Raw genomic sequence first — 72,089 nt, 5'->3', positions numbered from 1 at the left:
CCATTTTTGATAAAATATTTACAATGCTTTCTATAGAAAATGTCTGAACATGTACAAAATATAACGTCATATAACCAGTAAACTATTTTGGTATTGAGACAGCTACATTTTTTCGATTAAAGAATACAAACTACTACTACAATTTATGCTGCAAATCTTTATTTTCTCTTCATCTTCATCCTTTTTTTTTTGTCTACCAATGGAAGGATCAGAAACTTCACTTTCAATCCAATTTTAATTTCCACTAAATGATTATGAAAGTGAGCACAGAAACACTTCAATGATTCTTTTAAATGTACTGTAATGGGAGACTGAAAAGTTTCTTTCTAGTTAATCTTACTACATTCTAATGAAGCTACTTACCCCTTTAAACCAAGCACGAGAAAAGAGTTCACTTTTTCTGGAGAGTGGAATTCGTTTATTTCGCAAAATCTTTCAAAAAGGCTTTTGATTGACAATAAAATATTGAAAGACATCGAGTGCTGATGGTGACAAACATGGCACAGAGATTAAAATATAAATACAGTGGGGAGAACAAGTATTTGATACACTGCCGATTTTGCAGGTTTTCCTACTTACAAAGCATGTAGAGGTCTGTAATTTTTATCATAGAGACACTTCAACTGTGAGTGACGGAATCTAAAACAAAAATCCAGAAAATCACATTGTATGATTTTTAAAAAATTAATTTGCATTTTATTGCATGACATAAGTATTTGATCACCTACCAACCAATAAGAATTCCGGCTCTCACAGACCTGTTAGTTTTTCTTTAAGAAGCCCTCCTGTTCTCCACTCATTACCTGTATTAACTGCACCTGTTTGAACTCGTTACCTGTGACACCTGTCCACACACTCAATCAAACAGACTCCAACCTCTCCACAATGGCCAAGACCAGAGAGCTGTGTAAGGACATCAGTGATAAAATTGTAGACCTGCACAAGGCTGGGATGGGCTACAGGACAACAGGCAAGCAGCTTGGTGAGAAGGCAACAACTGTTGGCGCAATTATTAGAAAATGGAAGAAGTTCAAGATGACGGTCAGTCTCCCTCGGTCTGGGGCACCATGCAAGATCTCACCTCGTGGGGTATCAATGATCATGGGGAAGGTGAGGGATCAGCCCAGAACTATACGGCAGGACCTGGTCAATGACCTGAAGAGAGCTGGAACCACAGTCTCAGAGAAAACCTTTAGTAACACACTACTACTCGCCGTGTTTGGAGGAAGAAGAAGGATGGTACTCAAGAACCCCAAGAACACCATCCCAACCGTGAAACATGGAGGTGGAAACTTCATTCTTTGGGGATGCTTTTCTGCAAAGGGGACAGGACGACTGTACCGTATTGAGGGGAGGATGGATGGGGCCATGTATCGCGAGATCTTGGCCAACAACCTCCTTCCCTCAGTAAGAGCATTGAAGATGGGTCGTGGCTGGGTCTTCCAGCATGACAACAACCCGAAACACACAGCCAGGGCAACTAAGGAGTGGCTCCGCAAGAAGCATCTCAAGGTCCTGGAGTGGCCTAGCCAGTCTCCAGACCTGAAACCAATAGAAAATATTTGGAGGGAGCTGAAAGTCCGTATTGCCCAGTGACAGCCCCGAAACCTGAAGGATCTGGAGAAGGTCTGTATGGAGGAGTGGGCCAAAAGTGGGCCTTTAACTGAACTACTTCAGGTACATTCTGAGTGTAGAATATTATACAGCATTGCCATGCAAATTCTTTTAAAGATTGAGGACCTATTTAAAAAGAAAAGGAAAATTCTGTAATCATCTACTCACTCTCATGTTGTTCTGAAATGGACTTAAGGACAAAATTATGGATAAAGCTTGTATGGACTACAAAATGGCTTTTGATGCCATTTATCAGATGCTACTGGTTCATAAGCAAAGGTCAAGTCGATGGTCCTTTTTTGATTTGGGAGGCAGTCTAAAGGAAGGTTTTCAATAAGTAAATGATGGCAGAATTAAAATTTTTGGTTGACTTGAACTATAACTTTTAGGATATAAAGCTGATTAATTCAGCTTTACCTTTTTTTATAAAAGGTACCTTTTTGTGGGGTAATACCTGTGACTTTATATGAATAACTGAAAACCAAGTCCATGCTATCATGGAGCCATGAGCCAAAGTAAAAAGTTTATCAGCCAGTGATCCAACCTCTCTGTTTTACTTTGAATAATCTGTCCTATCATGTTTCCACTACATAAGAAAAAAGGAAATATTAGCAGGAAAAAGGAGAGCTCTCTTTCTAAGGTTTGACAGGCACCATAGGCCCATAGATCCGCTCCAATCAATTCCCAATGGACAAAATCAAGTCCCGCCCTTCATTTTTTCTTGTTCGAGAAGCCGCGTCACTTGGAAATATGTCACAATAGGGAATATCATACCGACTTTAAACACAACAGCTAACATGAACAAACAATAAGAAATGTATCATTTTTTTGTCAATGTTAAAAAAATACAATTGTTCATGTTAGTTCACAGCACATTAATTAATGTTTTTATTAATTATTCATTTCAAATTTTAATAAAAGTAAATGTTGAAATTAACATGAACTAAGATTAGTAAATGCTGATAAATAAGTACTGTTCATTGCTTGTTCATGTTCAGTAATGCAGTTAACTAACATTAAATTAATCATTATTGTAGAATATTTTTTTAAAATACAAAGACAGCAATACAAAGAGCTGGATCAGACATATCTTCTCTCAGGTCAGCAGGAGCACATTCTCACTATGAGGACATTACTGTAATAAGACTAATTAAGTATAGAATGTGGCAGACAGCAAGTGTGCTGTCTAGAGAGACTATACCAGCAGCAAAACATGGTAAATAAACTTGAATAAACTTACTAAATTATAAAATGATGATAATTAAAATGGTAAAAAAAAATATGGTATGGTAGATAGGTTATGGCAGCAACAACTCTGGCTATGATGCCGGGTTTTAGTATTTAAAAAATACAGTTTTGATTAAAAAATACATTAAACTCACAAATGAATATGGTGTTAGAAAGAAAAAAAGCATTAGCATTTTCTCATACAGGGTATGACTTTCAAACATGGGAGCCTCTGTGGAAAGGTAGCCTAAATGACAGTGGGGTGTTTGTGGCAATGTTAAGACAGGAAAGCTAAACAGCCTCTTTTACCTATAGTGTTCTCTTAACATATGGCACAGCAGGAGAAAAATAGACGTGTTTAGAATATGACAGGTAACATCAATCAGGTAGAAGCCCGTAAGGCAACACACTTTGGGGGGAACATGCAGCTCCACACCGGGAAATTTCCACCTCTCCGCCCAGTCAAAGCATTTTTGTGTGAATACTGACAGACTCCAAGTCAAATAGGAGCAAAACCAAGGTGCACAATCACTGCATGCTATGCTTCCTAAGACAATATTTCATGCTTATCCATTTTAAAGGCTTGGGAATAAATACAATTACCTTTTACAGCTCACTGAACTATATTTTTGAGGCACCGATTTGTTAGAACCATAATCATGAAGCTTTAGAAGACCAAATATTAAATTGGTCAACAATAAAAAAAAACAATAACAGTAGAAAAACTTTCAGTATCTTCATCCCGCACAGCATGACAGCAGCAGTCTGCACTTACAAAAGGCTGAGATGCAGTGCAGGATTAAAGCCTTATATACACAGCTAGTTAGTCCCAGGGACCAGCTGTTTGAAGCCCCCTGCTACGCATGTTCTAAAGCTCTGACTGTGTTCCTGGAGGGCCAATCACCATGTGACAAGAAAGTCAACACACAGCGCTGCTCCGCAGGGAGGACGTCACTTACTTTCAGAAACAGTCCCAGTATGCTCAGCCTCAGTTCACTGGCGTAAATGAGTAATTGCACCGAAATCATTCAGCTCTCAGTGCATATGTTTCCCCATGTAATATGATGAGAGAATATAAGGATTTTATCTGCAATTTAAATCCTTAACCACTGGGATGTAGCCATTTAATGTATGATATAATATAATGCAAACTTCCACAAAGAAAAAACATTCCTAGCAAACGAATAGTGCTGACTTCAGTTTCCTGGATGAACCTGTGTTATCAGTTTTTACCGGTTGTTATTGGGGAATAACATTCCGCTGCATGGCGCCATTGACCAATCAGCATCAAGTATTCCACAGAGCCGTGTAATAACAATTAATTAACATCAACCTACAGTAGGTGCTAAAACATAATCATTTTAGCAGTCTTAATGCACTGTCTATTTTTTTTAACTGCTTTATCTGTTAATGGATTCAACCTTATTGAAATGCAATACCATTTTTTTTTATCTAGCTGTTTATATATACCATCGTAGTTGCTCCACATTCATTTAACAATGATTTTAAAATATTCAACACAAGAACAAAAGGTTGAACATCACTTATTTTGTAGTCGCAGTTGGGTTATTTTTCATTGCCGTTGACATTTCACAAGCTACCTCAACCAAACTCCCAGGATCAGTCATCTCACATTGGTCTTACTAGTACAGATTAGGTGACAATTAGTTGAAAATGTCACCTTGTCTTCTGGTGTTAGCTTGGTGCATTTATCTTAAGATGTTCCACCAGGGCTTAGTTTCAGTGGATTTTAGAAAATGGCACTACCTTATGTCTCTATCAATGCTTGCTCATCCTCAGCCTGATCCATAAAATCAGTCATGAGAGAGATTACTATCATATGGCAGAGCACTTACATCCATGAAATCTCTCTTCTCTCAAAGATATATATTACTTCTTGCCTTTATCTTTATAGAGGATTGGGAGTGCCATGTTAATAAACACATCTGTCATTAAAACAACTTGGCAATCATTAAATAAATAAATAAATAATTTCATTAAAAAAAAAATCCCAATAAATAAACAAACCATAACATATGGCAATTAATAAATGAACAAATACATAAATTAAACATTTTTAAAAAACTATTAAATTTGTCATATATATATATATATATATATATATATATATAGGCTATATTAAAAAAATGTATATATTACAAGTTATTTATTGAAACATTTCTTGATTTATTTATGTTTTTAATTAAATAAATATTTAAAGGGGCTAAATGTAAGAATTTTCATGTATTAAACGCTTGCAATGAAACTTAAAAAACAAGACCATCTCTGACTTCCTGGGTTGTCTATGAAAGCATGTAGTTTACTGATTTTTACGTGACGAACGTTTTAGCTGGGAAAATTAAAAGGATGTGATATTTAGCCTATGCATGCTCCCAAGAGCCTCTCTTCCGTTCTTTGATGCTTAGGCCTATACATTGTCCAGAATAATGCTGAGAGCTATTCTGAACTGTAATGTTAATGTGTCATCCAAAGAAAAGGGATTAATTCAAACTATAGTCTCACATAGCCAAAATCTATATAGTCTATAGTCTCAGTCAGATATACTTTATAATCAAACTAACAGTGTCATTTTAATTATCTCATCTGTCGACATAATGCTGGTGAAATGCTGAGCTGGTGCAAACATATCCACATCCCTATCTGACGCTTTTTTTAACTGCTGCTTTCTCACTGCTGTCATTTTTGTTGTGTTTATTTTGTTATTGAGAGGAAAGCGCAAAGCACATATTGACATATTAATCTAAATGTGGACGGCGTTGGGATGTTCGTTAACAATCCATTATATCACTGCAAAGGTATTTCCAACTTCTTTTTACCCCTAAACGAAGAACGAAAAATAACTTCGCAGTGAGTATAGTATATCGTGGCACTGAATCACGTTCAGTCTCTTGTATCTTATGTGTGCACAAATGCGAGCTGGCTGCAGTTCACTTAACGGCCACCGGGGTGTCGCTAATAACAAGGGTTTTTGAATTCTACATTGCCTCTTTAATGATATTGCACTTCAAATCCTCTACATATTTTCACCTGACATATGTACAAACAATGACATTTGTTTCAGTTCAACTTTTCGATTCCAAAAAACCATCACAGCAACTAGCAGATATCATATCTGGGCCCTCCTGCCACATCCTTTCCAGGTCACAGAAAGATTTATTCAGTCTTCAACAAATCAACACTGACACATACTGTGTTACAAAACCCTGCAATGCCATATGGGAAATCATTTGTAGCCACAAGGGTAGCCCACACAAAAGAAAAGGGTTTGTGCCTTACAACTAAAGGCAAACAAGAATGCAAGAGCCAATGCAGGTTATGTTTCTACAGGGATACATGAAAGAGGTCCTTGTGCACCCAATTTTACATGGTAGAATTCTAAAAACATTTGTATATCAATAGAATTGAATGTGTGGAGGAAGGATGAAAAAGAGAGACATGAAACAATAACCTTCACAGTCGACCCAGGAATTTGAATACCCACGACTCACAATCCAGGAGGTACAATCGTAACGAAAGCAATAAAGCAGCAAAGGTGGAATATGTAATGCCAACAGGAGAGTGCTCACTGTTTTCCCAAACGGACAAAAGTGATGTGCGAGTAAAACCTGCATTGCATTTCCATAGCATTTAGACAATGTCTCCCTGCTCCCACGATGACCTTCAAGCATTTACTGAATCCAATGGTGGGGCGGAGTAATATATTCTCATATGCGTGGTGATGGCGAACACACATCACATACGAGTGGCTGTGTTGCAAAAACATATGCATGCATAACGCTTTTGTCAAATGTGATTTTGTTTTTTACATTGAAGCGACTGCTTCAGCCTGTTTGCTTTACAGATTAGATGGTAAAACAGCCCTGCTTTATGACAGAGAGTCTATATGCAGGTGCTGAGTGAGGAGAAGTGAAAGACTCTCCATCATCACATTCCTGCCTGAAGGCCTCTGGAGTCTCAACATTGAAACCAGCTGGTTTAAATGTAAATACAAGCACAACCATGTGCTACATGTAAATGCGAAATTCCCATCAGCACACGCAGTCTCTGTTTAGCTTGTTCGCAAAAAATCCCACTTGAATCCTTAACGACTAATTGCTTCTTTTTCCAACAAATTAAATGAGCTGAGTTTGTGAGCTACTGTGACCCCACTTCACTTATCCTTGGAAGATGGGTAAAAGTAGGGGTGGGCGAAACGTCAAAAATATTTTTCAAAGTGGCAATTTTTTTTCAGGAAAATCATGATTCCTGATTTTATCACAATTCTTTGTTGTGTTGGTTTTACTATTTTGCAAGTGACTGAGCGTTACAGCCAAACTAATGTCCCTATATTAAAAATAAAGCCTTACAAGGTAACAAAATATAAAATAAAAGAGAATGGCAGACATTTAGGCCAAAGTGGCAAAGATAAAAATCTTTGTCATTATTTGCTTTGTTATTAAAAGATAAGAACAAAGCTACACATTACATATACACAACATATAATATACAAATTAAATAAACAGTGCTTTATTTTTTCAGCTACAGTAGGTGACAGAAGTATTCAAGAAAGAAATTAAATGAACAAATATAAAAATAAAACACTACATAGACTTCACTGTATAGAAGAAGCAGTCGAGCAACAGGAGAGGACATCAGTCTGTGAATTTTTATTCTTCTCATTAGATTTTAGCGCAGTTCTTCGTTGCTAGGAAACTTTGTTTTGTTTACTGTGTTTACCGTGCAAGCGTGTGCTGAAGTCGCGTTTGTTTGTTTGTTTGTTTGTTTGTTTGTTTGTTTGTCGTGCATCTCGCGTGGCTTTTGTGTTTCGCTTTGCTAAGTATAGGGCGTAGCCTGCTGAATTTAATAACGAGGTATTAGGTGTGTATAGCAGCCCTTGTGTGAAGCCCTCATCCCGTGAAGACAGGAGAGTGTAAAGACCAGCGACTCTACCTGCGCGACTCCACCGAGCAAAGATACCGACAAGGCACTTGAGTACTATTTTCTTGTTGTTTCTTTCTCTTCTACACAACTTTTCTTCTCATCTTTATGTTTGTGACCTCTCTTTCACTATGTGTTTTCAAATCCCTACTATTACTAACATACGTAAATCAAATGTCACACGTAGGAGGCAGTACAATCCTAACAACCTGCTTACCTTTCTGGTGTCTTCTAGTACTTTATTCTCTTTTCCTATTGGTCTCTGGAATTGCCAGTCCGCTGTAAACAAAGCTGACTTCATTACATCTATTACTAGTCATTCGGGTTTCAGCCTATTGGCCCTGACTGAGACCTGGATCAGACCAGAGGACACTGCCACACCTGCTGCCCTCTTCACTCCCTGCTGTAGTTGTTTATCGTCCCCCAGGTCAGCTTTGCAGCTTCTTGGAGGAGCTTGATGTGCTCTCATCCTTCCCGGAGGATGGTACTCCTCTCATAGTTCTTGGAGACTTCAACATCCACCTAGAAAAACCTCAGGCTGCTGATTTCCACACTCTGCTTGCCTCATTCAACCTCAAACGAGTATCTACTGTGGCTACTTACAAATCAGGTAACCAATTGGACCTTATTTACACGCACTACTACTCCACTGCACACCTCAGATCACTTCCTCCTCATTCTCAACCTCAACCTGCCTCAGAACACAACACACATTCCTCCACAGGTCACCTTTCTGCGAAACCTATGCTCACTCTCACCCTCTCGCCTATCCTCTTTGGTCTCATCCACACTTCCTCCACCTGATCAGCTCTCAACACTAGATACTAACAGTGCAACTGATACTCTTTTCTCCACTTTTACATCCTGCTTGGACAACTTCTGCCCCCTTTCCCCCGGGCCAGCCCGCGCCACCCCCTCTGCCCCCTGGTTATCTGATGTTCTCCGCGAACATCGCTCTAAACTCAGAGGTGCAGAGAGGAAGTGGCACAAATCAAAAGATTCTACTGACCTTGGTCTTTATCAATCCCTCTTCTCTTCCTTCTCTGCTAATATCTCTACTGCTAAAATGACTTACTATCACAACAAAATTAACAATTCTTCTGACTCTCGCATGCTATTCAAAACCTACTCCTCTCTTCTCGACCCTCCTCTTCCTCCTCCTTCATCAACCCTAATAGCTGATGATTTTGCCACATTCTACATAAAACAACCACCATCAGCGGCCAATTTACCAATCCACAAACTGGCACACACATCTAACCAGCTAACACACACATTCTACCATCCTTCTCTCTGCAAAAAACACTTGAACGAGTTGTTTTCAACCAGATCTCTTCCTTTCTTACACAGAACGACCTCCTGGACAACAACCAGTCTGGTTTCAAAAGTGGACACTCAACTGAGACTGTCCTGCTCTCAGTAATTGAAGCTCTGAGACTGGCAAAAGAAGCTTCCAAATCCTCAGTTCTCATCCTGCTGGATCTGTCTGCTGCCTTTGACACAGTTAACCACCAGATCCTCCTGTCAATCCTAAAGATGAAGGGCATCTCGGGAACCGCACTCCGATGGTTCAAGTCTTACCTCTCAGGTAGGTCCTTTAGGGTGTAGTGGAGGGGTGAGGTGCAGTGGTGGAATGTAACGAAGTACAAATACATCGTTACTTTACTTTTTTTTAATCTTCTTATATGTTTCCTCCCATCTCAAATCAAGCTGTTCGATTTTGTGACGTCACAAAATCGACGCCCCTCCCACGATGGTTGATTGACAGGAGCGCCAACCGGCGCGTCCAGTGTTGATAGCTGGAGCACTGAGTAGAATGGCGTCGGTCTAAGTGATTGTGGTGTTCTGTTCTTGGGTGTAATAACGAACACAGCAGTCATGTTGATGTTCCTAAATCCGAACCGCTGAAGACGCAGTGGCTGAGTTTGTTTTCGAAGGGAATATTCCCCACGATCAACGTCAATGCTTTCATGTTTGCGCGAATCATTTCACCAGACTGCTTTACAAACGAGGATCAGTAAAAAGCTGGTTATTTGCTAAGAAGCTGCTCCTGAAAAAAGGATCAGTACCAACTATTCGTGTTCCTGCTGAACCTCCAGAAGAACAAGTGAGTGTAACGTTTTATTAACCTTTATATTAAAGGGACACTTCACCCATTTGCATTAAGCTTTGCATTGTTAAAAACCCAGTCATACTATTGAATGGTCATGCAACATTTTTTCATTTTCCCCCGAGACGAGAGAAATCTGTATTTACCTCTTTACACTTCCTCCTACAATGACGCAAAAATCGTCATTTTGCGTCATTGTAGGAGGAAGTGTAAGAGGGGGGTATTTCTGTTAAGACTACAAGTACTAGATCCACCCTTTCAAACCCGCCCATAGGGGGTTGGACCTAATGCGCTAACAGACCTATCACAGATCAGTGCGAGTGCGTTTGATTTCAACGGCAGAAACCTGCAGAAAACAGGGACGTAGAAAGCTGAGTAGTAGGGGTTACCATACTCTATTTCCCGGACATGTCCGGCCGTCGAGATCGACAAAAATGTCCGGGATTCAGCTTTTGATTTCTGCGGTCGCCATCCATTGTTTACATGCTCACCTTTTGTTTCAATCTAACTGAATTCACCCCGATTGGTGAATCTGAATGTAATGTTTCAGGGCTTGAATTTCGGTGCGGGATTGCGGGTATTGCGCATATTTTTTATCATTCCCGCAGGTCTCCCATTTATAATGCGGGAAATTCCCGCAAACATTGATTCACTTTAGCATGTAGGTTCAGGTTGTATTAGTAAATTAATCCACGCAGATGGAAAATCAAATCAGTCATTTTAAAACTGTCTGCGAGACGCAATTTCACAAACAGCGTGAGTGATTCAGCGGCGCTGCGTCTTCTATCTCGCGTCTCTCAATTTCAAAATGGGTTGCACAATGCAATCGTTAAGCGCGCAGCAGGCAGCGGAAATACACTCTCGCGTTTCGGGAGTCGATCGGGCCAGCATTGCATCACGAGTAACTAAAGTTTACCATTTGCACGTCTTTTCAAGTCTCACCAGTTTAAACAGTCACGCGATTTTAAACTCTTCGGTACTTGCGCGCTGTCTGAGAAATGCTTTTTTCTCTGCACACATACATAGAGTAAAGCAGCCTCACAAACAGCTCGCGGGTAACAAAAGTTATTTTTCGTGGATTATAAATCGCTTTAACAGTCAAAAACATAAGAAAATGATGTCAATTTCGGTCTTGGAGAGTATCCTCTAATCTAAACACAGTCGGTTATGTCTTAAATAAGCATAAATCGCACGTGACCGTATAATGAAAACAGGATCCGTGCACTAGCTCTTAAAGGGACAGCAGCCATATGTGTCTGTCATTAATTTGTTTGTCAAAACAACAAAACATAGCTTTCATTTTAAGGAATCAGGATTAATAGCCTATGAATTTAATTTAGTCAGGACTAAAATACTACCCAGTGTTATTTTACATTTGATTAGGCTACTTTATTCAGTCTCTGTAGTATTTCTGAATAGCCTACTAGTTTTAGACCTAAGCAAAAACTTTTCTCTTTATTTCTCTTTATTGATATCTTTATTCTATTGTATTTATTTGTGCTACTTTTTTCAATTTAATTCAAAGATTAAAATCAAGCTTCCTTGAGTTGTGTAAATTCTTAAGAACAAAATGACCCCATTGTAAAAATGCAATGAGTAGGCTAAGCATACATTTAGGCGAGATAAATGTAATTAAAAAAAAAGTCTAAACTCCCCCCTCAAATTAAAAATTCCCCCCCATAAGAATCACCTAAGGGGGGATTTCCCCCCCATTTTCCAAAATGAAATTCAGGCCCTGTGTTTACATGAATGCTAAACAAGTGATCGGTTGATTTGCGTTTTAACATTGCTAAGAAAATACCCGCACCTCCGTGAGAGACCGGTGCATCTCACAGGCGCGCTCATCAGTAATCACAGTAATACAGGGAGCAGGACGAGGCTAGCGCCGCGGGAGAAAGACGCGAGGGCGGTGGCGTGATCGGTTGAAAGACGCGAGGCCGGTGGCGTGATCGTTTGAAAGACGCGAGGCCGGTGGCGTGATCGGTTGATGTGTGTTTTTACCATTGCTAAGAAAATACCTGCTCCTCCGTACGAGATACGAGAACAGTGCCTCACAGGTGTCAGTCGTCAGTAATCACGCCACCGGCCTCGCGCCGTTCTCCCGCGCCCCTCAGCCTCGTCCTGCTCGCCACAGTAAACATGATGAATGGCGACTGTAGAACGCAAAAGCCGAATCCCGGACATTTTGGCCAAACTCGTCACGGAGACTCACTCGTAGCCTAGCCTTGCCTTGATGTTTTTGTTTTCAACTGCGCTGTCTTACCGGTAGGCGTGGCTTGGGAGGGGCCTTGTAGGGCAGCGAAGCAAGTGCATTCTGGGAGTTGTTGTCTTTCATCCACATAAGCCAAAAATACATTTTCTGGCTTTTCTCAGTCTAGAAAGCTCCAAATTCCAAAATAATTTCACATTTCTTCTACATAAATGACCCACTTTCAATACACATTCATGTCTCCACGGGTGAAATGACCCTTTAATCTTTATATTAATCTTTGCAAATCGCTTGCACGCTTCACGATGAATGCGGCTATTTTTACACTCAGGGTACATTACGGCATGTTTTCTATGTATGACGTTCTCAATATAATTCATAATCCCATGTTTATAATGAACAACGCGTTATGGTTATTGTGTTACGGTGTACGCACAGAACAGAGGGGCGGGGTGAGCAAAGCTCATTATCATTTAAAGACACATGCACTTGAACGTAGTGCTGAAAACAGAGCTGTTTTTGACCAGGTAAAATGAGTGTTTTCTTACAATACTAATGAGAATTTTTTATTAAAGTATATTACAAACTTTTAATTTAGACCCTAAAGAATCATATTAGCTTGTACAAAAATGACATTATATGACCCCTGTAAATTTTTCACGTATCTGTACTTTACTTAAAGGGGTGGTTGATTATGATTTAACTTTTCTAACTTTAGTTAGTGTGTAATGTTGCTGTTTGAGCATAAACAACATCTGCAAAGTTACGACGCTCAAGGTTCATAGCAAAGGAAGATATTTTCTTTTAAAGAAATCGTTTTTTAAGGACTACAACAAATGGCTGGTAGGGACTACATCACATTCCTCCCAGGTTAGTGACATCACCAACCCAAGAATTTACATAAACCCCGCCCCCGGAGCACGATTTATAGATTATCATGACAGAATATGCTAATCAATGACTAGAAGATAACTACACAGTGTTTTCAACCACATAATGTTTATTTTAGGTTTTAGACATATAAATTCACAAGTACTAAAAAAAATACATTTAGAGTTTATAAAATACACACTGATGTCTATGGAAGAGGCAATAATAATCCTTTCCATTATAATTAGACACGGGTTTTTTTTCATATCAGATACACATTGACTAAGTAACTTTAAAGTTTACTTTGTTCTTCTCCCAGTTAACCAGCCACTTACTTTTATGTATTTCGGGAGAAGTGGATGAATTCACGTGTTGTAAATCCAACAGATCCGATTCTCTGAACTGCGTCTGCGGCACAAACTAACATGGCGGCGCCCATCGCGCATACAGCTCAACTAACGCGATCGTTATAAAGGTGTTTAAACAACAAAACACTTCCACTTGCATATATTTGACAATCGGAATATCAGATATTTCATGCCATAACTAACAAATTTGTGAATATTTTGAATAAAAAAGGAAAATGACATAAAAGCAGATCATCATTCATTCAGCTCTGTTGCTGCTGCGGTGTGTCACGTGACAAGCAATGACGCGTCACCATGGAAACCATAAAGTGACACGTTCTAAATAACGGTCGCCTTGAAAAACTCACGCTGGGGGGTCAGCCAGAATATTTAAAATTTACGTGTGAAAGGGTTAAGGATTTGTTTTTTAATTTGTGCTGTTTAACTAGGTCTTACAATAGAATAAAATAATTGTTATCATTCATGATTTCCAACCGAAAGCAAAATGTATCAATATATAAAAATCAGTAAATGCATTTAAAAAAATACTGTTTAAAAATAATTTTCTCTAAAAATTTCCACAGACTCCCTGCCACCCCTTACAGCCATTTGAAAACTTCTGCATTAGGTGACAGAGAAATATATACATTTTTTCAGCCATCTTAACATTTACCTTAACTAACTCTAGAATAGAAAAATGTCAGAATTGACATGGAAGGTGATCGATGGGAAAGTAGTCAGATTTCATACAGCAAAACAATCAATGCATGACTTCAGAAAAAACGATCAATGAGGGGTCATTATGCATACATGACACTCTTTTTTAGACCCTTAGGAGTGGCTTGTTAACATTGTGGGAGGATTTGTCCAGACAGCATTAATACTGATCAGAAAAAATCACTTTGCAGCATTTTTCTTCATTCCCCAGCTATCATTTTCACATCTGTGCATCTGCCATGTACAAACACCCAAACAAACCTGACCGAGTAAACACTGTGGAATGAAAGTGACAAAATGATGTTTAGCAGAGTAAAATTCCCTTGCCTCTTTTCGGTTTTTCATTTCCAAAAGCATCTGCTAGGTTGCAACAAACAAGGGAAGATAAATTGTCCATCAACAGCTTTTGTGGGGAAGATCTGCAGATTTCTTTCCTTTCACAGCAATTTATCTGAGTTCAGTCAAGCTTAAGTCAGATGGAGGTTTTATTTCTTCAGTCATGAAAAGAGGGAAGAAAAACACGAGCTAGTCAGTTCCTGAACGATGATGGCCAATAAATGAGTTTCAGTTGCAGTTCATCTGAAATCCGCAAGCTTTGTAGGCCAACTGTCCCTTAAAAAGTCATTGGCTGCAATCAGTCTAAAAGACCCATTTAAATATTCTTGGGAAATGGGTCACCTGCCATCCTACAACATGGAGACATTTAATCACATTTGTGCTGGTGTCTCTCTCCGTGTCTGCAATTAGTCACCATCAACCTTAAAATAACCCCAATGTTAAAGATACAAAAAGATAAAGCTGTCCTGTAGCTGTGTATAAATCATGGCTAGGAGATCTTACTCAAAACAGTAACTGACTTTTTCACTATGCCAATAAGGATATCATTCAGGGTTAATGTCATGGAACATTTCCACCACAAAATAAATCAAGCAGACTTTGTTTCTGGTGTATTATTCACTTTTAATACACTTTTTTTTTTTTTATAAGGTACCTGCTGATAGAAAATAATCTATGATAAAAGATGTTCTAAAGAAGATATTTTTTTCTGAGCAGTGAGAGGGAGGACAGGTGCTGAAAAACACCACAAAACCAACTGGGTCAAAGCTCATTAACCCTGCATAAGTTCCCACTTCCATTTAAAAGTTTGGGGTCAGTAAAAAAAAATTTTTTTTAAAGAAATTAATAATTTTATTCAGCAAGGATGAATTCAATTGATCAAAAGTGACAAAAAAGACACTTATAATGTAACAAATTATTGATATTTCAAATAAAGTTCTTTTGAACTCTCTATTGATTTCCACAAAAATATTAAGAAGCACAACTGGTTTAACATTGGTAATAATAAATGTTTCTTAAAACTGGCAAAATGGCTGCTGAAAATTAAGCTTTGAATCACCGGAATAAAGTACATTTTAAAATATGTTCATATAGATTTTAAATTCTATATTACTGTATTTTTTGATCAAGTAAATGCAACCTTTGTGAGCACAAGAGACTTCTTTCAAAAACACATAAAAAAAACTTACCAACTCTAAACTTAAATGGTATGCTGTAGGAAAACTCTGTTTTGTTTTAAAACTTGAAGTCCTTCATCTTAAAGGGATAGTTTACCCAAAAATGAAAATTAGCCCATGATTTACTCACCCTCAAGTCATCCCAGGTGTATATGACATTCTTCTTTCAGACGAATACAATCGAAGTTATATAAAAAATTCCAAGCTTTATAATGGCATTGAATGGCTGTATATTTTTTCAAGTCCATCAAAGTGCATCCATCCATGATAAAAGTGCTCCACACGGCTCTGGGGGGTTAATAAAGGCCTTCTGAAGTGAAGCGATGCATTCGTGTAAGAAAAATATCCATATTTAAAACTTTATCAACTAAAATAACTAGCTTCCGGCAGACGGCCTACGCAAGTCGACTTGCGCCAAAAGAGTAACACTTGACGATGTATGACGTAGGATGTTGGAGTGGTGTAAGCTTTGACACCTCTCGCGGTTCAAACAAACAAACAGGGCTGGGCAACAAACTCAAGCTCCTCCGACATTTCTCTTTAAAAATTGTCATTTTAGACTTCTAATTCGTGACTAGTGTTTTATTTTGCTCTATCCTCTGCGCTTCTGCGTTCGTCATTACGTTGTGCGTCAAGGGTTACTCTTTCGCCATAAATCGATGCGTACGGCCGTCTGCCGGAAGATAGTTATTTTAGTCGATAAAGTTTTAAATATGGATATTTTTTTACACAAACGCATCGCTTCACTTCATAAGGCCTTTATTAACCCCCCAGAGGCGTGTGGAGCACTTTTATCATGGATGGATGCACTTTGATAGACAAAACTTAAAAGGCCATTCACTGCCATTATAAAGCTTGGACTATCCCTTTAATAAGCTTGTCTTTAGGTTTTTTTGTTGTTTGGAATGTCCTAATTTTGAGGGGAATGAATGATCTTGACAGAAATTTTCCACTTTCATATAGTCCTGGTGATGATGGACAGCTGCAGGATATGTAGGAATGAAGATATACCAAGTCGTTTTCCAATCTACCTAAGGGAAGCAAAGCAACAGATCAGAGTTCAGTTTCCTGAGGTTAGGCAATCAATACGCTGACAAACAACTGGTGAAAGCAGAGTTGAATACACCATTCAAATCCTGAAAGGTGAATTAATTGTGTTGAGTTTGCTGACCCTAGTGTTTATTGCCTCTGCAGAGGGCAGGGAGTTCAGTCAAAAACAACAGCATGTGAGCAAGTCCTGCTGTAGAAAATATGGCCACAATTCAACAGTGAATAGATGTACATATGGGTTACAAACCATGTGTCTTGGTCTGCACCATCTGTTGTTCACAAAAATGGCAAGTCCACCTCCTGTCTTCTAGCAGATCTTGCTCACACATCTGTGTGAATGTACCGTCAGTGAGCAGAGGTTAAGCATGTAAAAGCAGCTTTATTATGTGATCAAAATATGCACACACAGACAAAATTCACTAAAGAACGAGACACTTGATCACAATCATCATGTGGATTAAGAAGAAGGCTGACTGTGGGCAGTCCTGAAAACTAACTCACAGTGAAAATTCCAGGTAAAACATTCAATCATGTTAGCTAATTAATAATCAGGAGCCAAGCATACATTGGCCTAATGCAATATTAAGCCACCTTTATGTTTCCTCAGGTATTTGTACATTTTCTTTTATTAATAATTAATACATAATCTGGAGACTGAGACTGTAAATCTTAAATTAAGATTTTTTTTATGCTTTTAAATTAAAAAATAAAATGTACATTACCATTCAAATGTTTTGGTCGGTAAGATTTTTTTAAGTCTTTTATGCTCACCAAGAAATATTATTACGATGTGCCAGCAATAGGGGTGGAATGGTACACAGAAGTCACGGTTCGGTTCATACCTCGGTTTAGACATCACGGTTCTGTACAAGTTCGGGACAATGGAGGGAAAAGCATAACAAAACTGCAGAAGGCTCATTTTTTTTTATTGTGAATGTTTCAGGTTGTACCACCTAGTGTCATACAGCCTCTCCCCTGACCTAGCTGCAACAGCCTGAAGTGTGTAAAGTAAGATGTAAACAGTAAACATTAAGTAGGCTACCCCACATCATCTCCAGACTCCATCTGTAACTTGTAAACAAAATAAGACAATCAGCTATAAAACTGAAAATACAGCATCTCTTATTTATGAAAGTGCAAATTACATAGAATAATAATAACAACAAAAAAATTCTCGTTCCAGTGATTGGCACATCTGGGTGATGGCGTTGGATATGGCGTTAGCATGTTAGATGTATTTCCACTCACATACCCAACAACTGCGGAACAACGCCGTGACACACAGTCCTCATCTTATCCACCACTCTCTTGCCTGTACTACTGTAACTGACTGGGAAACTGAAGTTTTCCCAAACTTGCGATCTCAAAGCGGCCGGCGGGTCCTTTAATGGCTCGTTTCCACTGAGCGGTACGGTACAGTATGGTACGGTACGCAATTATTTCCGTTTCCACTGTCAAAAGTTGTGAATGGTACCAAAATGCCGAACCGTACAGTACCACTTTTTCGGTACCCTTCTGTTGGGGTACCTAGCACAATGGTACGGTACTAAAGGGTGGAGCTAGACTCACTGCAGAACGTTGATTGGTTGACAGAGTATCGTCATTTGCACGTACTACAAGGGGAATGATAATATAAGAAGCGCCATTTTTTTAATATACAGTTGAAATATAATACTACTGTTATTGTGTCATGAAATGTAGTTTTAAGAGTTTTTCAGGTGAGAATGTAGTTGTTTAAAGCTCAAATCTGTGGTTTATTTATAAAGATTTAGGAAAATTTGATCCAGGCAATCACCGGGCGCTCGGCGCTCATGTACCCCGCCTGGAACAGCCTTTCCTCGGCTAGTCGTTCTGACGTTTGCCGCTGACTCTGATGTCTCTGTAGTGGTTAAACATGAGATATAATTCGTCTTGTGTATATCTAACGGTCGATATTTGGTCTCGTGAATCTATAATTTGTTCCCTTGCCAATCGTTTTGGCTGAGGGCTAAGTGAAGTTTCATAACTTTATAGACTAGAGCGCTGACTTTGTATGTTTGACTGAATTGTTTGTTTTATTTCTTATTGTATAGCTTCTTGTACCTTTTACTTATACTTTTATAATGGCTAATATTGATAAAACTGAAATCTAACAAAAAGACACTGATGGGTTTAGTTTTGTCATTTTTAATTTTATTACAGTGAAGATGATCACTGTAATATTGTTTACTGCAACATCTGTTGTTTAGTTCAAATGCACATATTGCCTTGACCATATTCAAATGTTTCATATTTTTATATTATATTTAAACGAAAAGAGGCAGGGTTGTGTTTTATATTTTATTTTTTTATAAATAGGCTAATGTTGCTAGCATGACTTAACATGAAGTAACAGGATTTTAACATGTTTAAACATGTTGTTAGCATGAATTAACACTATAGATAGATAGATAGATAGATAGATAGATAGATAGATAGATAGATAGATAGATAGATAGATAGATAGATAGATAGATAGATAGATAGATAGATAGATAGATAGATAGATAGATAGATAGATAGATAGATAGATAGATAGATAGATAGATAGATAGATAGATAGATAATATTTAGGCTACAAGTAAATATGTAGATACATATTCACGAAGATACAACTCCTCGTAATTCACAACTTGATAGCACGCAAACATTTTTGCGTGATTGTCAGCCTCTGGTTTTCCGCTACAGACGTGCGTGACGTGCCGCACCATTACTCTCCATAAAGCTCTTCATCAACCTTTCAATACAAAAACCACCTCAGATTGCTTTTAATCAATGCACAAATCGTAAAACAGATCAACACTATCTGTTCCTAAATTCTGCAGGTGGCAGGTGTTTGGGTGGCCTGTTAACATGCCGTTAACATGAATTAGTATGTTGCTAGCATGATTTAACATGTTGCTAGCAAGTTTTATCCTTTTGGTAACATGAATTAGCATGCAACAAGCATTATTTAAAATGTTGTTAACATTAATTAACATGTTGCTAACACGATTTGACATTTGTTAAGCATGTTTTAGCATGTTGTTAGCCTGGATTAGTGTAACGGAGGCCAGCTAGTAGTTGCTGTGCGTGTAAAACCTCACTCCTCTGATCTCAAAAGGCGCTTTAGTGACAGATGCTAGTGGCTGCAGCCTTTATCCTCCTTGCTAAAGCGCCTGACTCTCATGCCGGAGACCCGGGTTCGAGACCCGCACGCAGCGGGGTGTGAAGGACCCGGTGAGAGGGGTTACATTAGCATGCTGCTAGCATGATTTAACACACTTGTAACATGAATTGAATGAAGCATGTTACTAGCATTAATTTTTGTGTTCCTAGAATAAATTACCTTGTTGCTAACATGATTTAACATGTTGTTAAATTGTTTTAACATGTTGATAACATGAATTAACATTTTGTTAACATGGATTCGCATGATGCTATCATGTTTTAATGCAGCTAACATGAATTAACATATTGTTAACATGTTTTAGCATGTTGCTAGCATGAATTAGCATGTTGCTACCATAATTTAACATGTTACTTTCATTATAGCATGTTGCTAGCATGATTTATCTGTTTATATATATATATATATATATATATATATATATATATATATATTTCATACAATATACATTTAAACATTTATTCCTGTGTCTTTACTGACACTTTTGATCAATTTAATTCATCCTTGCATTAAAAAAGTTATTTCAAAAAGTAGTAATTTCTTTAAAAAATATATATGAAGCTATTGTACAATATAATTTAAACACAAGAATGTCAATGTCAATATAATTGTCAACTTTTTTGTGTAAACGTAAATTGTAATGTGGTATCTTACAAATGTAACATATCAGGAGTGTGCTTTTAATGCGAGCCAACAAGTTACATATTTTAATATCAGCCAAAGGGGATAAAAGGGTTCCAAACAGAAAGGGGTTACTTTAAAATAAACAACACAAGAAATAAATCAACTACACGATGTGAAATCAGTTTGGTGCATACATTTAGTCATGAGTATTAGCTCCAAGCCAAGTTTCAGCAGAGTAAATCAAACTTTCAATATCACCATTCCCAACGGCTTATAGCAACAAGAGCTCATTCATTGCATTTGTTTGTGTGCTTGCATAATGTCTAAAGGCAAATCTGCATCTAGTCCTCTTCCTCTAAAACTACAGTAGTATCAGCTCTCTGTCCGCTATATGTATATGTCGCTATAAACTTCAACCTTATCTGCAAGTGGAGATTTCAGAACTCTTGTTGTCCATTGTCAAAAAAAGGGGGATTTAACTTCATGCAAAAATGTTGATCAAGATTTGATGACTTGAAAACCTTTTTTGTAATATTACTATAAATAAGACCACATAAACCACACTTTAGCAGACCTTATTTAAAATGTAAATTGTCAAACTGGCCTCATCCGAATACATGCTGAGGATATGAAAGTGTCAGTATGATTTCTATGGCTCACTAATGTTAGACTCGTTTTTTTTTTTTTTTTTTTTCAGAAACTAACCTCAATCATCATAAGCCTTTTGAAACGCTTGTGGAATCCAGAATTTGTTTTGTGTTCTAGGGCCAAACATGAGTAGTTTTCTCTAGATCTACATATTGATTTATTTTAGTGGAGAGTGGGTTAATTAAATGTGAATTGTAAGCCTGAAACAAAATATTGAGCATGCTGGACAGAGGAGAGGAATCTGTCCTTTAGATGTTAAAACAGCAATCAATACAGCATAACCTGGGAATATCCGTCAACACACTGCAAACGAACGGTATTGAGAAAGATCTGGAGCAGGATTAAGTAGCTGGCTTCAGACACCGCAGCTCAATCTGAGGCCCTGCAGAGCATTTGTAATGAGGTGTGTGTATCGTCTAAACATTCAGGGTTGCAAATCAGATTCCCAATCAGGTGAATGTACAGAACATTTCAGTAACAGAAATAGAACAAACTGTAAAAAGAAGTAGCCTACATTTTCCTTAGCTGAAATGCATTCTTAAGACACAGAAAGATTTTAGTCATTCAAAATTATGAAAATAGGCTTATAATACAGAATTAGATGAGGCTAATTAAAAAAGTAATTAAAATAGAGACATGAGACTCATAACGAAGGTCACATAAAAATGGTAACATGGTGAGATGAAATTTCTAAGCTTTCCCTGGTAGCATGAACTGGAAACTGAAATGACAAAAATGAATTAGAGTTTTTTGTTTTTTTTTTCAAATGCAAAGTAAACTAAAAATATGCATTATTTATATAATACTTATAACAGAGTTCATCCTTCATTTATGTGTACAAAACAAACACTGACACTTTTTTTCCTTCATCTATCATCCATGAAGGACATAACGGGGGAAAACAACTCTAATTCAAACTGTGTCACTTTGAAACTTGTGCGCAATTGCACATTTATGGAAATTTCCAAACCGAACACTGATCTATATAGTGGCCTCCTGAGGATAGGAAATCAGCAGTGAAGTCGCTGAAAAACTGCCAATGTGACGTGTAATTTACAAAGTTTGCTACATCAACCAGCCCGAGATGGTGCTGGTGGTAATGAAGAGATGCTCCCACGTCACCTCAAGCTGTATATGAAATCGGGACGTTCCCAGAGATTTAGCTATGGATTTCTGTCAGTACAAGATCCTATAAGTCTTCCTCTTTAGATGCAGACACTGTCTTATTGTAGCGAGAAATATATTCAGCGTGATTCACCAGCAAATTCTTTTGATCCTCACGCAGGTCTAATTTGTGCCTGATATCATTTCCTGCATCAAGAGTCTGTGAAAGAACTCAGGGGTCGCCAGACTGCATTAAAGCAGGAACATTTTGATTACAAAAGAATAAACCTTTAAGACGGCAGGAATTACATTTTGATGGAAAGTGTGGTGCCATCAGTTCCAGGGAATTGAATGGTGCACCATTTTTTAGACAAACATGCTATTTATTAAGTCCAAACAAAGCCAGCGCCCTGGGCAGCTGTTGAATATTAAAAGATAGAAAGAAGCTGTGCTGTTTGCTTTGTGGTTGATCAAGGAAGAAAACATGTTGAGTTGCTTAAAAACATTATGGTAATATCAAGTAATACCTAATAGACTCAAACTCGCTACTGGATGGAAAAGGATAGCGTGAAAAAAAAGTGAATGACTATTTTCCAGAGCACAATATAATGATGACAAAAGGATAAAAGGAAGACATGAAGGCACAAATTTTAAATCTTTTTTTTTTTTTTTTTTTTTAAGAAATAAAGAAATAAATACTAAAACTAAACTATATTGTTTAATGACTTTAGACATCTCATGTTTTTATTTTGAGATTTGGTAAAGATTACATTTAACAGTGTTACTCAATTATTAGTAATTTTAAAGATTACATTTAAAAAGAGTTAGATGTAAAAGTGGGTGAAATGAGCATGCCATGCACAATTGAATACTGTATACATAATATATATTTGCATGCCTTGTGTTATGAGCAGAATGTTCATTGAAGAACAAAAAAGGAATACAACAGAGCATCTCTCTAAAGCTCCAAGAAAAATGTGTCACCTTTGCAGAACATATTTGAACATAAGGCCTTATTATTACCACACGCTGTTAAATTCTCCCTTAAGTGCAGTGAGTGGAGAAGAGCAGAAGAAGAACTGAAGGTCAAGGGTAAATGTGGCAGGGTTCTTTAAGTGCCCAGCTGTCTTCTGATGTCCTATTGATTGAGTTCAGTGGGGGGATTCTTGGAAACAGCTGGACGAAATAAAAGAACAGGACTTCAGTCTTTATCGGAGGATGGCATTACAAAAATCGTTATGTGCCTGACATATATTTTTGTAAAAACATATTTGAACATACACAGATGTGAATTATATTTGATTGGTGCATGCTAAAGAAACTCATATTACACGCAACTCGTTACATGAAAATATTTTTTTTAATAACAAATTGTTATAATTGTAACTGAGTTTTTATACTGTTGAGTTAATATCAAATTGATCATCCCTGGAAATAAAGAACAGGTGTGACATATTAGGATACCCACAAGATTGTTGAAATCTGATATTTCACAAAAAGTAAGGAAAGCAATTACCTGGAAAAATAAGTACACTAAAAATAATCTTGTTTGCATTGCATATAATTGTCAGTCAGTCTCCTTAACCGAATTGAAGACATTCTGTCCACTCTGATTCACAGATATCGTCTACATGTGTCATTTTGAAAGCTTGTTTGCCTGTACAGAATGTTTCATTTAAAGCAATTTAGTTTCTTTTTTGTTGTTGTTGCAAGGTCAAGGCTTTTTATTTAGACTGCCTCTAACGCTCTTGTACAGTGTGGAATTTCTGATTGACTCTTTGATTAAAGTTACAATAAAGGGCTTCTTTGGTCAAATAGTTTTTGTTGTTGTTGTTGTTAAACATTATGCCGCTGTGGCCATCGGTTTTATCTTTGAACTGAACAACACTGACAGGAGCAACTTTCCTAAGCACATCCAAGAATAAGTTTTCCAACAGCATCTCAACATCTTGCATTTGGTTAGAAGCTTCAAAAGATGCCATGAGAACCCAAGAACATGTAAATCTCTATGATTTACACAACATATAAAAAACAAAACCTTTTACATTATTTTTTGTTCTTTTCCTTACTACTCTTCACTCTTTTAGATCTGTAATATCAGAATATATCAGATATTCAGCACATCAGAGGTGAATATGCACAAAAGGGCAAAAACATGCAGCTAGTTTAAATGCCTTTTTAAATCCCTGTGGACCAAACTTCAAAATGTTCAAAGCAAAATCACAGTCAGAAAAATTCCTCTTCAAGTTTTTATCCATTCATCTATGCCATACCAGAGAGCGAGATCTTACTTTGGACGTTTGCAACCTTCACTTCATGAAAAATTGAAGCCTAAATACACCAGACAATAACTAGAATTTTGTGCACTATCCTATTTTAGAGCAACATCATAGACACATCTTATAGAAAAACAATCACTCTATGACATGTCAGTCACTAAAGCCATTTACATCAAATTACTGTTTTAAGCACTGTAGAATAAAAATGACATCAATATGCAATTACAGTTAAAGAAGAAAATAACAGCGATAGTCCTTACTAATGGCTCTTACTAATTAAATTGACAGTAAAGACATTTATAATGTTACAGAAAAATTATATTTCAAATAAATGAACTTTCTATACATCAAAGAATCCTGAAAAACAGTATCACGATTTCCACAAAAATATAAAGCAGCACAACCATTTTCAACTTTGATAATAATTGTAATAATAGTAATGTTTATTGAGCATATTAGGATTTCTGAAGGATCATGTGACACTGAAGACTGGCTGCTAAAAATCAGTATTGTCATCAGTTTTTTTTACAGATATTAAAATAAAACGCAGGTATTACTGGTTTTAATTGCATTTTTTTATCAAATAAATGCAGCCGTAAACATTTTTAAAAATCTTACTGACCCCAAACTTTTGACTGTTAATGTATATTAAAATGATTTATGATTGTTTCACTCATTGATCAGCTTTAAACATGTAATAATTCATATTTTCATAAAAGATTTTCATATTTTAAGACAACGTCTGGGTAAAATATCTGTTAATTTTAATCAACCCCTAGGACATAAAAGTGCCAGAAGTTAAAGAAACAGCCATCAATAAGAATCCACATTCTGCCTATAAAAATCACAAATTCCTTGCCTGGATGGTCCGATCCAGTAGGCCTACGTGTTGATATAATGCCCAGAGCCGGATTAACGCAAAGGCAAACTAGGCACGTGCCTAGGGCCCGATTGGCGGGATGGGGCCCAGACAGAGGGACAAAAAAAAAAAAAAAATGTACAAATGTCCTATCTACAATTTATTTCAATATTTATTTATTAACTAAAAATAGTGACGATGTTTATCTTAACCATAGACTGTTACATTACTACAGTTAAACCAATTAATGTGTCCGTTACAAAGCGGGTGCCGGCTTCTGAAAGTATGTGTAAAGAACGCATCCATCAGGTGCTGCGAGGCAAAAGCCTAATAAGCACACAAAGAAGCACATCTCATACAGCATGGATGTGTTAGTTGTCGTCATCTATTTTGGAGTGATTGCAATGTATTCTAAATATAAACTTGTACTGTAGATCAGCGTCATTTCTGGAAAAATCATTCACCGCTTTATTACGAGTTTAAAAGAGCGCGAGCGTAACGTGCCCAAGACGCGACGCTTTGAATTTGCGCGTACAATGAATAACATCGCGTCGGGAGCTGACTAGTAAAAAAGCTACACAATTAAAAGACAAGACGTCTGTATTCTAAGTTAAAAAGCCAACACACTACAACATTTTTAAATGTTTCAAATAAAGGATCTCATATCTATGGGTCTATCTTCTAAATTCTGCTGATGATTAGATTCCTGACATTACGCCAATAATATCACTTTATATATTTTTTTCTGCTCAGTAGCGATCGTGTCTTTCTCTTCCACTTGATTTGTGTATAGCATATTTAAGGTAGCAATGCAATATAAAATCACTTATGCTCATCTACTGAAGTGGGATTCTGGAACTGTGAATAAATTGAATAAAACAGCAAAATAACAACAACAACAATAACATCTTCATTAAACAAAAAAGAGATTACCTTAGATAAAGTTTGATTAATATGTACATACAGTACCGGTAAAAGTCTGGACCCATTACTATTTTTAATGTTTTTGAAAGAAGTTTATTATTATGCTCTACAAGCCTGCATTTATTTGATCAAAAATACAGAGAAAAAAAAAACAGGAATATTCAGCAAGGATGTGTTAAATATATAAAAAGTGACAGTGAAGACTTTTTTAAAACAACTTTTTAATAATCAAAGATCCTGAAAAAAAGTATCACAGGTTATAAAATAAATATTAAGCACCATTTCTAACATAATAAATCAGAATGATCACGTGGCACTAAATTCAGCTTTGCATCACAGAAATATAAAGTATAGTAAAATAGAAAACCATTATTTTAAATTTTAACTATTTTCACTATATTATTTTTCTGTATTTTTGATCAAATAAATCCAGGCTTGATGAGCATAAGAGACTTCTTTCAAAAACATTAAAAATAGTAATGTGTCCAAACTTATGTACTGTGTAAGTAAAAATATACTGCTTTTAAAATTAAATGTTGTATAAATAAAAAGGTTAGGAATCATATTTGTTTCAAGTGTTTTTTTATTGGGGGTGGGGGGCCTCCAACATGAATTTTGCCTAGGGCCTCCTAATGTCTAGAACCGGCCCTGATAATGCCATAAGAAATTCAGAGAAAAAACAAATCAACAAATATTCCAAAGCACAGAGAGAGACATAGGATAACTGTAAGAAGGTTGTATTAAACTAAATGAGTCACCGTGCCAAACCAAACACATTTTTCTTATTAGTCTAATTAACCTATCCTGACTGAGCCACCAACTCCAAATCACTTCCCATCTGTCAGCGCTATATGGAAGTGTCATCTTTGCTCCCCCACCTCTGTTTTCACTGACATGCCAGCAATCAGTCTGATTCATGAATGTGTGCGAGTGACTGTCGCCATTCGCATAATAGCACAGCAGTGCTGAAACCAACTTTGAACCAACGCTGAAACCACAAGTGTGCACATCCATTAGTATGATACACTTCCTCCTGTTATTATAGGTCTATTGTAGACATAGGTCACTATATGTGTTGGAAGCTGAAGAAATTCAACAATGAAAAGAGTCTGAGAATATTGTGGACGAAAGAAGATGACCCACAGCCCACTATGGTCAATGATTTGTTTCAAGTGAAAGTTGGGTGGACATATCTTTATTTAACAGGAGCCAGAGCCCAGCTGTCTACACATACCTGTCATGCTGGCCAATTCTACATCCTTGAACACACTAACATTCACTAACATGTTCACTCTTACAACCAACAACAAAACACTTCAACGCTTACGATTCTTATCGCTACAGCGTTGAGACAATAGCAGACAGTGTACAACTCGCTCAGGGCAGAAACAATGCTAATACTGCAAAGTCCGTCAGCAGTTGTGGGCGGGGCCTGCGCAATGTGGCGTCACATTGCTCAGAAAATGAAAACAGCTTGTTCTATGAGACTGTTGAGGTTGTATGGCTATTTAAAGGCACACTATGTAATTTTTTGCCACTGGAGGACTCTTATTCAAAACAAAGGCGCAGCTTGATGAAGACCAAAAATGTCGGCTCGAGAGCAGTGGAGCTTTTTGCCGCAGACGGCCTCTTACGCTTCTTTACGTCATATATCTGGGGTAACAGTTTAGATACATTTGAGTGTGTTGGAAGTTATGTTATAATGTTACTCTGTGCATTCGCTACCATGAGAAACTTATAACACACTGCAGTATGCCAGATCAATATTAGGTATGGTAAAACATAGTACTCACGGTAAATCAAGCAAACAAGATTTAAACAATAAGGCTAACTGTGTTGAGATATATAACAATGATTAGTTTTCTGGTGATGAATATATCTAAACAGTTGCTCACCTGTAAGTACACAAGTCAACAAAAATATATAACATTGTTCTAGTGGTTTTTGGATATTTTAATCCAAAAATATTACATACTGATCCTTTAAAAAAATGAGTGGGTGGATTTTTATCATTATAGGGTGGTTGTGTACACACACTGCCAGCACACATTTATGTTCAAACACCATATAAAAGTAAATTTGGCATAATAGGTTCCATAATATAACCATTTTTCAATTTTTAAACACATTTGACAGATCCTATCCAGAGGTCTGGGAAAACCCTGTATTGAAGGGTCGGACTGAAAAAAATAGCAGAGTGTGACAACAGATGTATATCTTTCAAATCCATCTCACACACACACACACACACACACACACACACAGGGACATACGCTGGCAAATCTTTAAAAAAGCAACACTCTGTCATGCCAGATTTGTTTTCCCCTTGCAGATGGCTCATATATGTTACAACTTGTACAACCCTTAGTCTTGAGTCCTGCTTACATCTTCATCCATATTCATCATGTACACAAGGAAATAACAAAGCAATTAGACAGAGCTGAACTTCTTTACCAAGAATAAAAAATAACAATAAAGCAGAGTTTTAATTCATTATCTTAAAGGTGAATGTCATCCTTGGTTAAATCACTGAGGCTGAAGGGTGGGTTTGTTTGTTTGTTTTTTTTTTTTTTTTACAAAGACTGGCCTTTGTGGCTAATTCTTAGGTTCCATTGATATTGCACAGGGAAATTGGGACACCCTTGTCCTTTCAAGAGAGTTTTCAGATCACTGTTGCTAACCAGCTAGGAAAAAGTAGAGTAAATTAAGCCATGACAATGAAACATGCAATGAGATCTCACACTGTCAATGATCTCTCCAAACTTACAAAGTCCTATAAACATTCAGATACACTTGAAAAGTGCACGTTACTTCATCCGATCCTTCCAAATTCTATTATGTAATTTTCCAAATTATCTAGGAGGCACCTCAGAAATAAAGCTCTTTTTCTCTAGGACCATCAGAATGTATGACATATAGATTGAATCAGCACTGTTAGTAAGATACATGAGCTTGTTTCTCATCATGTCTCTCTTGGCAGCTGATGTAAAGTGCATGAAAGTGTTCTCCTTGTTTTCCACCACTGTCCACAGCCACCTAATATCATATCTATATCCATCTTTTCTACAGTCTCATGTGACAATCATCACGTGAAAACCTTAGGAGACCAGTATGGCAATAAAGGCATTGGGTCAACTGTATGTTCTCTGAGGACCACTGAATCAAGGTGATAAAGAACAAGGAAAAATCAAAAGCAGAGCACCAGTCCATGCAATATTAACATACTGTAGGTTTATGCAGATATGAAACTCTGTGCAGGGCGTCTCTCTATTACTATTGTGCTCATCTCAAAAGAGAGCATAGATCACCACTGCCCCCTATTGGTGCAATGGCAACACATAGAGACACAAGTGTTGTGTGACACTGTTTAAGGTGTTTATTGCTCTCAGTCTTAAACAGTGCATTAATAAAGCCAAGTATTGAACAGAGATTTTGATGCTTCTCATGCATTTTTTTTTCTTTTTCAGAATTCTATTATAGGATATAGGAAACCACTACAAAATATCAATAATAACAATACAGTGAAAAAAATTATCATGATTACCCCACTGAAATAGCCGTATCTTGATGACTGGCTAGTTTAAGCTCATCTCCCAGCATGATCCCCTCTAAAAATGGACAAATTAAGGCTGATTATTTGACATTATTTTATTGATGTAACTGTGTATTTTTGACAATTTTTGACTATAAATACTTTCAAAAGTTCTTTAGCACACCAACAACACAGACACCCTGCTAACTTACAGTATCCAGTTCACAATGCCATCTAGGCACTTTAATTGTTCCACACTAAAGCCATGAAGAAATCGGAACCAGAAAAATTTCTTTCAGTCAGTTTGTGACTTCTAAAACTGGCCCAATCTGAGTTAGAAAACTGACCCAAGGCTTTCTAACAGGCTTATGAATTATGAGTATTCCATCTAAAATACCGTGGAGTTGTACAAGACAGAATGAAATAGGTTGAAGAACGAGGAAAAAAAGGCAGGCTGCCAGATTTATGATTAAGTAACGTGTCTGAAGTCAATCAATCAATATTTTTGACTTATATGACTCAAAAAAGGTGCCAATTATAATAGTCATTAAAGTGGAAAGGCTAAGGTCATTCTGTCATGTTCAATATCACTAATGCAAGCTGGCATATATATTACAAGTTGAAACACTGTCAAAATCATTGCAAAAAATCAAAGTTTGATTACACAAATGGTTATTTGCTTCAGCTTTTTCTAACCTTTCCTGCAGATAGACTATAAAAAAGGAAAATGTGCCATTTTTACTACCTCTCTAACCTTTCACTGGAATAACTTACATACTTTTCATGACAAAATCAGGTAGTTTAAATGTCACCCCAGGAAGAACATTGTTAGGCTATGTGACATTACATTTTCAGTGCAAGATCATACCTGTAAATCTGAGGTGTTAATGGGGGATAGGGGGAAGGTAAAAAAAATTGCAACTTGCATGACAATGTTTACATGGTTACAAATTTCACGATTTTAATTCAATTCTTGGGATTTTATTCTGATCTTGATTCTATTAAGTTCAGTAGATACATGTTAATTTTTCTCAAGAAAAAAAAAACTCACCTAATGCTGTGAACATACAGAGAGCCCTGTCAGCTGGTAGCCTATTATTATTAAAGGTTAAAAATAACAACTCAGATAATAAATATAATGCGTTTTATTTTAATAACAACGTTATAATATTTCAATGAAGTAAAAACATAATAAAAAATGTTATATTGTTATACATGTAGGCTAGATTATGTTAACATGTTATACATAATCGAAATTATGTATGAGGCATACATTTTGGTGAGTTGTACTGCATCTTTCAACATAGGTCTATTGTTCATTCGTGTTTATTTACTAGTCTAGTAAAGAGTATAGGTTCACTGTTTGAGCTGAGGCGCTATCTGTCACGTCACATTTACAAGCACCAAAACGGTATAATTGTTGAATTTCGTGATAAAATTGACAGAATCTGAGTGCTGAGAATTTGATTCATATCAAAAGTAACCAGCTCTTTCTTGTCTGTCGGTATCATCAGTGTCTTTGCTTCGCGATTTTTCTTTGCGTGACAAAATGGATGTGTGGCGTGATAGCGTGCAGGTAAAAAGTGTCAATTGCGTGAGTCTCACGCTGAATGCGTGAGAGTTGGCAGCCCTGCAGTCAGTGTCAGTATATTCATGTGTGAATTACTTTTGAAGTATAAAGCATCCACATCAAATCTGGAGTCAGCACAACTCACACACCCTGCCGGCAGAGCAAGAGAGAGGCAAAGTGAAATGCTGCTGTAAACACAAGATCAGAGGCAGGATTTTGTTGCTTCGGTAGGACACATCTCTGCACTCATTTACTGTGCAGTTGTTTAGATGTCAGCGGGAGTTAAGTGAACATGCCAAACTTTTCTTCAGGAATACTGCCAGAGGTTGTTCAAGAAGAAAACAACTTTCCAGGTAGCACTGAATGATGCAATAAGCACAGCTATTTTTCGTAATAATTTGCATGCAATGGTATTATACAAAGAGACAAGATGATACTCGCTGTCGTCTGAAAAAAAGGAGACTGCACAATGCAGCAGTCCACAAAAATATTAAGTTGCACAACTGTTTTCAACTTTTATAATAATATAATTAAAGGGTTAGTTCACCCAAAAATTAAAATGTTTACTCACTCCCATAATTTACTCACCCTCAAACCACAGGTGTATATGAGTTTCTTCTTTCTGCTGAACACAACTGGAGTTATATATATAAAAAAAAATATCCTGGCTCTTCTAAGCTTTATAAATAGGAGTGGATAGTAACTGAGATTTTGAAGTCCAAAACAGCACATCCATCCATCCATCATAAAAGTAATCGGCTCCAGGGGATTAATAAAGACCTTCTGAAGCGAAACAATGCGGTTTTGTACAACAACAAAAAATATCCATCCTTATAGCTTTATGGACTGTAATCACTAGCTTCCAGTAAAGGCCGTCCGTTCACGCGTTCACAAGAGAGTCGAGTTCCGGCGTATGACGTAGGATGTAGGTAAGCTTAGATGAGTAGTAGTGAGTTTAAACGCCTCTTGTGGTTAAAATAAATAGGGCTGGGCAACAAACTTAAGCTCCTTCGACATTTAAAAATTCTCGTTTAGTTTGTTCCATCATCTGCGCTTCTGTGTTCATCATATTCCAGTCCTTGATTCTGATTGGTCAATAGCTGTTTTATTCACGATAAAACGGCAATGACCGCTTACACAACACTCTTAGCAATGTAAACATTTTTCAATCTCATTGATATTTTTAATTGAAGCTAAGCTTATAGAGTAGAGTAGCCTATTGTGAGAGATCGAGTAAGCGAGTTACATGCATTTACATATAGCATCTTCCTTCAGGTCAGTCCTGGCTATATTCGCTATAAAAAAAATCAGTTTGAAATTATGTCCGCTGCCATATCTTGTCCTTTTAACAGGGTTTTCCTGTGCCATGACACTATTCATTTGTCAGTTGCACCTTGCTTCTCTGTGTTCATAAGTTTAGTCCTTTCAATATAAAAGACTTCTCTACGGCCTGACCTACTCATAAAGACAGTATTTGCCGCCATCGAATGGCGAAATAATGTAACTTAAGTTGCTGTTCACGGTCAGGGTCTATTTTCTCCAGCGGAAGGAAGGCTTTTAGTGATTTTACTCCATGGAAGTTGCATGGATACATTTTTTGGCTTTAATATTTGTATTGTGTGGTAACCGTTTTATAAAAGAAATATCATACGAGAGGCCGTGACTTATTCACGATACAGCACTGCCTCTCTAGTCTGGCTATCACAAGACCAAGATCAATCTAATTGAACATTAGTCTGGGGAGTCTGCTCTGTATTTTCTACTGCACAAGAGGCGTGATCAACGGGCATAGTTCAAATGACTCTGTACTCAATTGGATAGTCTTTCAACCAATCAGACCAACGATCCAGGTGACATACTTTGCAGTGAAAACTCCAGGCATGATGAAACGTGTCAACAACCCTGTGTAGGTTTGGAGCATTGATCAGCGTTTTTTCGTTTTTATTGGCAGCTTGCTATGAGTGGTATTTACACCCACTCGAGCGATTTGATTGCTAAACTAAAGAAGTCAATAGCCGCGTTTCCATTGTCGGGCCAGGGCCGGTGTGGTGAACAATCGAGTCCGGTTAATGAGATGAGTCCGAGCTTAGGACCCAAGCAATCAGATTGGTTCAAAGCACGCTTTATGGGTAATCACTTTAATGCCTGGTTACAAATAATACAAAATCACTTTATTATAGAAGAAGTTTGTACTATGTTATAACGAGTCATTAATGTATTTTAACTTGTATGTTTAATACTAGTATTTAACCGAAGCTATAGATTGTGAAATTAAACATTTCTCGTTGTTAGTGTGTTTTTTATAATAAATAAACAACATATTTGAGCTTCAAACAACTACATTCTCGACTGAAAAACTCTTAACAACATTTCGTGACACAATAACAGTCGTATTTTTAAATTTCGCGGTCTTTCTCCTCTACTATTGACGCAGCTCGGGCTCATCTCTTCAACCGGACTGGATTGTTCACCACACCTGGCGTGCTAGTGCGTGCCAGTGCCAGTCGCGTTTCCACTGTCACTTCCGGGGCTTACTCGGGGCCTAATCGGGGCCAACGGCCAGGATTGTATGGCCCGTCGAATACCTTGGGCCAAAGCGGACCAACTCGGGCTACGAACAGAGGAGGAGTTTATCTGAGTCTGGAGACGCCAGCACCGGATGATTCTGTCAGCATTAAAGACTTTTAAAATAAATTAACTCACTTTAATGTTTGAATGCCTTTTGTTTGTGATCCGATGTGGATTCTGATCACCTAGAAGGTAGAAATATGTATACGCGATGCAAAAGTCTGTGCACGCTATCATTACCATAGTAAACATAGTAAATACACTTGAAGATATACGCATAGGAAAAAAACAAAGTGAACGCTTGAAGAAATCAGACAAATCATAATGGCTATCACAATCATGTTTTTATTTTATATGTCAGAAGCCTATATTCTCGTCTCTTACCGGACTATAAAATAAAGCAACTTTTTTGGGGGGGAACTTTCCTCTGTTTCTCTGACTGAAAATATCTGTAGCCTACTGGGAGTCGAGAGAGTGCTAAAGCTCCTCAGGTCATATTTTTGGTGGCACATATATGTGTAGAAATTGTCATTCTTTCTAAATGTGATGTAAATATGTCCTGTAACTACCAAATAAACAGAAACAGACGCGACTGAATAAGTGTGTCCTCTTTCTTTTGTGAAATAAACCTAATGGTAGGCTAATAATTTATTTCTGTGTGACTAATGTGGAATTTTGACATAAATTAATTCATTATGATCAATGTATCACTTTTTATTGTAAACCTGTGGTAAAACATTGATGCTTGGATTTTAAATATTCAAGTAAACAACAAAAATGCCAGCAAACGGTCGCATTTATAATGCTTGTTTTGCGATCACGCTGTTTCCAGTGATTTCTGTCTGATTAGTTTTTTGATAAAACTTCCATTTGTTGGTGAAAAGATGGGTTAGTGTGACGTTGTTCCAGAGAGGCGTGTTACGGGCGTGTTTTATTGAAGCGCTGTGGAGCTTCTGGCCCGATAGTGGAAATGCAGCAGATTTTGGGCCCGGTGCTACCATAGACTGTAAAAAAACAGGGGAGCTACTGACCCGAGGCTATTAGCCCGGCACGGCCCGTTTAAAGCCCTGGCTCGCACTGGCTAGACAGTGGAATCGTGGCTTTTGAGCATCATCGAGAGGTTAAAAGGAATTGGATTGGATTAAACCCGCCAATAGCGCGCCAGGTGGATAAACCAGTTTGTGATTGGTCCCCGCAAAAAAATTGTAACGGAAGAATGAATGTACAGGTTTCCAGGGCGAAATCAAATCGCCGGCAGATCGGGCTGGGTATACCAGGGGGCAGTGTTTCGGAAAACATTGAAGCTTCCTCGGGCACCGCCATTGATTAGCAGACCATCACCTACTGTTAGAATTCCGTTGACTCCCATTCATTTTGGTGTCACTTTGACAGCAAATAACTTTACATCTGAGGCGTTTAAAAACTCCATTTGTCCATTATTTATTTCTAAAGAAACACAAAAATGTATAAAATGCTCCATTACCTTGTATCTTGCGTTATGGCCCAGTAGAAACAGTTTTTGTAAAAATAGGCTAACGATTGCGTCATAACCACGCGTCTCTCTGTCGCACAGTAGAGAAATTACCATATGGACAGGAGGAGAAGCTTGCGGGCAATCGGGGGGACGTAGAGGCAAAATGACAAAGTAATTAATCAGAATACTTAGCAAAAGTTTCTATTGCTCATAGCTCATGGACACCTCCTACTCACACTCTCCGTCTCTGCAAGTTTCGGAAGGGAATGATTCAGATTTCTCTTGGTACATCTACTAGAAGACAGACAGAGGTTGCTCATGTCACATTTACGTCGTCAAGCTCAGTTTGAGTCTGCGCAGTACGGTCAGCCATCAGGAAGTGAGTGCGTCTAATTGACTTCACTTTTCTCCGTTGAATCCAATGGGGTCGCTGTGTCCATTTCTTTTACTGTCTATGGGTTTACCCAGTCTACAGCCATAACTTGCTTAAATCATGCGTTGGGTCAGAGTTCACACTTCGGCCGTCATATAAGGCTTGAGAGGGTGAGTAAATTATGGGATAATTTTCATTTTTGGGTGAACCCTTTAAAATAATATATATATATATATATATATATATATATATATATATATATATATATATATATATATATATATATATATATATATATATATATAATAAAAAATGTTACATTTTATTGAATTAAAAAAATCTGATCTGCTATGAGTTGTTGGAATGACAGGCACAGAGAGAGGTAAACTTTTGAACTCCTCCCTTAATTCCTTTCCTGAAGACCCAAAACACAACCTGCATTCCAGCATGTTGTCCCTTCATAAAGAGTTGTACGTACAACGAGCCGCAACTTGAGCGTCATTATATATGACATTAAAGCAATATGCAACGATTCTTGAGTTTAAACTTGAACATTTTCATTGTGGAGTTGAGCAAGAGGCCGGACATCTGTTGATTTTGTCAAAGCGAAGTTTACTTGAAACTGAAATTCCATCTGTACTTACATTGATTCTCAAGATTATTGTTCATCATGTGGAAACTGTTGGCCTGCGTTCTCATGGCCTCTGAGTTACAGGCGCGTGATTTACGGAAAAGACATACACTGTGCCCGGATGTGTGCGACCTGTCCCGCTGCTCATCTGCACCAGAGTTTTGTTACTTCGGCGTGGTGAAGGACAGCTGTGGCTGCTGTACGATGTGTGCTGCGGAAGAGGGGGGGTATTGTGGGGAGCGCGGACATGGATTTTGCGGTCAGGGGATGACCTGTGAATATCGCACCTCTGAGCGCGGCACGTGCGTTTGCGACTCCCATGAGCCAGTGTGCGGCAGCGATGGGAGAACTTATCCCAGTATCTGTCGACTGAAAGCTGAGAACAGACGGGCGAAGATGAGCGGCATACCTGCTGTCATTTTCATCCAGAGAGGCCCCTGTGAGACCGGTGAGGGGAATTTATTTTGTGAATGTTCATAACACCTGACTTGAGATAAGTTAATGACAGTAACTGTGCAGTTGTTTTCCCCCTCACAAAGTTACTTGCGGCAGACGCAACTATGCCAGATGACAGAAGAAAATAAATAGCCTAAATAAATAATAATAATTATAATAATAATAATAAAATATATATATTTTTTCTCTCTTTTTTTTCTTATGTAGCTCGACAAAACGCTTACTTTTACTGTAAAATATTGTTAAAATATGTAGGCCAGGCTTATTTACAAGTAAAACTACAAATCGTCTTAGAATTTATGGGGTAATTCCATGCAGAATTCCCTTCATGAATCAATTTTGTTTAGATTTTATTTCTTCTAAGATAGTTTCTCCTTATTTTATTTTATTTTTTTCTTAATTTTGTTTCATTTTAAGTTTGTTTATTGCATTTCAATGTTAGGTGTGTGCGTGCAGAGCAGTGTTGGGAAGGATACTTTCAAAACGTATTTCGTTAAAGAATAAATGCCCAAAAGTGTAATTTGTAACATATTCTGTTACATTACTCAATCTGGGTAACTTTATAATGCGGTGCACCTGCGTGGTGACACGTTCATGTAACATGTAAGGGTGGCGCTGCCAATAAAGCACCTAAAAGCTGTCACAAAGAACCAGCAAAAGTAATGATTATGAATATGTCAAATATAGCAAGTAGATATTTTAATTGTGTATTAATAACTGTTTTAATAAAGTGTTTTCTGTGTCAGTGTCGGTTGCAAAGATGAAGTTGACGATGCTGTGCACATTTCATACGGATTACATAAGCAGAGAGCAGTCTGTTTTCTTTTGTTTTGAATTGTTTTGCTACCTTATACGCTGAGTTTCGGTTCATTAATGAGACGAGCTCCAGTTCACGCGCCGGCGCCTCCATGTCTGATTATCTATTGTCTGCTTACTTCTTATTTATTTAATCCAGGCAATTGGTTGATGAAACATTGATTACAATTAAGATACAATAAATACAAAACGAAATTCATTTTAAAGAAAGGCTTTGTGCTTTCTGTTTGAGAAAGTTTTAAAGCAGTCTTTTAGTGCCGCTTTCAGGGCGGTCACGTCCATAACATTGTTTTTTCCTCATAAATGCGAACATTTATATTTTTTATATATTTTACATTTATAAAATTTATATTTTATGTTCTGTGGAGAGCCAACCCTTCTTCATCCGGTGGGTAGTATTTGTTATTTCCCTCATATTAAATATAAAACGCATGTGTTGACATATTTGTCTAATGTCTGGACTCCTTTATTAAGGGAGTATTGATATATAAACAGACGTTTCAATATATAAATGCATTTTCTGAGAATTTATATTTCAAGTTTTGACTGCAAATGTCACGTTAACGCTGGAATTGCCCAATTTTAAAGAATTTATCCTCAACTGGTTTTGTGGTGTAAGTCTACGTATTTTAATGTCAACTTTAAATAATACTTATAGTAATTTAAAGATGTGGTAGCATTGGATCTGGACGGGAAGGATAACTCTGAGTGAGTTGGAAGGGGTGACGTGTCGCGATTCTGCCTTCTCACACCGCGAAACAGGTTCGTGGATCTGAGTGTCGCGATTTCGGTTTCATATCGCATCGTTACAGCCCTTGTAGCTACCTGATACAACTATAAAAGAGCAAGGTGACCAGTAAAACTACAGCAGACGACTACCCCTGGCTAATTAAAAAAAAAACTTGCTTTAAGCTTCTTAAGGTTGGAGGTGGAGTCTTTGGACGCTGAAAGGAGGTTGGTTGCTGGCAAGCAGAGGTTGCACTGCAGAGTTACATTTCGTTCTCCCTTCTCTTTCTTTTAATGTGACATGCTGTTTGAATTTCCAAGATAAAAACGCATTCTTGCCCTGGCTCTGTTGTTCCGGTGTGGTGAATAATCCGGTCACTTTGGTGTGATGAGTCCGGGCTTAGGACCCAAGCAATCCAATTGGTTCAAAGCACGTTTTATGGGTAATCGCTTTAGTGCCTGGTTACAAATCATACAAAATCATTTTATTTTAGAAGACGTTTAACTACGTTATAACGAGTCATTAATGTATTTAATGTATTTTAAATTATACGTTTCATATACTAGTATTTAACCGAAGCTATAGATTGTGAAATTAAACATTTCTCGTTGTTAGTGTGTTTTTTAGTTAGCTTAGATAATAGCATAGCATACAGCTAACGTTATCCGATGATCAAGCTATGAGCTTTACCTGAGCTAATACTGCACTAATACTGCCTTACCGTATCCACAGCAATTTGTACTACTGGGGTCCTAAGCCCGGACTCATCACACCAAAGTGACCGGATTATTCACCACACCGGCTCCATCTCCGCTTCTAGCTCCCGCTGCTCCTCTTCCGACTCCATTGTGACTGATCACGCAAACCGCGCATTTTTTCGTTTTCATATTTGGGCTTCCTGGAGATGCATGGAGTTGCCTTAATTTATTTAGAGAGTGAATAAACTCGTGAAACAGAGAAATATAGTCATGTAATCCATTGATTTCAACAATGTAACTGTATTCTAAATACCAACTATTTAAATTGTAACTGTAACGGAATACAGTTAGGCCCTACTCATAATTTGTATTCTGAATAACGCCAGTACATATATTCCGTTACTCCTCTACACTGGTGCAGAGTTACTTTTCAATACTGAGAAGGTGAAAAATCAAAAAGTCATTCAAGGGGCATATATCCGATATGAGTGAGTACAGCTTGACTTTACAGCTTCATGCAAAATTCAACCAAATCCCCTCATAAAAAGTAAGAAGAGGCATTTATGTGATAATAGATTTATGACTTCAGCCACAAACCTCTGCAGTAAAAGAGGGGCAGCATTTCAATTCTATTTCAATGTCAAAGGAACTTTGATCGCATTCATTTCAGCACATGTCAGTGCTGGCATTCAGCTGTTTTACATATTGCAGAAGCAGTGCTTGACTAATGTCAGCTCTTTCTTTCTTTCTTTGACACTTGTTGTTACAAGCCAAATCATGGAACAACTTTTAAACATCAGTATTATCATAGCATGTTGATTTTATAAATAAACTGAAAACTTGGAATGATATTGCTACTACTTCCAAAACATGTACCATACCGTATTAGTAAGCTAAAGCATGCCTCCACAACCCCGACTCCTCATTCTTGGCCTGTTCTTTCACAGCCAGGAATACGGGGGGAGTACTCTGGGTTCGGGCCGAATACCGAGCCCGGAGCCCTCTCCTCAGACAGCACGCCAAATACGCATTTATTCTATCTGACTTATTTGTAAGTGTGAACTCTTGAAATTTGTAACAATAATGCAAGTAATCATATTGTCTTCTTCTCTCATGCTCACAGCTTTGAGATATGATTTGACAGACAAATGTTTGTGTCAGATGTTCCCCTTACATTGTTAGTACACTGGGAAAACATTTTCTATAAATGAAATGTGGTGCAGGCTGTGATGATCATTGTCAATGTGTGAGTTCTCAATCCCACTGACAACAGAATCATTCCAGCTGATGAGAACAGTGTGGGATTTTCTTTTACTTTTAGAGAAGACAAGAAGCTAATTAATGCTTCAGGATGATAAGGAATTGTGTAAATGAAAAGGTTGGTGTATAGTAAATAAGTCTACTTTTTTAAATGGATTGTTCACCCAAAAATACAAATTCTGCTATCATTGACTCGCCCTCATGTCATCCAAGCCCATATGACTTGCATTCTTCTATGGAGAGCCTCTCAGCCGTTCTCTTCTATACAGTAAAAGTGGATTGCGACCAGAGGCTGTCAGGCTTCATAAAAGTGCATATGACTCATGCATTATATTCAAAGTCTTCTGAAGTCATATGATAGCTGTGAAGGAAGAATCTTAAATTTATGTTATTCACAGAAAATCTGAACTTGAATCTCTTGCTTGACAGCCATGGTTTGGTTACTTTTCATTGTATGGAAAAGAGTAATTTTGACTTATTTTATTTTCCAAGGAAGAAATAAAGTAAGATGGGTTTTCAAAAGTAAATTATTTAATTTATGTATTTAAAAATGAAATAATATATTATGCAACTCTGAACTATTTTTTGAAAAATGTTCAAAAGGTTTTGGGGGAAAATAAATCAAAAAATTTTAATGTTCAAATTATATATATATATATATATATATATATATATATATATATATATATATATATATATATATATATACTAAAAACAGATATTCTCTGCAGGTATGGTATGTGTTTCAGGTGAACCCCCTGCTTTTATGCATACAAATGTTCTGTGGCTTCTGGCCAAGAGGTTCACATTTATTTTGTTATGACAGATATGCCTTGGGATATATGATTCATCTATGAAAACCATGTGGCATGTTCTGTCAGCTATGCCTTGCCTAATTCAGGGTTCCCAAAGAGCTGAAAAACAGTGTCACAAGCAATTCAGCTCTGAAAGTCGACTCAGTATGCAGAAATAGTCAAGGGAACGTCAATTTCGTCTAGTAGTAACGTGTTATGTGGATTACATAACCTTCATCTTGTGCTTTGTATCCACTTCCACTACAAATTTGCATTTATGAAGCATCAGCTGATTCTGCTCAGGTTTCTTTGACAGAAACGTAAGAGAGGAGATGATTTAAACAGTTATGTCTGTATTTATTTAAACATGTTTTTAACGTGCTGCACCGTTGGTTTAGATTTCTCATTTCCCACAATAGATTTTTTTTTTTTTTTTTTTTTTATATGTGTTTACCTGTTGTGGTTCACCTCAGGGAAACCTGTTCATGTAATGTCTGGACCGTGACTTTCTCTCAGAGGAGCAAGGCTGCTGTCAGCTGCCACAGACTTGGAGATAAGCATGTAACATCAATTTATGCAGAGACTTTGTGACAAGTTCTCCCACCAGTGCCATCAGGTAGCAGGGTGAAGAAAAGAGCTCCACATGGCTGTTTGCTTTACTTCAGCTTGTGCCCACATGTTACTATTGTTTATGTGTGACAAAACAAGAGCTACATTGTGACATTTGTAATGCATTTTAGATTTTAATCTTGGGTTGTCAAGCTATTTTTTTTATTCAAATGTTTTGGCTTGGTCTCAATTTTTTTAAAGAAAATGTTTTCTTATTAAGCTGGCAAGTTTTCCATCCCAGGTAATATATTTTCTAATGTAATTTGTGTCATTTTTGTCTGTTTTCTTTGCTCTGATAGGCTCTCGAAATCCAAGCAGCATGCGCTACAAATTTAACTTCATAGCAGATGTGGTGGATAAGATTGCCCCTGCAGTGGTCCATCTAGAACTGTTTAATCGGTAAGGACAGATGGTGGTAGTTGTTTAGATGCTGAGCAGAGTGTCACATGCTAGTTATAATGCTTGGTATTCTTAGCTGGTTTAGAATAAACTCTTCATATGTGATTAAATTATAAGAATATAATTGTTTGTTTAGACAGAGGTTCAAAAATGAGAGTAGATTAAGTATGTAAACACTGCTGTTTAGATCAGATTTGGATGTAAAGATATTTCATTTTGCATAAGTAAACATTAGTATATAATTATGTGAGAAAATATGTTTCGCCACCAAACATTTAAACAGTTGCTGTTACATTTCATAACACAATTTATAACACACTACCTTTCTAAGGTTTGGGGTCACTAAGATTGTTTTAATGTTTTTGAAAGAAGTCTCTTATGCTCATCTAGGCTGCATTTATTTGAACAAAAATACAGTACATAATAGTAATATTATGAAATACAGTGTTATTATAATGTAAAATAATCTATATAATTTTAGAAATGTCATTTATTCTTGTAATTTCAAATTAAAAATACTGATTTGTTGCTTAAGAAACATTTAATTATTATCAATGTTGATAACAGTTGTGCTGCTTAATATTTTTGTGGAAACCGTGGTACATTTTTAGAATTCTTTGATGAATAGAAAGTTGAGAAGGACAGCATTTATTTGAAATAGAAATCTTTTGTAACTATATATACTTTACTGTCTTTGCTGTCACTGTTGATCAATTTAATGCATCCTTGTTGAATAAAAGCATTCATTTCTTTAAAAAAAAAAAACTTTTTAAATGCTTTTCAATAATATAGTATTTTTACTATAAATATTTGGTGGTATCTTGCAGACAAGATGAAAATGTTGTGATTCAAAACTTAGAAATCTCTCTGTAAATAATAGGCAACCTAAGTTTTTCATGTACTCATACACCAAGGGATTCATTATTTCCTTCCAGACTACCATTTTCCAACCAAGAGGTTCCTGTATCCACTGGCTCAGGGTTTATAGTGTCAGAGGATGGGTGGATCGTCACCAATGCACATGTACTGTCCAATAAGCAACGTATCAAAGTGGAGATGAAAAATGGCATGCTGTATGATGCCACAATTAAAGATGTGGATCAAAAATTAGACATTGCTCTAATTAAGATCGACTCAGAGGTAAGTAGGCCAATGACAAAAACTAACCTCCAGAGGTCTTAAGTGGTTAAAATCTCTTTGGTTGCTTGGTAAAAATGTTGTCTTTGCATGTTATGGCTCAGGTCCTCTGGTTTATCATCAGCGAGTAGCTTCACAGGTGCTGGAAGTAAATTAATCTTGCGGAGGCAGTCCAGCAGATGTTTCTGGAGTCAGCAAGGGCTTGTGCCACCAAAAATTAGATTCTCCTTCTTGACATGGTTAATTTGTTTTCTGATTTTCTCAGGAGAAAATTAGTCAAATCCCAACTTTCTGCCTATTTTCGGTGTGCGCTTGTGACCATGATAACATGTCTGTTTGGCACTGACAGGCCGCATTTGTAAACAGGACCAGCACACAGCCCTGAAAAAAAACCCAAAGCCCAACCAGTAAAAATGGCATTTCTATGGAAGCTTGTTTCCGCCACAGAATAAAAAAGGTAGCAGTAATTGCTACTTTTTATTAGGGGTGTAACTGTAGTACTCCCTTTATCAATAAATGAGAGTGAGAGAGACGAAAACTGTGTTACTTCAGTGGTCCTCTCTGTGTTGTTTGAGGATGCCACAGTTGTCATGGCAACTCTCAACTCCCAACTGCCACTCCGAATTCAGAAAATGCAGTGTCCAGTGCAAACTCATTATGATTAAAGACAGTAGTTTAAGTAAAACATACATAAAGTGTAAATAAATTTAAATATATAAAAATAGACATATATGCATACAAAATAATATATATAAAAACACTTAAACACTTTTGTGACCCAAATATACAGGGTGGTCACATAACAATACATCGATATGGATCGATCAAACGTCTAACGATACGCTGCATCGATACCACACGTAAAATAACGATATGAGGACAATGAGGTACCTTTATTTGGACACTCTCCACGTCTTCACGTAACGTCCGTCTACAGTAAGGGTAAAATCTTTCCGTGGCAGGGGCAGCTGCCACTGGCGCCTGTCACTCGACCTGCCACCGCTTTACGTGCCTGTCACTCGACCTGCCACCGCTTTACGTGCCTGTCACTCGACCTGCCACCGCCATACGCGCCTGTCACTCGACCTGCCACGGCTATATGTGCCTGTCACTCGACCTGCCACGGCTATATGTGCCTGTCACTCGACCTGCCACCGCTTTACGTGCCTGTCACTCGACCTGCCACCGCCATACGCGCCTGTCACTCGACCTGCCACGGCTATATGTGCCTGTCACTCGACCTGCCACGGCTATATGTGCCTGTCACTCGACCTGCCACGGCTATATGCGCCTGTCACTCGACCTGTCACGGCAATATGTGTCTGTCCCGCGACCTGCCACCGCTATATGCGCCTTTCCCGCGACCTGTCGCGGCTATATGCGCCTGTCCCGCGACCTGTCGCAGCTATACTCGCCTGTCAGTCGACACGTCACAGCTATATGCGCCTGTCCCGCGACCTGTCGCGGCTATACTCGCCTCAGTCGCCTGTCAGTCGACCCGTCACGGCTATATGCGCCTGTCCCGCGACCTGTCACGGCTATACTCGCCTGTCAGTCGACCCGTCACGGCTATACTCGCCTGTCCCGCGACCTGTCACGGCTATACTCGCCTGTCCCGCGACCCGTCACGGCTATACTCGCCTGTCCCGCGACCTGTCAAGGTTATACTCGCCTGTCCCGCGACCCGTCACGGCTAGGCTATATGCGGCTGTCCCGTGACCTGTCGCTGCTATACTCTGTCCCGCGATCGGTCACGGGCAGAGCCGGATTAACGCAAAGGCAAACTAGGCACGTGCCTAGGGCCCGATTGGCGGGATGGGGCCCAGACAGAGGGACAAAAAAAAAAAAAAAAATGTACAAATGTCCTATCTACAATTTATTTCAAAATGTATTAATTAACTAAAAATAGTGACGATGTTTATCTTAACCATAGACTGTTACATTACGTCACATTAACGCCAGCCCATGACTGTATATATAGAGGCGCCAGCCAGTTAAGTCCGAGGGGACGTCAGAGGCGGTCAACGAACGCATCCATCAGGTGCAGCGAGTGCGAAGCAAAAGCCTAAATAGGCACGCAAAGAAGCACAGCTCGAAATGCAGGTCATCGATTTTGGAGTGATTGCAATGTATTTTAAATATAAACGTGTGGGCTACTGTAGATCAGCGTATTTCTGGAAAAATCATTCACCGCTTTGTTTGTCTAGTCTACGAGTTTAAAAGAGCGCGAGCGTCTAACGTGCCCAGACGCGACGCTTTGAATTTGCGCGTACAACGAATAACATCGCGTTGGGAGCTGACTAGTAAAAAGCTACAAAAGTAAAAGACAAGACGTTTGTATTCAAAGTTAAAAAACCAACACACTGCAACATTTTTAAATGTTTCAAATAAAGGATCTCATATCTATGGGTCTATCTTCTATATTCTGATGCTGATGATTAGATAATACCCTGACATCATAGCCTATACGAATATTAGATTAGAATTTTTTTCCTGCTCAGTAGCGATCGTATCTTTCTCTTCCACTTGATTTGTGTATAGCATATTTAAGGTAGCAATGCAATACATAATACCATATTACTGATATTAATAATATGACAATATCTGCAGATATTGATTAAATGGGAGGGAAAAATACTGCCCATAACGCAGCTAAAACAATTATAAAAGCAGGTTCATGTTCATCTACTGAAGTGGGATTCTGGAACTGTGAATAAACTGAATAAAACAGCTAAAAATAACAACAAGAACAATAACATCTTCATTAAACAAAAAAGAGATTACCTTAGATAAATTTTGATGTAGTAGCTACCAGTAAAAAGTCTGGACCCATTACTATCTTTAATGTTTTTGAAAGAAGTTTCTTATTATGCTCTACAAGCCTGCATTTATTTGATCAAAATACAGAAAAAAACAGGAATATTCAGCGAGGATGTGTTAAATATATAAAAGTGATAGTGAAAACTTTTTTAAAACAACTTTTTAATAATCAAAAAATCCTGAAAAAAGTATCACATGTTATAAAATAAAAATTAAGCACCATTTCTAACATTTGATAATAAATCAGAATATTATAAAGTTTTCTAAAGGATCACGTGACACTAAATTCAGCTTTGAATCGCAGAAATATATTTTAAAGTATAGTAAAATAGAAAACCATTATTTTAAATTGTAATAATATTTCACTATATTATTTTTCTGTATTTTTGATCAAATAAATCCAGGCTTGATGAGCATAAGAGACTTCTTTCAAAAACATTAAAAATAGTAATTTGTCCAAACTTATGTACTGTGTAAGTAAAAATATACTAAATTTAAAATTAAATGTTGTATAAATAAAAAGGTTAGGAATCATATTTGTTTCAAGTGTTTTTTATTGGGGGTGGGGGGCCTCCAACATGAATTTTGCCTAGGGCCTCCAAATGTCTAGAACCGGCCCTGGTCACGGGTATATGAGGCTGTCCCGCGACCTGTCACGACTATAGGCTACTCGTCTGTCACTCGCCCCGTCACGCCAGGGGCGACGCCAGAGAATTTTTAACATGTGCTGAGGGGGTGCTAGATCATTGACAGGGGAGCTGCATTTAGGGGGAGCTATACTTTATATAGGCTACATGCATAAATGAGCAAAACTTGCCCACTAAATATTTAGCCTAATATTAAATAATTGTATTGACCACAATTAAAGTTTTAATTTTATTAAATTGAACAAGCCCACCATTCAGCATTCAATCAAATAGTTTTATTAATAATAATGTTATTTCAACATAATATCTCGTTATTCCGACATAATATGTGTGCGTGCAACAAACAGCTGTGCATTTGTAAATCCGATGACGCGTGCATTGATTTTTATTAATAAACTAGTGTTTTCTGACAGCGTCGGCTGCAAATAAGAAGTTGACGATCACCATATTCGTATAGTGAACGCGCCAATACCCAGCAAACATTGGTCCGACGGCAACGTCGTGTCCCTGGCCAAAAATAGTCGCGGTATGACGGCATAAATCGATAAAAATATGTAACACAGAACATTTCCTAAAAATGCATTCAGATACATGTGTGCATGTCTACAGTTATCTGAGGTTGCATGTATAATTGTTATTTTGACTTTTAGCTACGTGTAGTTCAATATATACCATGTTGTGTTTCGGGTGAGAGAGGACGTCACCATGGCGACGTCTTTTACACGTGCATTTATAGTCCATCATGACCCTCTATGAAATCAATTGTGATAAAGCTGTGCTTAATCCTTGCGTGGTTAATACTGCAATAATTAATACAATTTTTTATTAAATTAAAGTTTTAATAAGTTGTGTGAATACGTCCACTGACGTCCTTTACACGTCAGTGGACGTATTCACACAACTTATTAAAACTTTATCGGGTGAGAGGACGTCACCTGGCGACGTCTTTTACACGTGCATTTATAGTCCATCATGACCCTCCATCATGGAATCCTTGTGAAATATGCAAAAGCTGTGCTTAATCCTTGCATGGTTAATACTGCAAAAATTAATTTAATTGCCCAAGTAGTTTTTAAGAGGTTGTGAAGACGTCCACTGACGTCCTTTACACGTCAAGGCTGTGAATACACGTCCACTGACGTACACGTCTAGTCAAGCAAGACAGAGGAAAAAAAAACCCAGGAATTATCTTTATGAAATACACGAATTGTATACAAAGTAAATATATTTACTTTATCTTGTTTAAATAAATTATAATCACACAGTTCCCAGTGTGGTTAAGTGAATGCAAAGCCTCTGCATTTTAGTCATTATTTCAACCTGATACGTTGTGGTTTTTTTTTGTTTTTTTTTATGGAATGTATGCATGTAAAACAGAAATATATCTGGTCACCATTTATGTCTGAGTTGGATGTAATTGCCAAAACTGTGCTGCCAAGATGTAACAAAAGATCTCCCGACATTACCAAATCCCGCGATAGGTTAGATTATCTCACGAGATGTTAACGCGTTTTCCCCATAGACTCACTCCGGAACACTGAAGTTTGAACAACCACGGAGAGAGGAGGAATTGAGGCCCATATTATTAGAAATCTACTGTTGGGTACGTACATTTTGTATTATTAGATTCACGTGCTAGAGTTTTACTTGTTTGACATGAATGAACCGAAAGAAATGATGCCCACATTGTCAACTGAAATTGGCTAACGTTAACTGAGTTTGGCTAAAATTAGCTAGTAGGCTAAAAGTTACTTTGAACTTATACAACGGTATACCATAGTATAAAGTATGTTTAATGATACAGTCAAAGTTATTACTGTAAATTATTAATGTAGCCTTTTGAGAGTTTCTTTCAGAAAGTAAATTATCTGAAGTAGAATGAAATGTTTAGCTGGATTTGAACATGTATGTTTTCAGTAACTGCTTTAAAATTTTTGTAATTTTAGAATTGCTAAACATGTCTATTCAGGGGACATCACAGCCCACCTGTCTTTATCAGAAATGTCCTGTTCACTTTCTCACTGTTACACACCTAGTTAAGGGTCTTTCTCAAGGGCACCACAGTGGTATTGAAGAGGCAGGGGACAAATGCTGTTTTGAATTTAGCTGAAGACCATAAAAATATTTTGAAAATAAGTGCATGTCATTTACCTCAAATTTTTAATTTTCATTTATTTTAAAAAGAAATATATTCTCTTCCCTTAGATGCTGTGAAGAGGTGGAGCCCACATGCTACAGACACTGAAATTGATGCAGCAATGGCAGAACACCTGAAACACACTCCAGGAAGAGCTGGGGGTGGTGGATACAAAAAATGAGCCAAACAATGTGTTTAAGGGATAGTTCACCCAAAAAAGAAAATTGTCATCATTTACTCAACCTCATGTTTCAAACCTGTATACCTTTCTATGCTAAACACAAAGATGTTTAGAAGAATGTTTGTAACCAAGCAGATGTCGCTTCCCATTAATAATATTTTTTTCTCCAACAATGGTAGTCAGTGGATGCTCTATTTGCTTGGTTACAAACATTCTTCAAAATATCTTCTTTTGTGTTCAGCAGAAGAAAGAAACTCATACAGGTTTGGAATTTGGTGAGTAAATTACATAATTTTCATTTTTGGGTGAACTATCTTTATATAATAATTCAGTATTTTGCAATTGGTATTTTAGTTTGGTTAACAAATCGAGAGCTTAGAATTATAAGGTTCTATCTCCGTTTATTGTAGTTTATTGAGCATCAAAGTTTTTAAACTCGGTTTATGTTTTGTGAGATGGAACCTTTTATTTTATTAATAACTACTAACAATTTTTTTTTTTTTTTTTTTTTACAAAAATAACACCACACAGGCATTAATAAACACCTAATGGATCAGATTGTCAAAAACTCAATTTCAACCAAAAGTGGAGATAGAACCTTAAAATTCTAAGCTCACGAAATGTTAAACATTGAAAAAAATAAAGAGAAATTTTGGCTGTTCAATATCAATAAAATGTTGTGCTTAATCAGAACATGCTTCTTTTTTGCTTATGTCCACAAATAATGTGTTATTGTTTTTGATGTACACGTGATTAAAACGTTTTATTGACGTTCAGGTCTGACTGGACCAATTTTGGACCTTTTTAGAACCTTTGTCAAGATGTGTATGCTAAACCTCAAGACTTGATTGTCTTTCACGATGTTACACAATAGGTGTGTGATTATTTTATATGCAGGCTTATATATACACTTAAATTATGCAACACATTTAAACACATATGACGACGCATTTAGACGTCCAGGGACGCGCAGAAGAGACGTGGAATTCACGGCCAGAAAAGACGTCGGTTCAACTTCCATTTTGGAACTATTTTTCAACCATGACGGGACGTCTCGGACGGACGTCTTTTCAACGGTCATTAAACGTCCAAATGTTTGCTGGGTAGAGAGAAATGCACATAATGGATTGATTACATAATCAGAGAGTAGCCTTTTTCTTTTCGTTTTGAATTATTTCGTTTAAAGACATTTCAAGATTTTTGTATTTGATGTATTTCTCATGTCTTTGTGAGGCATACACTGAGTTTCGTTAAATTAGGATGAGATGCGCTCGAGGGCACGTGCAATTCAAGTGACCGCACGGGCGCCGCCATGATTATATTGTCTGATATTTGCTGCTTATTTATCCAGGTAATTGGTTGATGAAAAAATAATTAAAATTAAGATACAATTTATACAAAACGAAATTCACTTTAAAGAAAGGCTTTCTACAAAACAAAAGTTAATGAAGTGGTCAAAATCATGTCTGACCCGCTCCATGTCTCTCCATTTGCGCATCCTCTTACTCTGCTGTTCACTTTTCATAAATCAACGTAAATGGAAAAAAAATAATACTATAATATTTTTACAAATATGAAACTAAATGCGCTTATTTAATGGCTACAACAGTAGGCTATAGTAGGCCTGAATTCTGAATTGTGCACGCACAAGTTGAAAGGCATTTGTTCAAATCAAGTTCATGGATAATTGTGCGTGCATTTATTATTCATTATGATACTAAAATCATAACAAAGTAGGCTATGCTATGTACAAAAAAAAAAAAAAAAAAAAAAAATTAGGTGAGCCCAGAATATGAACGCAAAGTTTAATTAGGCTACACGTTAAGCATTTTCCGCCCATAGAAAACCATTATAAGAACGCCTAATGTGGCTTAATGCAGAGAATGTCCCCTTATTATGTCGAAATAACGAGATATTATGTCGAAATAACATATAGTATGTCGAAATAACGACTTATGTCGAAATAAGACTTCTTTTGTCGAAATAACGACTTAATATCTCGAAATAACAAGATATGTTTTCTTTTTTTCTTAAAAATGCGGCCCAGGGCTTTCATAGAATACAGCCTGAATATAATTGCTTCCAGAAATTATTTTTGGGGGTGCTATCGTGGTGCTTTGGTCTTTCTTGGGGGTGCTGAAGCACCTGCTAGCCCCTCGCTAGCGCCACCCATGGTCACGGGTAGGCTATAGCCTATAGGCTGTCCCGCGACCCGTCACGGCTATCGCCTGTCACTCGACCTGTCACGGGCACGGCTATATACGCGCCTGTCCCGCGACCCGTCATCATGGCTATTATGTGCAGGTCCCGCGCCCGTCAAGGCTATAGGCCTATGCGCCTGTCACTCACGTTTAAAAAAAGATGGCTATAGTTGTAATTCTACATGTAGCCTAGCCTACACAAAATAGTAGTAGGCTAGGCGGGCTTAGCCTAATAATAATAATAATAATAATAATAATAGGTAATAATATTGATAATGATGATAATAATAATAATAATAATAGGCTAAATAGTAATAATAATAATAGGCTATCTCAAGCCAACCTCACTGCATGCTATCTTGTAGATCTGTCATGTAGGCTATATCTTATAAACTTGCACTAGCGCTAATATGAAATAGCTTCTTTCATTGTAGCCTATTTTGTAATTCAAAGGATAGCCTATAGAATATTTCAAGACAGTGCAATAGGCCTACATATTTTCCAAAAATGTTGATAACTTTAGAATAAATCTGCCTATTGTAATGCCACTGGTAAGGTTTGTCATTGTCACCTCACTCTGACCACATCACATCGATTTCGTAACTGCGCCACCTACTGGTCAAAAGTGATATACCATTTAACCATCTTATAAGATAGGCTAGAACTGTTTGATTTTCAGATCAACAGCCGCATAGCCGTGACAGGTCGCGGGACAGGCGAGTATAACCGTGACAGAAAGCGGGACAGCCGCGTATAGCCGTGACGGGTCGCGGGACAGGCGAGTACCGTGACAGATAGCGGGACAGGCGAGTCTAGCCGCGACGGGTCGCGGGACAGCCGCGTATAGCCGTGACGGGTCGCGGGACAGCCGCGTATAGCCGTGACGGGTCGCGGGACAGGCGCGTATAGCCGTGACGAGTCGCGGGACAGCCGCGTATAGCGGTGGCAGGTCGCGGGACAGCCGCGTATAGCCGTGACGGGTCGCGGGACAGCCGCGTATAGCCGTGACGGGTCGCGGGACAGCCCTGTATAGCCGTGACGGGTCGCGGGACAGCCCTGTATAGCCGTGACGGGTCGCGGGACAGCCCTGTATAGCCGTGACGGGTCGCGGGACAGCCGCGTATAGCCGTGACGGGTCGCGGGACAGCCGCGTATAGCCGTGACGGGTCGCGGGACAGCCGCGTATAGCCGTGACGGGTCGCGGGACAGGCGCGTATAGCCGTGACGGGTCGCGGGACAGGCGCGTATAGCGGTGGCAGGTCGAGTGACAGGCGCGTATAGCGGTGGCAGGTCGAGTGACAGGCGCGTATAGCGGTGGCAGGTCGAGTGACAGGCGCGTATAGCGGTGGCAGGTCGAGTGACAGGCGCATATAGTGGTGGCAGGTCGAGTGACAGGCGCCAGTGGCAGCTGCCCCTGCCACGGAAAGATTTTACTCCCTCTCTCCGTCTATGCAATTCCGCCAAAGCGCACCATACTTATATAACGTTAATCTCCTCAGCTGAAATAAACGTCTGACAAGATTGACTGAGCCCTAAATACGCTTTGTCACAAAAGCCGGTATTGTCCACTTTCAAGGCATCGCAAGTTCATGTTTTACAGCAGAAACCAACAAGCACCCTTGTTGTTTGTGAGCACAACCCGATAAGTCCGTTTTAGCAAATCAGCGCGGAGTATTCAGGTCAGGTGACAAGGCTAAGCTGACTAAAAGTGACCGAGGATGGATAGTTTAAACGAACTCAAACCCGAGATATCTTAAAGCAGAATGTTACAGTGGTGAGGGAAAAGCTCCCTGTATTGCATGTAATCACAAGTTTAAGTGTAAGTAAAGAATGGCAACATTTGAAACAAAAAAGTTGATAAAATCACATTTTTGTCAAAGACTACACGCCTTGATCCGATTCAGAACGATGATCAAAACACAGATGGAGTAACTTAGATTGAGTCCAACACCCCCAAAGCTTCACAGTCCTTTTCTCTTCATGGGTTACGCTTCATTTCATTTGGTAATATTACGCAGTTTTGATTTACACACTGTTTAATGTTTGATGCTCACATTATTTTACATTTGAGTGAACAATCTTCTATCACTTGTTTCAGCTTCTTCTTCACCTGTGTTTTGATCCATAGATTCTGTACTAGAAGATGTGTCATGTAGCGCTCCCTACCGTATAACAGTGAAAACATGGATAGCTTTAAAATTCAGTCAATGGTGAGGAAAAGTAGAATTAGAGTAAATTCTTATACACTACCAGTGGACTAGCCTACACAATAATTCAGATACACAGAATTAGAAACATATCTGTTTTATATCAATATTCTAAACAATGTTTTCAAACAATGTAAGTTTCATAAGACTGTATATGAAAAACTGTGTAAAAAAAAAGATTATTTAATAAGCTACTCGATCAAAAGGGTTAACACAACTACAAGCCAAGTATACTTTGAATAGTCTACTTAATTATACTTTTAAGTATATCTCGATCAAAAGATTGAGTACAGGCCAAATATATTTGGACTTTTCTCTCAGTATAAGTGTAATTTTAAGTATATTTCTGAGAAGTACATAAAGTATATTTTTGAGAAGTATATAAAATGTAGACTGAAAGTATTCTTTCTTATTTTTAGTTTAAAAGAAGTATACTAATAGAGCACTTGAATAAACTTATTTTTCGTAAGGGGTATCTTCTGCCAACACCGATAACGTCTCGCCATAACCCAGACCATAGCAACAGCATGTAGCACAATGATTGGTAATCACTTTAATTCAGTCCCAGACTGTGTACGGCTACCTGTGGTTTCAGAAAGGAGTAGAAAAGTAGAAGAAAAGTGCTGGGGAGGCAGATGGCAATCTGTTATTTTGCAGCGCTCAGGCCCCCAGCAGTAGCCTGCGGAGTCAAGGTTGAGACAGAGTGTAAAGCCGTCCTGCTCTAGAAGCACTGGTAATCAAGCCTGGTGCATCAGCCTGAAGTCAAAGAAATGCCCCCTACAGAGCGCAGGCAGGCAGGGACAGGCTCGGGCCAAGACTGGCTGCTGGCTTCAAACATTTCACTAAAACCTATTAGACTTTTCTAAAAGGGTGACAGCGCAGAAGTCTTTTTTTTCTTCCTGAACAAGACATGTGACTTGCTATTTATCTCAAATTTGACGCGCTGTATCATGAGTTGGTCCGGAAGTAGCACTGAGCCGTTTGTAGAGAATCGTGTATTTTTAAAAAAATGTAAAGTTACCGCTTTCAAATTTTGTAAATGTAATGGGTCTTCCAGGGGTCAAGCCTACAGAATGGAGCTACAAAACTTAGTAAACTGGTTCTCAGAGAACAACCTGACCGTCAACAGAAAACAACAAGGAGCTAACTTTGGGAGATCACAGAAGTTTTAATATGCTTCAGTCTTTATCAATGGAGACAGAGTGGAGAGTGTGTCCAGTTTTAAGTTTCTGGGCACATGCATCTCAGAAGACATCACATGGTCCATAAACACTACTGCATTGATTAAGAAAGCACAGCAACAACTGTTTTTCCCAAGGATGTTTAAGCTGGTTTGCACTCCGGAGGGCTGTCCTGCGAGCACAGAAGATAATAGGTGTTGAACTTCTAGCACTAGAGGACATCTATAGATCACACTGTCTGACGAAAGCTATACCACACACACCCCTGTGCCATCACATGTTTGAACTACTCCCGTCTGCCAGGTGCTACAAGGCATATGCCCATACCTTAAAACTGAGGAATATATTTATTCCCATGCAGAGCTAAATATGCTCAGTATGAACCAAGCCAATAAGCATTCTTTGACTTTTCAACTGTCTGTAACCACTTTTTGACCATTTGGTCAAATTAATGGAATGCATAGAGAATGGCGTGTAATTGCTACAATTGTGAGAGGGGTATTTGTCTGAATAATTAATATTGTTGACATTGTTTTATACTTTTTACAGTGGTTTATAGGTGTTAGTTTATAGGTGGCTGCTGTTAGCTATCGTCACTGACTTTTCCACACTGGACTGATTATTTATTTTTAAATTGTTCTTTTTATTTAATCTATTTTTCTGCTATTTGTATTTTATTGAATGTATATGCTTAGTATTATAATTCTTACCATTATTCTTATTATTTTATTACTGCATCTAAGGAGGTTTCGAGTGTAATTCCGTTGGACAGGTGCAATGAGAGTAAATAGCATACAATGACAATAACGAAATTCAATTCAAAAGTAATTATGAAATTGATAAATGATAAATGTCATTTTTATGCTCTTTTAGTATGGTGTGACAGATCGCTGTAATTGACTTTACTTTTGTAACTTTTTTTAAGTTTCAATTTTTAGTAATTTTAGTATTTTAACTTAAACTTTTTTATTTCAGTTAGTTGTCAAGGCAACATTTCTAATTCTATTTTATTGCAGCTTCATTTCAATATGCGAAATTTTAACAAATATTTTTAACAGATTTAATAACACTGGCTGGAATAAATCTAATTTGGTCAAAAAAGTCAGAAAATTGGTTATAATCTTGAGCCGTTTTCTCAAGTTTCATTTTACGACAGCCAAAGATATAATTTGTGCTCAAAACTGTGTTTCGGGGTCAAAACAACTCAACATGACGGAGTAGACAAGCTGCAAAAATGAGCAAGCTGGCAAAATATGTTTTAGAGGAATTAATGAAATACAGTATGTCTGTGTCTCTCTTTTATACAGACTCCCCTGCCTGTGCTTTTACTTGGTCATTCATCAGACTTGAGGCCAGGAGAGTTTGTGGTGGCTGTGGGAAGCCCGTTTTCCCTTCAAAACACAGTGACCACCGGTATCATCAGCACTACCCACAGAGGAGGTCATGAACTTGGCCTGCAGAACTCTGATATGGAGTATATTCAAACAGATGCCATTATAAATGTAACCATTCTACAGATAGACATTATCGTCAGTTTTAACTGTCCATGTAAATGAATGGAATATATATATATATATATTTTTTTTTTTTTTTTTTTACAGTATGGCAACTCAGGAGGCCCCCTTGTAAACTTGGTAAGAAGCATTTATTCTCCTGTATCTTATTTGGCATTAAATATATTTTGAAAATAATTCTCTCTCAGCTGCTAACGCTCTTGTGTATCTTTATTTGTTTCAGTAAAACTTCCCCCAAGGTTATAACTCTTGTTTTTATTTGTTCATCATTCAGTGATGGTATTCATGGTTCATTACTGTGCAGAATCTACTATTTCAATGTCTGCTTCCATCTGGAAATTTAGTATACCCTGGGCAAATTACCTGCGGTGGTTTATATTATTCTATTGATCTTTGTAAAGGAAAACACAACATGTGTCCTTGAAGAAGCCTCAGGCTCAAGCATGCATCTGGCTCTTCAGTAAAAAAAAAAAAAAATCCATTTATAGTGCACAATAGGAGCTTGAAAATGTGTAAAAAACATTGCACAGATGCACCATAAAACTGGAATCAAACAATGTCTTTTTTCATACATGTATATAATATAGGCTTTATAGTTTTTCATATACTTCATAAAAGAATCTTTCATTACAGTTATTTAAACAGTCACCTCAGTATTTCCTATTACTGTTCAATTAAATAATTAAACCCATTGACCACCGTCCCTCGTGTGTCTCAAGGTAGCTGTTCATTCATTACAGTGCATTTCAATATTATGCTCCCTGTTTGCGGTTTCAAGGATGGGGATGTAGTTGGCATAAACACTTTGAAGGTTACGCCTGGAATATCATTTGCCATTCCCTCACACCGCATACGGCAGTTCCTTGCAGACTCCTATGACAGACAAATAAAAGGTTTGCAAACAACTTCTGTTTAGCTGTTTGGTTGTTTTTATCTTGTCTGAATTAAGTAGCTGTTTTCTTACACTTCAGGAAGAATGCTGACTAAAAAGAAATATATGGGAGTGCGAATGCTTCAACTTTCAGCTGGGTAAGTTTGATTTATTTTTATTTTTTTCAAGCATGCTTTGATGACGATATAAAGTTATCTTGATAGTGTTTTTGACATTATTGAATCAGTTTGATTAGGGAGCTCAAGGAGAAGGACAGCAAGTTCCCAGATGTGAGCTCAGGAGTGTATGTGTATGAGGTTATTCCAGGGACAGCTGCCTTCAGGTAAAGGGATTTGCCGACACCACCTCATCTTACTCATTAACTCTTACCGCAGCTCTTTCTTCACTCATCTAGGCCCAGAGGCCCGTTTCATACCATCATAACCTTCAGTCAGATAAAGATTTATATCCTCATCACATATACCACAGGGGCTTTTACATATTTACCCTATGAATGCATCTTTTCCTGAAGCACCTCTGTTCCATGATGAAATTTCCCCCTGTGGTATTTTGATTTCATATGATAAGTGTCCGGCATTAGAAACTTAAAAGGATAATCCATCCAAAAATGAAAATTCTGTCATCATTTATGTCATTCCAAACCTGTATGACTTACTTTCTTCTGTGAAACCTAATAAAAGATATTTGGAAGAATGTTGGTAAAACAAATGTTTCGGTTCCCATTGACTTTTTTTCCATTGTGTGGACAAAAATACTGTGGAAGTCAATGGGAACCAAAACATTTTGAGTACCATAATTCTTCAAAATATCTTCTATTATGTTCCACAGAAGAAAGGAAGTCGTACAGGGTTTGGAATTAAATGGGGGTGAGTAAAAAAACAGAATTTCATTTCATTTATGAAGATATTTTAAATAATGTTGTTAATCAAGCAATTGACGGAAGCCATTGACTTCCATAGTAGGAAAAAATACTTTCTGGTAACCAACATTCTTCAAAATATCTTTTTTTGTGTTGAACAGAAGAAAGAAATTACAGGTTTGGAACAACTTGAGTGCGAGTAAGTGAAGACATTATTTTCATTTTTGTGTGAACTATCCCTTTAGTGGATACAGCTATTGGATCGAGCTATGAACTTTTCAGCTGCATTGTCCACTTGAACAAACAACAAATCATAAAAAAAAAAAAAATCATGGGACGGTTTAAATCCAAAGCCTGATCAGTTCGCTGTTGCAGTTAACATTTATATATGTGCTGTTCTGTGGTACAATGATGAAGAGTATCACAAATATTTCACATACACATTGTGATTTGTTTGTAGTGGTGGCTTGCTCAACCAAGATGTGATCATCAGCATTAACGGACATCCAATGCGTTCTACAGAGGACGTGAGTCAGGCCGTGCAGTCGGACGAAGTCCTCTCTTTGGTGGTGCGCCGTGCTAATGAAGAAGTCACACTAACAGTGGTTCCTGACGAAGTGGACTGAGAAAGATTCCTGTTGCTAGTTTTCATCTAAACAATGCATTATCCACAAACATGCTTTATTTGAAAAGGGCATTCTAATGATAACATAGAGTATCATGATGAAGTGGCAAAGCCCAGTGATGCATTTTGATACAAATAGAATGATTTTGTTCTTCTGTATATATTCTCCTGACTGGGTTTAATGTCACGTTTTTATTATGTGTCATTTTTCGGATTCTTTGATTAGAAAGTTCAAAAGAACAGCATTTATTTGAAATATTATCTTTTGTAACATTTTCTTTACTAAATCTTACTGACCTCAAATGTTGTAGTAGTGTATGATGGTATTGTTGAAAGCACTTAATAAATAACAGCTTGTACTCTTGCAGTGTTTTAAATTAGAGACTTCTAGTGCATGAAATATTGAGGTTGATGATCTGTCAGGCTGAATTCAATCATGGTCAACAAACACACCACATGTACTTACTTCCTGCTGCTTTCAAGTGTTGTCAAGTAAGGAGTCATTTCACCAGTCAAGTCTTTTTATCCATATGATTTGAACAAAAATTGTGAGAACATGTTGTTTTAAAGCAGTAATCTTGGATGTGTTGCAAGTGCCCCTTACTTCAGTAGATCAACTGTTCAGCAGGAAATAAATCTCATACATAATGAACAAAGAACACGCAATCTGCAAAACATGAAAGAAGAAATTAACGGGTGGAACAACAAAAAAGAAACACAGGCAGAGAAGTGTAGTGTGTATTGAAAATACCAAACTAATTTCCGAGACAACTTTGTTGTATGTTTAATAAAGATTACACTTGGATCATCATACATATTGATGTATAACGTAAGAGTTTTACTCTTGGAAGATGGCATTTATTTACATCGCTGCTACACAAACACTTTACAAAAGAAATAAGAGAAACAGTATTTTACAAATAAGCATGGCAAATAAGGCCTATGTAAGCCCACATGCATTCAGTGTATGTAATTTAACTTGCGAGTACAAGAAAGGTGAAAAGCTGCAGTCACTTTATGTCAGTAGAAAGTGCACCAGTTGCTGCTGTCGCTGGGAGTCAGTCCCCCTGTTATCAGGAGAATGAGGTCTACAAACCACCAGATGCCAAGGCCACCCAGAGTAAGCAGCTTTCCCACCGCAGTCCCAGTGTGCCCGAGACAGAACCGATCGACACCAAAACATCCCAGGAAAAATGAGTACAGTAGGGTGGTGATGAAGTAGTGTCCTGTGTATCTTAAATATCAAAGAGGAAAAACAATCCATTAATGTCAATGCATTAATAGACTGTAAAACGTAAAAAAAAAAAACACATGTAAGCTATGCATGCACTGAACACACTGTCGACAGTTAAAGTTCATAATAAGAATAGTTAATGTTTAGTGTAAAGTTTGTGAATTGATACAACTCTATTTATTGATGGCCAGATACATTATGCACGTATATACTTCTCAGTGAAAGGAATCTACAGTAACTCACTGCCCTCTTGTGGTAAAGAAATGAAAAATGATGCAACGCTCTCTTGTGAAGCAGAAGTCAAACAACAGGAAACACTTTGTGTAACTGTAACTGGCTGTCATCTCATATTAGTGTTATTTTCTTAAAATAATAAATATGTGAAACGATTGATCAGTAAAAGCTATTATCAAGGTTTCCGACGTTTTTGACAAATTTATTTTCCATTACCTTTCTAGTCATTTGTGATTACTGGATAACGATTAAAAAAAAATCATTATTATTCAGAACAGTTTGCTAATGAATCATTCAGACCCATTTTTGTGACTCATTAAAACGAACCGACTCAAAAGAACACTTCGCTTCCAAAACAAGCATTTTAATGGCTAGTAAGCAAGTTTTACTCTACAAAAGAGCAATGACTAGCTGATGAAATATTTTACAGCTAAGCCAAGTATAGATATTTCCTTATTTTTTAAGTTTATAATAATTTCTATGATTTTATGATATTGTTATGTCCTAGGACATGTTGTTTCTTTTGTTTATTAAATCTGGGGATGTTATTAAGGTTATTGCTATGCGTATTGCTGTTTTTGGTGTATTTATTCTTATACCGCCATATTTTCAGCTAACAGGTATTTACGTCTGCCACTTGATCCCAATTACCTTGCTGGTTTCCCTACCGGTTATGATTGATTGGCAGATGAGTGGAAGGAAGTGGTATAAAGCTTCAGTGCTCATTAAGAAGAGGAGAGAGACCAAATTGAGCGTGTTGTGTGGAGAGGGTTCTCCTTTCTCCTGTTGGTGTTAACTTTGAAGACTGAATTAGTTGTATGATTATATGATTGGTGTGCTGTGTGCCGCCCAACAATGATCTGTAAGAAATTTCATCTATTGAAACAAATTACTTCTTTTTGAGTAGGAAGGCAGGTGCCACCTTTTGTTTAATAGTTTTCTCCTGATTTTGGTTTAGTTAGGGAGGTAGGGAAGTTCCCTGTTTATTTTTTAATTTTTCCTTTGTTGACCAGGAAAGTTCGTTTTTCTTTAACCATAGAAAGAATTGTTTGTTGTTTTAGCTTAACCCCCTCCTGAGACTCTATGACTCATTCTGTTTGTTCTTTATTTCTGACTAAAATACATTTTTCATTTCAATTTCATTTTACCAGATTAAGTGTCTAGGATGTAGTGCTGGGGTTGGACACGGGAAAACCTCCTTGTCTTTCTCAAATTATTTAACCTTGTTCGTCATTCCTCCGAACACTCCTTGCCCGAGGAGTGATGTAACAATATGAAATAATTTATCTAATAAAATATCAGAGTGTCTATTTACACTAAGTGCAAATAGCGCATTTTGTTATTATATAGACTAAATATGTTGTTGTTATTATTGCATACTGTTTTATAATGTACTACAAAATTGATTTATGCATTTATTACATCAAGGCTGGACTATTGTAATTCTTTATACCATGGTCTTCCACAATCTTCACTGGCACATTAACAGATGGTTCAGAACGCAGCAGCTAGACTGTTAACTAGTGCAAAAAAAAGTGATCATATCTCTCCAATTTTAGCTTCTCTTCACTGGCTTTCTGTCTTTTTTAGAATTTAATTTAAAATTTTGTTGATTATTTTTAAAGCTCTTACGCACAAGCACCATCTTATATGCCAATCAAGCTCTCCTACATGTCCCACGCTCACGTCTTAAATCGAAAGGTGACAGAGCCTTTATGGAATCCCCGGTCGCCACCTGACATTAAGAGTGCTCCTTCTATTTCTGTTTTTATATCTAGACTCAAGACACATCTTTACTCTTTTAAATTATGGATTAGCAACTGTTATCTTTGATTTTATGAAAATATTGTATTTTAAGCTTGTTTTGTACAGCACTTCGGTCAGTGTAAGCTGAATTTAAACGTGCCCTATAAATAAAATGTACTTACTTACAATACAGACCCTGAAATGCAAATACTGTAGTATCTACCACCATTTGTACTAAAGTATGAATAGCATGTTATACTTTTTATACTTAGTGCAAAAAGAAAATGCTGTTATTTCCACTTTCCAGATTTCCAGAATGTCCACGCTATATTTTATTTCACTTACTTGATGCATGGCTCATTGCCTCTGAGAAACTCCCGTGGTCCAGCACACTCTATGCCATCCAGTGCCGTGCATAACACCTGGGTATGGTTCACATCTTTGTACACTTGACCACCAAACTACAAGAAAACGTAAATTGTATTTTTTTAGCTTTGCGACATAAATAAACATCAGCTGGAAGGGATTTTATAAAAATAATTAAATAATTAAAAAGCAAGAGTTTTCCAAGGCTCTGAACTGCAGATTATGGGCGCAACATATCTTTCCAATTAAAATGTAGATAAAAATATCCTTGTTACATGTATTTACAACTATAAATTATGCATAATTACATGCTACTAACCCTACAACAAACCTAATCCTAACCATAACCCTTTATATTAAGTACACATAGACCTGGTTTCACAGACAGGTCTTAGATAAAGCCAGGATTAGGCCTTAGGACATTAAAATAGCTTTTAAAAAAACATGCATCTTTAAACAAAACAAAGGCACTGACATATTTTAAGATATTTCAGTACAAGTTGCTTTCAGTTAAAACAGCTCAAACATGCATTTTAGACTTAAGCCATGTCTGTGAAACCGGGGGATAGTTAATTAATAGCCTACTACTCAGTATTTAAATGTATAGGCTAATTGCACTGTAACAAAGACACCTTAACCCTCTGGGCTTCTTCATAATTGGGTCACACTTAGCTTCCTCCCGCCCGAAAACGGGCGAAGCCTTAAAATTGTACTTAACTTTGTCCTAGGATAACCATTCAAATATTGTTTTGTTCTATAATGTTTTCTGATTATTATATAGAATTTTTAGAATTTTTTATGATACTTTGCATTAATTATGTAATTTTTATGAGCTATTTTTTCCATTAGAATTAATATATATATTTTTATTTTATTTATTTTATTTTATTTTTCAATAAATGCAACATTTCACATCAAATTAGAGTGCAGGCCTAAAAAAAAAATATTTCAAGTGAGAAGAGCGCCACCTAGTGGCTTCAAAATTTATTAATTTGTGTCATGTCCTATAACCGCCCATAGGCGGCCTATAGCTTTTTTATTTATTTATTTGATTTATTCCCATTCGGAAAGAAAACAATTTATTACTAATCAACCACTGAATGGAACAACACAAATTATATATCATTTTAAAGCTTAGAATCTCAGCTTTTTAACGCATCTAATTAAATGTATTAATTCCTAACGAGTGCTGAGTAATCCCTCTAAAACCAAGTGTACCGCCAGCAGGCGCCACCTAGCTGCGAAAATATTTATTACCATATTTTTCAAAAACCTTGCCTTGATAAACACAAAGTTGATGTCATTTGAAAGCTTAGAGTCTGAACTTTACAGTGAATGTATCCACTTTGAAAAACTCTTAAGTATTGCTGAGTTATTTGCTGATACATAGAATTTCTCTTTTTTTCATAATCTATAAAATAATGTACTGCAATGTGTCAAAAACATCATACAGCTCATGAAACATTCTCAGATAATTGAAAATGGCACTTCATTTTTTACAGCATATTATTACAATTAAAATGAGCCCAAAATTAACATAATCTATTGCTTTTATGACAAGATATTCTTCATGGAGAAAAAATTGCCCATGAGGGGGTGTGAAAGACTGTACAAAAAGGCTGTCTCTTTTCAAAATGCTGTAATTTTTGATTCCTTTATCCAAAAATTATTATTTTTTTATCCAGATGCAGCTAACATGTAGGGGGACTTCACTAAAAAAGAATTTTCCTCCTACCTTATTTCCTTCCTGAGTTATTCCATGACAAATATGAAAGATATGCAAAATCATAATAAAAATTATATATATATATTGTCTTTTATCCACCGTTTCTTGGCGGGACAATGTCCAAATGTAATGTAATTTATATTTTCAAAAAATTTAAAAAGAGTTCTTTCAAACGATACCTACCTTTTGACTCTCCTTGCTATAGTTTTGGAGTTATTATGATTATATCATTTTTATATAGTTTGGGGCAAAATTTGCTGTTTCAGTCTTACCAGTTCATTTCTCTGTGTGTGTGTGTGTGTTTGTGTGTGTGGGTGTGTGTGTGTGGGGGGGGGAGGGTGTCTTTTTTGCACTCTTGATGTTCTAGAGTGTCACCCCTTCATTGCTGTACACTTTTTTTAGCACAGTGGCTGATCTGTAGCTTGTACCACCAAAAGTTTCTCTGAGTTTTCCTATTTTTTCGTATTTCCCATTCATTTCCTATGTCGCCCGTTTTCGGGCGGGAGGAAGCTAAGTGTGACTTTTTTTTTTACGACCCTTTAACATATCAGAATCATCTCCTTGATTTTTTTGTGTGTTCATATAGGTAATAAAAGAAAAGTCACCAAGTTTCACCCCCATCCGATGAAGCAAAAAAATTAAACAATTCGAAACGTTCAAGTTTTCGCCCGTTTTCGGGCGAAGAAGCCCAGAGGGTTAAAATAAAGTGTAACCCAACTGAACTTGCCTTTACACATCCATAGCCCATCTCCTGAAAGGCAGAGACATTTCCTCCGTGATCGACTGGATCTTGGCAGAATATGAATTCCTCTGGTCTAAATGAGATATTAGCACATCGTCATAAACTATAACAGCGCCCACTGAACTGTTGTTGTTGTTTACATAAAACAGGCCCCGTGCTTCAGAAAGATGAAGTGAACTTACAGGTATCGACAGAGGACGACAGGTGATGGAGGGTTGTACTCGTACTGCTCCGTGTGATTTGATGTTTCAGTAGGTATAACGTTAGCACTCTCCGTCACAAGTGTTTCTCCCGGTTGTTCGCTGAACAGAACTGTTTTGCTGGTCGTTACTCTGTTTCCGGGTGGGTCGGTTGAGTTTTCCGAGTGAATCCCGTCCAGACACTGTAAAAGCAGCACTGTAAAGAGCAATAAGAACTGCCCGCATAACAAAATGTAGTTGACTGAAATCTGCGGCATGATTTCTGAACGGCTAACGTTGGCTGATCTTTCAGCTAATGAACGAGACAGCAGCTACCTAGCGGTGATTTTGCCAGTCGCATCTGTAAATGCCAGTCGACAACATATTACTGGCGGTATTATTTAATATTATGCGACTTGTGTGCCATACTGTGACCGAATATGAACCATATATTACACTGCTACTAGTGAACACAAGCTAAAACTGAGCTGTGCAGTAGTCAATATAGGCGGCGCATTGTGATGACGCTATTTGTGTAGCGTTACGTCATTTCACATTCATTTTCAGCCATTTGAATATTAAAAACGTATGTGCATTTTGTGGCAATGCCAAAGAATCTGTAACTCATCTTCTTCTTTTTTTTGTATATATTCAAACATGTTTTGGTTGGATGTTTCCAATTTAATTTCTAGGTTGTTTGGAACATGTTTACAAATTGATCTGTATGATGTAGTATTTTTATTTTATTTTTGTACAGGACAATGTTGATTCCAAAAGTACGATTCCTTATACAACTTTTTATTTTACTTGGAAAATATCACATTCATGTGGGGGAAAAAAAATGGATTAAAGCTAAGCCAAGCTTTGAACATTTTATAAAAGGGATTAAACAATATGGTAATACATTAGATAAAATTAAGAACAAAAAAGCAAGAAAAACCTATGAAGCTTTTTGTTACTTTAAATTATTGTGATTTTACCCCTGGCATGACCTATTTTATTTTACACATTCTTATGTATGTCATTTTCTACTTGTTGTGAGGTGCATATGCATGTACAAATCTTTGTATATTTTTTGTTGCATAAAAAAATAAAAAAATAAAAAAAGTTTTTCAGTAGGCTACTTGGCACTTATTCTGGACAGAAAAACTGAAGGAACTTAATCCGGATTGAAGGAACTTAATCTGGACTGAAAGACTAAAGGACTCTGGAGTATGTTGTGACAATATAATGAATAAATAAATTGAAAAATATATATATAAAAAAAAACATTAATTTTCAGTATTATTTGTATCAAGAAATGCATCAATATCATTAAACATGTCGGAGTAAAGTTCAACGTCAGTTTTTTTGTGGCAAATGTATTATGGGGAACTTTTTTTTCCCCAAGAAAAGTTACTTGACAGGATAGATTTTATGGAGGAATAGTACTGTTTGTGAATAGTACGTTGTGCTCATTAGGGTAGAATCTAATGTGTGACTATTTTATTTATATTTAGAAATGTAATAAATCTTAATATATGTATCACTGAAGTTGTTTTTAACTCAGTAGCCCAGTAGATCTTGCACCATAATTTTTATTTTTTATTTTGCTCTCATGAATGGTATGAGGTTGTATGTAAATTTTTTTGAACTAAAAATAAAAATTCTCAATGTAAGATTTATTTACATATTATTTAAAAAAAAAAATTGTATGGGCATCCCCACAATCTTAAATAAACAATTATATTGCTAAGACTGTGATATAGTAAAAATATGCTTAAGTGAGATACTGTATAGATTAGCCATATGGTTACTATCAATTACAGACTGTTGTTGAAAATAAATAAAACATTTTTTAATTAAAAAAATTCTTAAAATAGAATGGTGCTTGATATAGTGCAGTTTAAATAATAATAATAATAATAATAATAGAAGTAAAGCAAATAAATGGGAAAACAGAGAAAATGGTATGAAATTTATTTAATGGTTGCTCTGCAACTTCATGTTTTTGAATGCATTTTTCACACATTTACACAGCAGATAAAGACTAAAGAATAAATAGTATATATTATTTTTTAATCCAGACCTTCACATTCCATAGACTTATAATGCACGTAATTACAGCTTACTAAATTTGTTGTTGTTCCTGTACAGACATCTCTAGAGATCCCGACACGTTGTGTTTTGATCCTCATTAGGTTTTGATCTAAACTCAGTTGATGCAGTTGTAATACCAGCGTGCTCATTTGTATCAGTTTCACCATATGGAATAAATACTGAGGTTTGTGGCATTTTTCGGCCATGCACCCACATTGGTACAGGGTAGGGTCTGCATCGGGATCGGTAGCTAACGTTGAGAAAAGGGGTGCGTTGAACCTGGTATGGTATCGCAGAGGAGGTGGCAGCAGATGTAGTCATGTAACTCTGTGGATAAGGTAAGACACTTCCATGCGTCGAAACAAGCACATTCTGTGAAAATTAGATCAAATATGTACTGTATATTCTTTATATATTTTTGTTAAAATTTACATGCAAGTTTTATACATCTTTATATATTTTTGTTAAAATTTACATGCAAGTTAAAGGCTATAAAACAACACATTTCATTTAGCATTTCATTTTGTGTCTTTTTATATTTTATTATATATGTTTTATTCTTTTCAAGTCAATCAATTTATTTTAAATTATATTTATTTTTAGTGATATATTAGGCTTACATCATGAATTATGGACCTACCTGAGAGGTCGTTCTGTGCTGCTGAAAGTAAGGTGGTAAATCTGGCATGCCAGTAAGTCTTTGTGGTGAGGTCGAGACTGAAGTGGTGTGACTTTGACCATCCCCTTCATTTGACCTTCGAGATGACCAAGGACCAGTTGCTTCAGATGCCAAAAGTGGAAGTGTTCCAACATAATGAAACTGACATAAATTTGACAAGACTTGTGCCGGCACACGCAGCGAATTAATTAGGCCTGGATGGGGGATGTAATAGGGCCGAGCGAGCAAACCCTTCTGAGAAACATCAGTCACGTCAACTGCAAACTTGGATTGTTCAGCATGTTTTTTATCAAAGGGTAAATGTTCAGTAGCCTCCTCCTCACCAAGCTTTTCCTTGTTGTTGGCTTCTATGTTCCAATCTCCTTGTATCTTCTCTTTTGAATTGTCCTTGGACTCTTTCACTGTTGTAGAGATTACTCTGGAATTTTGCTCATCTTGAGAAACTTCAACTTCATTGCTTTCCTTCTCATCTCCATATCCATCAATGTCGCTCTCATTCGTATCTGTTGAATAAATATAATACAAATATCTCATAAATGTATGTTAGGAATACCAATGTTATTAATAGCCTATAAAATAGAACATAAAAAGCATATATATAGTATAAATTAAATTCCAATTGAAACCTGTTGAAGTTGATGTAACGACATTAGTCTCTTGAATCAAATAATTTGATGAACTTTGGTCAAAACATGAGTCGTCTGTGAACACATTGGCTTTTTTCGCTTCCACGTCGCACCTCTGATGCAACATCTGTTTCCTAAGTATTGAAAAATAATCACGTCAGTGGATATTAAAACGATTCTTTTCAGACCATGCTGTTCATAAGTCCACATTGAACATCTGAGATTCAAAATGGAAATAAAGAGAAAGTTTGTGAGAAATTTAAAACAAAGACAAATAAGAAAGATTGTCACTAATCAAATATGTGAACTCCTTTGTTCCAAAGGTTAATGATCCTTTGTGAATCAATCTCAAATCATGCTGGAGAACATAATCATCAGGGTTTACACAAAGTTGGGTTCATACAGCTCGAGTGCTGCTGTCATTAAAACAAAAAAGGGCAGACCAAATAGCCTCCGAAATGATCCTATGGATTAGGCCTAGTTCAACTTTTCAGTAGGCTAAAGGCTAAATAATTTATCCTGAAAATCAATGAAAATGCAAAATAGAATCATTAAGTGGAATTTTAAACAGGATATTTATAGGCATATTTATGAAATCTGAAAGGGGGGAAAAAACTGACCTTTTCTCTCGTCTCCCATTTCCGGTATCGCGGAATCCTTTTGCAAATGGATTATTATCGATTTTCAACTGAGTTATCTGTAAGGTTAACGTGTCCATTAAGATTTCACATTGCTTAAGTGTTGTGAAAATTGTTCACAACTTTATTAGGATAATATGTGGTTTCATTGATTAAACATTTGAATCCATCCTGTCACCTTTTCGTTTTGGTATGCCGTAACAGCGATAAATTCCGTCTCAGGAAACACGTATGTTTTGAATGTGCTGTAAGGAAGTTTGAGGATGTCGTTGGCTCGAACGATATGAAACCTCGGCTGATATTTATGCATGGAGTTTAAAATTGTCTGCAAAATAAAATCACATCATTTTTCATAATCATTGCAAACAAATTATTTTTAAACAATAATTTAAAAACATTTCTGTTCGGATTTCACCATTTTTTAAATCTTTTCACACAGAGCTGTTTGATAGCCTACACGCAACTTGTTGGATTTTCATAGAGCAATTTGCCTTTTATACAAGCTTGGTGACAGAGAAAATTAGTTTAAGGAGAAATTTACAATAAAGGTCGTTCATAAATTATGAATCACATATTAAATACTCACAAATCCATGTTTGTCAGATATATTGTTCGTCAGTTTTAGTTTATGAAAGGTGACAGCTTTGGACATCCATTGCTCCCCGGTAGCAGGACTGTCTGGGTGGATGTACATTCGTTTGGGCATTTCTGGATCGGCCTTTCCAGCCACCATCCAACGGGAGTTGTGAAACTTGTATCTGAAGTCGTCAGCCGCCACTATATCCATCAGCAGGATGTACCTCGCCTTCCTGTCAAAGCCGCTGCAGCGCACTTTAAACGCTGGAAACATGCGCCTCGAAGAAGCAAAAGACATAGGCTATTTCACTATGTCGTTTACACTCAAATAACAAAAATATGTTCTAAGAATGTTTTGTTAATGTTCAAATATGGAAACGTTATTTCTGATTCTGAATATTCTTTAAAATGTCAAAATTAGCCTACCAGTTTAAAGAACAAAATGGTTAAGCGAACGTTAAAGAAACAACTTTGCAGACATTATGGGATACTTTTGAATCTTCTTTGAACATTCTGCAACGAGTAGCCTAACATTTTAAATGTGTTACATGAACGTCCAACTAAAACGTTCAGGGGAAGAAAAACTGTTATAGGCCTAGCCTAACGTTTTGAGAGCATTAGACCTAGGCTATATTGAAGGCCAGATAACTTCGAACGAACATTCTATTAACGTTACTATACGAATGTTCGTTCTTAACGTTGAGAGAACCTTGCCAGAACGTCAGTCAAAGTTCTGAAAACCTTATGTACAAGTGTGCAATTCAGAATTACATAGTGACACTGACACCACAAAATAAATAAATTGCTTGCACGTGAATAGCTGAGATCGTCACGCTGATTTTTTTAAAAGACACTCACGGGTCTAGTCGTTTTAAATATTTTTCTTACCTTCCAGACTTTGTTATGACCATCTCCGTGCCGCTTTTGTGAAACTGACCCCACAGTTCCTTGGCTTCCAGGTGAACCACGGGGTCATCTTCAGGTGTCAGTCCGAGGTCTCTCGTCTCCACAGAGAGGTGCGCGGGAGAAGCGGCTTCTTTGAGTGCCAGGCGAATAGAGTTATGGAGAGCGTTCGCAATCTGCTGTTTCCCGTATCCAACAGGAAAAAACTGTGACTGCTGTCCAAGCATCGAACTAATCGTAAAATCAGTGGAACTGGCCGGTATAAAGTGATACGCCATTCTCTCAACTTATATTCACTCCATCCCCACAACTCCTCCCTGAAATCTTCAGCATTCACTCCTTATGTGGAATCATGCTAGTTTCAGTGTGTCAGAAGTTGTAGGCTACTGTTTGTCAAAATGAATCTCGCGTCATTCATTCATGCTTTCATGTCTTTGTCCTGTAGAGAGAAAAGCCCAACTGCAGAGACAGTAAAGGTTGTTTTATGGGGTCTCATGCGCACAGATGAACCCTGGGGACCTTATGCCGGATCTCCAGACAGCATGGTGGTTTCTGGTCGGGACGGGTCAGTCGGGGGTTCTGATTGGCTCCGCGGACACATGCAAACCAATTGTGCTTCATAAGGGCGTGGTAAATCGATTTGTGTAAAGAATCAACTGCAACAAAGTGATTTGATACAAATGGAACATCAGCTATCCAGAGTTTAGTGCTGCTCATGTTTGTGAAGAAAGTGAAGAAAGAATGTAGGGCATTTAAGGGAGATCGGGGCTAGTTGTCACAAAGGTTTTGTCAAAAGTACAATTACTCAGATCAGGTGTATGTTTTCTCTGCCAGTGATTTTGTATAGGCTAGTCTAAACCCTTTTATGACACATGAACAAGAATCCCCTAATAGTTGAATGGCAGAAGAACACAATAAAATATACTGAAATACTGTACATTCAGTCTAGAAAGTCATAGGCCTATCTTATATATCTGACATTGATACATTATATATATATATATATATATATATATATATATATATATATATATATATATATATATATATATATATATATATATATATATATATATATATATATAGTCGGCTAGTCAGTATTTTACATTTATACAATTACAATTAATTTGATATTTTTGTACATTAGGCCACTTGTACCATTTTTAGGATGATCCTAAAACAGATTGTTAAATGTCAGATTCCATTGTGACAACTTAACCCAAGCTATGCAGAAATTGACATTTGGAAATAGATCTTGAGAGATATTCTGTAGTTATTCTGACATTACTTGATTAAAAGTATATGTTATAATGGCAGTATACTGTCTGTAGAACAAACAGCAGTTTATACATGCAAAAATATTGCCCTATAACTGATGCTCTTTATACAACTGTCACATTAAATTACCCACCCACTCACCTCCCACAAGACCACCCATAATCAATATATCCCTGTAATCTGTGCAAAAGCACCTAACAGCACAATCACAAACTATAGTCCAACATGAGAAAGCTGTTTAATCTTATATGTGACATATTCGTGAAGCACAAACATCTTATAATAACACTATTTTAAGGGGGTGCCATTAATTATATGTCCCATCTTTTCTTGCTCCCAGACTCCATCCCATAAGATCATGCTGTGATATGAGTGGGAAGTGACTGAGGATTCAACTGATGTATGCTTTTGATTGTCCTGGCTGGATTAGGAAGTGTATTCAGTTACACTTTTCTATTGCAGAAGAGTTTTGGCTACACATTCCATAAAGGCTCAAAAACTAGAGGACTAAGTGAGACCAGCAGAACACAAGCCTCTTGAAACCATCAGTTGTG

General features: G+C 37.2%; 3 protein-coding genes across 3 annotated transcripts; 1 reads left to right on the top strand and 2 right to left on the bottom strand.

The window, feature by feature from the left end:
• Positions 1–36,408: 36,408 nt before the first annotated feature.
• Positions 36,409–58,530, top strand: htra4 (HtrA serine peptidase 4; the record flags this gene model as incomplete). The annotated part of the gene is made up of 9 exons (XM_081366821.1): positions 36,409–36,817; positions 42,029–42,128; positions 43,064–43,268; positions 55,947–56,141; positions 56,241–56,273; positions 56,932–57,046; positions 57,125–57,182; positions 57,272–57,367; positions 58,365–58,530. The coding sequence occupies 9 exons, from the start codon at positions 36,409–36,411 to the stop codon at positions 58,528–58,530; spliced, it is 1,377 nt and encodes a 458-aa protein (XP_081222947.1).
• Positions 56,731–65,333, bottom strand: tm2d2 (TM2 domain containing 2). Its single transcript, XM_081366820.1, has 4 exons — positions 64,760–65,333; positions 64,563–64,650; positions 62,089–62,204; positions 56,731–59,763 (listed from the first exon to the last, which is right to left on the bottom strand). The coding sequence occupies exons 1-4, from the start codon at positions 65,032–65,034 to the stop codon at positions 59,550–59,552; spliced, it is 693 nt and encodes a 230-aa protein (XP_081222946.1). The 5' UTR covers positions 65,035–65,333; the 3' UTR covers positions 56,731–59,549.
• A 1,368-nt stretch (positions 65,334–66,701) lies between these two features.
• tbx3b (T-box transcription factor 3b) lies at positions 66,702–70,574 on the bottom strand. Its single transcript, XM_081365799.1, has 7 exons — positions 70,243–70,574; positions 69,365–69,632; positions 68,957–69,103; positions 68,761–68,837; positions 68,141–68,274; positions 67,476–68,017; positions 66,702–67,207 (listed from the first exon to the last, which is right to left on the bottom strand). The coding sequence occupies exons 1-7, from the start codon at positions 70,533–70,535 to the stop codon at positions 66,899–66,901; spliced, it is 1,770 nt and encodes a 589-aa protein (XP_081221925.1). The 5' UTR covers positions 70,536–70,574; the 3' UTR covers positions 66,702–66,898.
• Positions 70,575–72,089: the final 1,515 nt, after the last annotated feature.

The sequence above is a fragment of the Scardinius erythrophthalmus genome, assembly GCF_964197995.2.
Source record: "Scardinius erythrophthalmus genome assembly, chromosome: 5".
Classification (NCBI taxonomy): domain Eukaryota; kingdom Metazoa; phylum Chordata; class Actinopteri; order Cypriniformes; family Leuciscidae; genus Scardinius; species Scardinius erythrophthalmus.
Note: the sequence above shows the minus strand (reverse complement) of the source record. Positions and strands in the feature narration are given on the sequence as shown.

Excerpts from the sequence above, each read along its gene's own strand:
- tm2d2 (XM_081366820.1), bottom strand. The coding sequence starts at position 65,034 with ATGCCGCAGATTTCAGTCAACTACATTTTGTTATGCGGGCAGTTCTTA. Across the intron at positions 64,651-64,759 it reads GTCGTCCTCTGTCGATACCT|ACCAGAGGAATTCATATTCT; the intron begins GTAAGTTCACTT and ends TATCTCATTTAG. Across the intron at positions 62,205-64,562 it reads TGGGCTATGGATGTGTAAAG|TTTGGTGGTCAAGTGTACAA; the intron begins GCAAGTTCAGTT and ends GTTTTCTTGTAG.
- tbx3b (XM_081365799.1), bottom strand. The coding sequence starts at position 70,535 with ATGGCGTATCACTTTATACCGGCCAGTTCCACTGATTTTACGATTAGT. Across the intron at positions 69,104-69,364 it reads TATCTGACAAACATGGATTT|ACAATTTTAAACTCCATGCA; the intron begins GTGAGTATTTAA and ends TTTATTTTGCAG. Across the intron at positions 68,838-68,956 it reads CGGCATACCAAAACGAAAAG|ATAACTCAGTTGAAAATCGA; the intron begins GTGACAGGATGG and ends TTAACCTTACAG.